At 42.2% G+C, this 72,089-nt stretch overlaps 4 protein-coding genes across 4 annotated transcripts; all 4 read right to left on the reverse strand.

The window, feature by feature from the left end:
* Positions 1-22,655: 22,655 nt before the first annotated feature.
* LOC308676265 (olfactory receptor 10P1-like) lies at positions 22,656-23,591 on the reverse strand (the record flags this gene model as incomplete). The annotated part of the gene is made up of 1 exon (XM_081342079.1): positions 22,656-23,591. One exon carries the CDS (start codon positions 23,589-23,591, stop codon positions 22,656-22,658), a length of 936 nt encoding a protein of 311 aa, XP_081198205.1.
* An 11,164-nt stretch (positions 23,592-34,755) lies between these two features.
* LOC308676266 (olfactory receptor 10AG1-like) lies at positions 34,756-35,697 on the reverse strand (the record flags this gene model as incomplete). The annotated part of the gene is made up of 1 exon (XM_081342080.1): positions 34,756-35,697. The coding sequence occupies one exon, from the start codon at positions 35,695-35,697 to the stop codon at positions 34,756-34,758; it is 942 nt and encodes a 313-aa protein (XP_081198206.1).
* Positions 35,698-41,145: 5,448 nt separating this feature from the next.
* LOC308676267 (olfactory receptor 10AG1-like) lies at positions 41,146-42,156 on the reverse strand (the record flags this gene model as incomplete). Its single annotated transcript, XM_081342081.1, has 1 exon — positions 41,146-42,156. The coding sequence occupies one exon, from the start codon at positions 42,154-42,156 to the stop codon at positions 41,146-41,148; it is 1,011 nt and encodes a 336-aa protein (XP_081198207.1).
* A 13,664-nt stretch (positions 42,157-55,820) lies between these two features.
* Positions 55,821-56,762, reverse strand: LOC308676268 (olfactory receptor 10AG1-like; the record flags this gene model as incomplete). The annotated part of the gene is made up of 1 exon (XM_081342082.1): positions 55,821-56,762. One exon carries the CDS (start codon positions 56,760-56,762, stop codon positions 55,821-55,823), a length of 942 nt encoding a protein of 313 aa, XP_081198208.1.
* Positions 56,763-72,089: the final 15,327 nt, after the last annotated feature.

Raw genomic sequence — 72,089 nt, forward strand, 5'->3', positions numbered from 1 at the left:
TCGGGCAGGGAAAAGACCAAGAGTAAAATTTAAGATAATGCAAGATGTATGTGAAAGAGGTGGTCTTAAAATGCCCAATTTTAAACTATATTATGAGGCTGCGGCTTTATCATCAATTAGTGATTGGTTTAATTTAACACAAGGGAGATTACTGAATATTGAGGGATCTGATTTATTATTTGGATGGCACACATATTTATTGTATGACAAGAAGGTGGATAATATCTTTAAGACACATATATTAAGGTATGCCCTGTTGCGAGTATGGAAAAAATATCTACATAAGCTAAATTATAAAATACCAATTTGGGCAATACCTAAACATGCAATAGAAAATATAAGTGTGGGATTCAAACATGATGTGACTACATATAAAGAAATTCTTAGAATGGAAAGGAATGTATGGCAATTAAAGCCATTTAATATTTTAAAAGAAGAAAGAATTGTGCGGACTTGGTTTCAGTATGGTCAGTTACAAGCTAGATGGAAGGAGAATCAGAAAGTTGGTATTTCAACAACCGATGAAAATTTGGTTAAACAAATAAGAGATCAAAGTCCAGCGCATATAAGGAGGATATATAATGCACTGATAGAAATAGACTCAGAAATGGAACTTGTTAAAGACTGCATGATAAAATGGGCCCAGAATTTTCAAAACCCCGTAACGATGGATATCTGGGAAAAGATATGGGTCAGAAATGTGAAATTTACACAGGCACAAAATTTAAGAGAGAATTTTTATAAAATGTTTTATAGATGGCATTTAGATCCAAAAAAATTAGCATGTATGTATCCAAATTATCAGCCTAAATGTTGGAGGTGTGGTTGTGATGATGCAACCTATTATCATATATGGTGGACTTGTAAAAAAGTTAAAGCTTTTTGGATTAAAATTTGGTGGAATATGCAGAAGATATTTAAGAAAAAGACAAGGTTTTCTCCACAGTTATTTCTGTTGGGTATTATTACTGATTGTACTGTGATAGATACTAAATTGATGTTAAATTTAATTACGGCAGCAAGACTCTTGGTAGCGCAAAATTGGAAGAAGGAGGAACTGCCTACTATAGAAGAGTGGACTTTAAAAGTTTCTAACCTGGCGGAAATGGCAAAGATTTCAGCATATTTGAAAGAACACTCTCAACAGAGATATATTTTGGAATGGAGAAGGTGGATCGATTATATTCAGAATAAATATGGGACTAGAAAGTTTCATTTAGTATATGAATAAGTATTAGTATTATATGATGTATTACTAATTAGTTATTATTATTTAGTTATTTAGTTATGTTAAGAGGAGTTAAAGTGCGATAGAATTTAAAGTGTCTTTTTTTAGTTGGTTAGCATATTTTAGCTCAAGCTGGTTAAAGTTTATACCCTGTATTCAGCTCTGGGAGGGGGGGAGGGGAAGGGAGGGGAAGTGGGGGGGAGGGGGAGGGAGGGAGTATATGTTTTTAAAAATGTATTTTAAAACTTTTCAATAAAAAAAGAAAAGGCCCAGTGTAGTCTATATGAACCCTGGACCAGGGAGTATGTGTTTCCTCCCACCTATGAACTGGGGCCTGAGGCATTTCAGGCCTAGACCTCTGGCAGGTATAGCAACCATGGACTTGATCCTCCGCAGCCTTATCCAGGCCAGGCCACCAAAGGTAGCTTCTAGCTAAGGCTTTCATCCATACAATGCCTGGATGGCCTTCATGTAAGGATTGTAAGACTGTCCCTCAATGATGTGAGTGTTAAGGATTGATGTGCAGAGGTCTCCTTGTGCTACCAAAGAGTTGCACAGACAAGGAAGGGTACTGAGAGCAGTAAGAGTCACACAGTAACCACAAGAGTACACTGAGTTGTAAAAGCAAAAAGCACTTTACTTTTGAGGTGGTGTAAAAACAAAAATGCACAGTCAAAAATAAACAGTCCAGGTCATACACAATAGCAACAGTCCAAGTAGCAATCCAAATACAAATTCTTCTTACCAGTACAGAGGTCAATACACAGTTCTACAGATTTATCACAGTAGTAAACCAACAGTACAGCAAAACAGAGCAAAAACAGTAATAGTAGAGAGCAGTGAATTCAGAGAGAGAGAAGCTACGTTCCTAGCTCCCCTTTATGGCCATGAGAACACTTACACACCCATTGGATAATTAACATGTTAAAGTCACAACATCATGGTTAATATATTTTCAACCCAACATTGTAGGCTATCACCATATGCCTAACAGTGAGGATAATGACTCTGTTGCCCCATAATATGCAGCCCTTATGTGCAGACAACTCATGTCTCCTGACAAAATAACTTTGGAAATCAGGGCCTGGACTTTTTTCCAACCAGCCAGTGTATACCCGTGACAGTACTCTGCTCAGAATTTTATCTGTGGCAGTCTCAGCAGCAATATCCCCAGCATGGAGGGGAAACTCAGGCAAGTCCTGAATGGACAATATTTTAGCAGCAGGAGCTGGATCAGGATCCATTAGTGGCAGTGGTAGTCTGCTGAGGCCATCTGCATGGCCCATTTCCTTCCCAGGTTTGTGAATTAACTTAAATTTGTATGCAGACAAAAATATAAACCATCTCAGAATTCTTGGAGATAGTATGTGGGGAGTTTACTTATCTGTGGTGAATAGGCCCAAAAGGGGTTTGTGGTCAGTGAAGACAGTGAAATCCCTGCCATATAAATAATCATGAAATTTTTTGACTCCAGCCACTATGGCTAAGGCTTCTTTATCAATTTGTGCATAATTACGCTCAGCAGCAGATAAGGTTCTAGAATAGAATGCAATAGGAACTTGTTTCCCATTCTTCTCTATGTGGCTTAAGACTGCCCCCACCCCATAGGGAGATGCATCACATGCAAAACATACAGGTTTAGACTCAATGTAATGAGTTACAGTGGACTTTTCTGAAAGAAGGGCCTTAAGATCCTGGAAACTTTTTTCATGTAAGTCAGTCCATTTCCAAGGGGCTTTTTTATCAAGTATCCTGTGGAGGGGCTCAGCTATTGCAGCCTTATGAGGTAGAAATGTGTGATAAAAATTCAGGAGGCCCAAAAATGCTTGCAAGCTCTGCTTTTGATTTTGGCCTAGGAACCATTTTGATGGCCTTTACTTTTGAATCAGCAGGGTGAATCCCACTAGCATCGATACGGAACCCTAAGAATTCCGTTGATGAGACCCCAATACTACATTTCTTTTTCTTTAACTTGAGGCCCGCATCGCGGAGCCTTTGTAACACAGCCCTGACCCTGTTGGCCAATATTTCTGGGGATTCCCCGGCAATGAGAACATCATCAAAATAAGGACAGACACCCTGTACACCTTTAAGTGTGTGTTCCATAATCCCTTGGAAAATACCCGGTGCAACACTGACTCCAAACTGCAAGCATTTGACTTTGAATGCCCCTCTATGAGTTACTATTGTTTGAGCCGCGGCTGTGGCCTCGTCTACCGGCAGTTGTTGATACGCCTGCACTAAATCAAGTTTAGCAAAAATGGTTCCCCCTTGCAAAGAGGCTAGAATATGGCTGACTATTGGAACCGGGTGTTGTTAGCTGCGAAGTCGTGTCCGACCCATCGCGACCCTATGGACAACATTCCTCCAGGCCTTCCTGTCTTCTACCATCTTCTGGAGTCCATTTAAGCTCACGCCTACTGCTTCAGTGACTCCATCCAGCCACCTCATTCTCTGTCGTCCCCTTCTTCTATTGCCCTCGATCTTTCCCAGCATTAGGCTCTTCTCCAGTGAGTCCTTCCTTCTCATTAGGTGGCCAAAGTATTTGAGTTTTAGCTTCAGGATCTGGCCTTCTAAAGAGCAGTCAGGATTGATCTCCTCTAGGACTGACCGGTTTGATCGCCTTGCGGTCCAAGGGACTCGCAGGAGTCTTCTCCAGCACCATAGTTCAAAGGCCTCAATTCTTTGGCGCTCAGCCTTTCTTATGGTCCAACTTTCACTGCCATACATTGCAACTGGGAAGACCATAGCCTTGACTATACGCACTTTTGTTGACAGGGTGATGTCTCTGCTTTTTAGTGTGCTGTCTAGATTTGCCATGGCTTTCCTCCCCAGGAGCAAGCGTCTTTTAATTTCTTGGCTACAGTCCCCATCTGCAGTGATCTTGGAGCCCAGGAAAACAAAATCTGTCACTACCTCCATTTCTTCCCCATCTATTTGCCAGGAATTGAGAGGGCCAGATGCCATGATCTTGGTTTTCTTAATGTTAAGTTTCAACCCAAGTTTTGCACTCTCCTTCTTCACCCGCAACAAGAGGCTCTTTAGTTCTTCTTCACTTTCTGCCATTAGAGTGGTATCATCTGCGTATCTTAGGTTGTTGATATTTCTTCCGGCAATCTTAATTCCAACTTTTGATTCATCTAGCCCTGCCTTTCTCATGATGTGCTCTGCATATAAGTTAAATAGGCAGGGCGACAGTATACAGCCTTGCCGGACTCCTTTCCCAATTTTGAACCAATCAGTGGTTCCGTGTCCAGTTCTCACTGTTGCTTCTTGACCCGCATATAGTTTTCTCAAGAGACAAATAAGATGGTCTGGTACTCCCATCTCTTTAAGAACTTGCCACAGTTTGTTATGATCCACACAATCAAAGGCTTTAGCATAGTCAATGAAGCAGAAGTAGATGTTTTTCTGGAACTCCCTAGCTTTCTCCATGATCCAGCGTATGTTGGCAATTTGATCTCTAGTTCCTCTGCCTCTTCGAAATCCTGCCTGTACTTCTGGTAGTTCTCGATCCACATACTGCTGAAGTCTAGCTTGTAGGATTTTAAGCATGACTTTACTAGCATGAGAAATGAGTGCAATGGTGCGATAGTTTGAACATTCTTTGGCACTGCCTTTCTTTGGAATTGGAATGTAAACTGATCTTTTCCAATCCTGTGGCCACTGTTGAGTTTTCCAAATTTGCTGGCAAATTGAGTGTAGCACTTTTACTGCACTGTCTTTTAAGATTTTGAATAGCTCAGCTGGAATACTGTCACCTCCACTAGCTTTGTTGTTGCTCAGCTTTTCTAAGGCCCACTTCACCTCACATTCTAGGATGTCTGGCTCGAGGTCAGTGACCACCTCATTGTGATTATCTGGGACGTTAAGCTCATTCTTGTATAGTTCTTCTGTATAATTTTGCCACTTCTTCTTAATCTCTTCTGCCTCTGTTAGGTCCCTGCCATTTTGGTCCTTTATCATGCCCATTTTTGCATGAAACGTTCCCTTCATCTCTCCAATTTTCTTGAAAAGATCTATGGTCCTCCCTATTCTATTGTTTTCTTCTATTTCTTTGCACTGTTCATTTAAGAAGGCATTCTTATCTCTTCTAGCTATTCTCTGGAATTCTGCATTCAATTGGGCATATCTATGTTTTTCTCCCTTGCCTTTCGCTTCCCTCCTTTCCTCAGCTATTTGCAAAGCTTCCTCAGACAGCCATTTTGCTTTCTTGCATTTCTTTTTCTTTGGGATGGTTTTGGTTGCTACCTGTTGTACAATGTCGCGAACCTCTGTCCATAGTTCTTCAGGCACTCTGTCTATCAGATCTAATTCCTTAAATCTATTTGTCACCTCTACTGTATATTCAACAGGGATATGATTTAATTCATACCTGAGTGGCCTAGTGCTTTTCCCTACTTTCTTCAGTTTAAGCCTAAACTTTGCAAGGAGAAGCTCATGGTCTGAGCCACAGTCAGCTCCTGGTCTTGTTTTTACCGACTGTATAGAGCTTCTCCATCTTTGGCTGCAGAGCATATAGTCAATCTGATTTCTGTGTTGACCGTCTGGTGATGTCCATGTGTAGAGCCGTCTCTTGGGTTGTTGGAAAAGAGTGTTTGCTATGACCATCGTATTCTCTTGACAAAATTCTATCAGCCTGTGCCCTGCTTCATTTTGTACTCCAAGGCCAAACTTGCCTGTTATTCCAGTTATCTTTTGGCTTCCTACTTTAGCATTCCAATCCCCCATGATGATAAGGACATCATTTTTTGGTGTTACTTCTATAAGGTGCTGTAGGGCTTCATAGAACCGGTCAATTTCATCCTCTTCAGCACTGGTGGTTGGGGCATAGACTTGGACTACTGTGATATTGAATGGTTTGCCTTGGATTCGAACTGAGATCATTCTGTCATTTTGAGGATTGTATCCCAGTATTGATTTTCCTACTCTTTTATTGACTATGAAGGCTACTCCATTTCTTCTGAGGAACCGGGTACACATGTTGATTTAAGGCTTTATTTAATGTGCATTTGTAGTCTGCGCAAATGCGAACCTCCCCATTGGGCTTTAGTCGGGTGACAATAGGAGTTTCCCACTCCCCCCCATCAACAGGTTGTAATACACCCTGCTCTACTAACTTATCGGTTTCAGAATCGATTTTGTGTTTTAAGGCGAAAGGAACTCTGCGAGGCTTGACCCTAATTGGTACAATGTTATGATCTAATTTAAAAGAAATTGGTGACCCAGTATAAGTTCCCAGTTTTGACGCGAAAACATCCACGAATTCCTCACAAACAGCCATGAGGTCTGCTGTCTGTGTCTGGTTAATGCCTGTTATTTGAATGCCTAAAGCCTCAAAACCAATCAAGTCCTATAAGACTTGTTCTTTGGCCCTCTACTACTATGACATCCAGGTGCCCCAAAAACCCTTTAAATTTCACCAATAAGGTGGCTTCACCCTTAACTTTAATGTGAGCATTCTGAAAATCTGTTAAAATAATATCTGAGGGTCTTAGTTTAGCCCACTGGTTGCTGCGTCTGCATACAAAGTTGAATGTGTCATGTGAGATGCTTGAGACCACCGAGCCGGAGTCCAATTCCATTTTGCATGGAATTCCTTGTAGCTCTACCAAAAGCTTGAGTTTAGGCTTAAGGGGACGATGAGCCCCGGTGTGACAAACGCTTCTCCGGCTCCTGAAGAATCCCACACTAACTGGACCCATGCCATCTCCAACATTTTGGGTTGAAAATGCCCAGTCAGCTTCTTCTTTAGGTCAGCAAACGATACCGCTTCAATGGGCGTTGGTGCGAAGAGGTTTTCCGCTAGATCAAAAGTTGCTGCCCCACACACGCACAGCAACATTGCAGCTTTTAGGCCTTCCTCTGCAGTCTGGTTTGCTTGTAAATAGTTCTCCACTTGTGAGAGGTATGACGGCCAATCTTCTGGATGTTTAATGTCGAACTCTCTGAGTTTGCCAACCTTCAGCATCTTTTTCACAATTCCTGCATTCCTGGATCCTGCTTCTTGGGCTCAGGGAATGTGTCCACTGAGCACGCGGCCGCTAGTGTAGCTTTACTAGCCGGCTTAGAGAGGGAGGGAGATGCCTCTTCCCTCCAGCGAGTAATGCTGACCCCTCGTGACTTCAGCCCTTAGGTGGTGAAGCAGGATCCCATCCTTGTCACCACTGTTATGTTGTGGGCTCTGATGAGCAGGAATGAAGACACACAGATGAGTACAGAAAAACTCATTCTTTTATTAAAGCTGGAACTGTACTGAGAACTTGGGTGCACCCCGCCACAATATATAGCCAGACCCTCTGGTAGCAACCAATTGGATTAAACCCATGCTTGCCACCCAAAGTTGACCAATTGCAGGACCGGAGATGTCCTATCTGGGTTGCTGGAGAACTGTTAGTTCTTCAGCAACGCACATGGTGAGATACCACAAGCCTAGTACATAACACACAGAAGGGAACAGTGAAGATTAAAACAGAGAGCCCCAAACCCACAAAAACACCCCAGGCCCATGACGCAGCGGCAAGCATAGCACATTTCCTGTAGCTCATGATATATGGGTATTGCAAAGGTTTGCAAATGGCATCATAGCGGTCATAGGCAATGACACAAAGAAGACAACATTCAATGACACCAAAGATAAGGAAGAAGTACATCTGACATCCACAGTCCAAAAATGATATAGTCTGGTTTTCTGATAATAAGTCCACTAGCATCTTCAGGCTGATGGAAGAGGTGTAGCCAATTTCCTAAAAGGACAAGTTCCAGAGGAAGAAGTACATTGGGATGTGAAGTGTGGGACTGACAATGGTGAGGAGTAAAACCAAACCGTTGCCCATCAAGGCTATGAGGTAGAATATGAGAATGAGGGAAAACAGAAGTTCCTGCCAAGTCTTGAAATCTGAGAAGCCCAACAGGATAATTTCACTGAGAGAGGAGTGGTTGTCTATTTTCACAGTATTATCCATACTGAAACCTGGGAACAAAAGAGAAATGTTAAATAAAGAATTAAAGAATTATTTATGATTATTAAACAGGCTTCCCACACTAGAGACTAACTGTATGTTCTGCATGTTTACTGAATAGTAGTAAATTGGATGAGATATTTGGAAAAGGGGCAGGAAGACTTCAATTTTAAGTTAGTGTCCTATGCATTTTGCACTTGACTATGTCATATTAGTCAGCTATTCAAGGAAACTATCTCACCACTCTAAACTTTCAATGTTTATTATTTATTTATTATTTATTATTATTGTTTAGTATTTACATATGGCCCTCTTATGTTTAGAGCATGTATTTTATTTCTTATTTGTTTGTTTACTATTTCAGAGAGTCTATTCCTTGTAAGAATTCAGTGATAATTATCTCTCTTGTTAGTGGTGTCCTTTAAATTAAACAATTTTCATAATTTACCCTGAGACTCTGACTGCTAGTTTGAAAATCATCAGATGGCTGGTAGATTGCAGGGCTAAGAAAGAAGATTTAAGATGAAAGTAGTTCAATTTCCCATTAAATTCAATTTGTTTTTATTGCTTATCATCAGTTATCACCTATTCCTATTACCAACACAATGTCCCTTTCCATCTAAAGAGGACATCAAAATGCTCAGAAATTTCATATATCATCTCTCCTAAGATCAAAAGAATTAAATGCTAATGCATGTGAAAAAATTGAAAAGAAAACTCTGATAGCATTCCACACAACATCATTTTAAAATTAAATCACCTGTCTTCAATATGCACAAGTGTCAGGACCCACCTCAATCCACATCTTAGGAAATAAGAACTCTTGGATGCAAGTTTAGTCCAAAAGGAAAATGTTTACTAGGATGGAATCGATTGTGGGAATACAAGACGGAATCTGAGAAAAGTTACATTTCAATCCTATATAAACCATTCCCATTCCAGCCCCTCCCCTCATCCATTTGGTCAGGCTGTCGTCAGTTGCTAGGTGTCAGGTCCTTCCATGGGAAAGGGAACTCTCCTTGGTTTTATGGTTATTGCTTTCCTTTTCAGTTGTAAATGAAGATACAATCCAGACCTGTCTGTCCCCCCTCCCTTCCCCAGTAAAACATCCCCTGTTGTTTGAAAATCGCTTTAGTAACCATCCTCTTCCCCCCCCCCCTCGGAGAGATGGCAGAATCCCCAGAAATAGCACGTTGTTCTACCTATACAATTATGAAATGTGATATAAATGGATTCTGACATTCGGCTCTCCTTTCAGAAAAAAGATGAGTCCATCTGTGGGGAAAGAAAACATATAAATGTTAGCCTGGTTTGTTTGGATATTCTGTATGAAACCTCTTAAGCAGCTTAGGTGCTTTAACATGGAGTTTGTTAACCCACTCATTTTCTGAGGAGGGGAGGTGTTTCCATGCCACTAAATATTGTATCGTTCCATGGTGTTTTCTGGAATCTAAGATTTCTTTCACTTCAAAATGTTGTTCTCCTTCCACCATGATGGGGGGTGGTGGTGGTGGGATTTTTTCTCGTAGTGGTGATTGTTGTTCTCTCTTTAATAGACTGCAGTGGAAGGTTGGGTGTATTCGTCTAAGATTTTTGGGTAGTTCTAATTCAACTGTTACTGGGTTTATGATTCTTTTAATTGGAAAAGGTCCAATATATTTTGGTCCTAGTTTTTTACAGGGTTGGAGTGATTTCAGGTATTTTGTGGATAAATATACCATCTCTCCTACCCTAAATGGTGTGGGATCGGTTCTTTTTTTGTCTGCCTGTGTCTTGTATGCTTTTCTGGCATCTTCCAACGCTTTCCTAACGATTGGCCATGTATTTTGTAATTGAGCAATCCATTCCTTCAGATCAGGGATAACTGGTTCTTTTGGGGTTAGTTCTGGTATTGGGTTGAAACTCTGGCCTGTAGCTACTTGAAAAGGAGTGTAACCTGTGCTTGAGTGGACTGCATTATTATATGCTACTTCTGCAAAAGGCAGTAGGTCCGTCCAGTCGGACTGCTGAAAATTAATATAGCATCTCAGATATTGTTCAAGTATATTATTAAGTCTTTCAGAAGCTCCGTCTGTCTGAGGATGGTGACTCCATTACTTTCTGGCAGTTCTACGATAAAATCCATGGCTATTTCTTTCCATGGGGCTGAGGGGTTTGCCACCGGTTGTAACAGACCTGGCGGTTTCCCTTGCAGTCTTTTGGCCATCGCGCAAATTTGACAGCTACCCACATAGCTTTCTATGTCCTTTTTCATAGATGGCCACCAAAATTGCCTTTTAGTTAAGTGTAAGGTTTTTACAAAGCCAAAGTGTCCTGCTGATTTTGTATCATGGCACAGTTGCATGAAATTGATTCTCTGTGTGGCAGGTATATATAGCTTCTCCCCCACCCACGGCAGTCCATCTTTAATTGTGCACACATGTTTATTTTTCTGGAACCATTCATCACTTTCCAAAGATTTCCTGAATTCTATTCCAGTTTGGCTATCTACCTTCGGCTTCATTTTTTCTTGTGCCCTGGTGGTGACTGGTGCTGCCAGTTGTTGTTCCGGTACAAGTGGTTTAAAGTCAGTAACTCTTGTGCTGTTATATTGGGGCATGCGGGATAATGCATCTGCCAGGAAGTTCTTTCCCCCCGGTAAGTGTTTGAGAGTGAAATTGAATCGGTGAAAATGTTGGGACCAGCGGGCTTGCTTAGGAGTGAGCTTCCTGGGCGTTTTTAGTGCTTCCAAATTTTTGTGGTCTGTCCAGACCTGGAAAGGTATTTTATTTCCTTCTAAAAATTGGCGCCATGTTAGTAATGCCCACCTCAACGAGAATGCCTCTTTTTCCCATATTGGCCAGCGTTGTTCTGTTTCTGTGAGTTTTCTGGATGTGTATGCGCATGGTTGCAATGTCCCCCCATCATTTTCTTGTAATAGTACGGCTCCTACCGCTACATCACTCGCATCTGCCTGTATTACAAAAGGTTTGTCGGGATCTGGGTGTTTTAGGACAGGTTCATCAGAAAAAAGTCTCTTTAGCCTCTCAAATGCTGCTTGACATTCCATTGACCATTTCAGAGGCTGGCTGGGTTTCACGGGTGACCCCCCCTTCGTTTTCAACAAATTTGTGAGGGGCATGGCTATTTGGCCAAATGCGGGGATGAATTGGCGGTAGAAGTTTGCAAACCCCAGGAAACTTTGCAATTGCTTCCGTGTGCGGGGGGGGTGCCCACTCTAGTACTGCCCTGACCTTCTCAGGGTCCATTTCGATGCCCTCTGGAGATATGCGATATCCCAGGTAGTCGATTTTTTCCTGATGGAATTCACACTTCGATAATTTAGCATATAAGTGGGCAGCTCGCAACTTCTTCAGGACTGCTCTGACTAGTTTGATATGTTCCTCTTTGGTTTCTGTGAAGATAAGGATGTCATCGAGGTAAACCAGGACCCCCTTATATAGGTGCTCTCTCAGCACGTCATTAATTAATTGCATAAAGACTGTGGGGGCCCCTTGCAGTCCGAATGGCAATACTTTGAATTGATAGCACCCCATTGGGCAGTTGAATGCAGTCTTCCATTCGTCTCCTTCCTTAATCCTAATACGGTAGTATGCTTCCCTCAGGTCTAGTTTGGTAAAAATCTTTCCTTTCGATAGGTGGGATAACATATCCTTCATTAGGGGAAGGGGGTACAGATTACATTCACTAATTGTGTTCAAATTTCTATAGTCCACAACCAAACGAAAGGACCCATCCTTCTTCTCCCTGAACAGAACCGGGGCGGCCACTTTGGGTTTGGCAGGCTCAATAAATCCTCTTTCTAAGTTTTTCTTTATGAATCTCTCCATTTCTGCCATTTCCCTTGGGCTCATGGCATACATCCTGGGTTTTGGGAGTTTTGCCCCAGGTTTGAATTCTATGGTGCAGTCTGTGGGGCGGTGGGGGGGAAGCTCATCTGCTCTTTCCTCACTGAAAACCTCAGTCAGGTCCCTGTATTCCTCCGGTATCTCTGGTAATCCCTTCTCTTTCCCCACTGCTGCTGTCTCCTCCCTCTGGGTTGGGGGGGTGCTTTTGGAGTCTAAGTTCTTCTGCCCCCCCTTTGGGAAATTGAGTTCTGCTGTCCTCCAGTTTATCCCGGGGTTCCATTTCTTCAGCCATTCCAGTCCTAGGATCATTGGGCATTCCATGCCTGGGGCCACTATAAACGTTATGTCCTCCTCATGGGGCCCCAGTGATAGGTGGATTGGTAAAGTGGCTAGGGTGGCTGGTCCTCCCCCTGCTATTGTCCCATCTAATTGACTAAAAGAGATTGGTTGTTTTAGCCTCCTCACTGGGATGCTCAATCTCTCCACCAGCGTTGGGCTGATAAGGCAGTGGATGCACCCAGAGTCTATCAGAGCTTTTATTTTGGCTGCTTCAGGCATAGGGGAAGCTAATATAGTCACTGTCTTAAGTATGGGTGGAAGGGGTCCACTTACCAATGGTTCTCCCTCTGAGCTGTCTTCCAAGTTGTCCACCGTCCCTGCGGTGCAGGCCGGAGTCCAGTCCCAGTTCCTGGCAGGAATTGTGGACTCTACAGCCTCTGTCCCCTTCATGGAAGATTCTTTTGTGTTGCCTTGGGGCTTCCCCGGCTTCTTGGAGGATGATGCCTCTGGTTTTCGTGGGGGGGCTTTTGAACGACATTCTGCAGCACGGTGACCCTCTCTCCCGCAGTTGAAGCAACTTGTTGATTTTTTGGCTGTGGCTGGTGGTTTTTCCCCCTCGCGTGTTTGCTCGGGTGGCAGGCGGCCCCATGGTTTTCCTCTGCGGTGTCTCTTCAGTAGGTCTATTTCCACTTCCTCCGCCAGGATGTACCAGTCGTCGAGGTGGGGTGGGTCTCCTCGAGGCAGGCAAGCATCATACAGGTCGTAGTTCAGACCGTCTTTGAAGTGGCTAAGGAGGATGTCTTCTGGCCAGTTCAGCTTGCTGGCAATGGCTCGGAATTCTTGGGTATAATCAGCCACTGCTCGCCTGCCCTGCCTCACCGTTTTGATTCTCTCCCGGGCCTTACGGTCAGCCAAAGGATCCTCGAACCGTCGCCTCAAAGATGACATGAATCGGTTGAAGTCGTTGAGTTCTGGGGCGTTGGAGTCATGCAGGTTCACCACCCAGTCTGCAGCCGTCCCGTCCAGGGCAGATTGCACAATTCGGATGCGTGTTTTGTCACTGGGGATGTCCCGTCCGTACTCTTCCATGTAGCTGAGGACTTGGGTTAGGAAAAATCCCAGTCGTGATGGCTCCCCCTTGAATTTGACTTCCAGGGGCGGGAGTCTTTGGCTGGAGCGTTGTCTGCGCCGTGGCCGGTATCGCTCCTCATCCTGGTCCCCATCTGTGGTTCTGGGGGGGGTACTGCTGAGGCAGCAATTCCTGTTCCATTGGATGGCCCCGGGGTTTCAGGTGTTGGATCCCCTCCGTTACCTTTCCAGTTGCGTCCCCAGGCACTGCCTCGGTTGCGATTTTCAGCTCTCTCCTAACTCAGTGAACTCAGGGTTGCTTTCATCAGATCAATGGCCTTTTCCAGGATCCGCTCCTCCTCGCTGGCGTGCAGGGAACTCTCCATCTCTTGCCTCCATTCCGGTTGGTGGTTACTACGCCTCAGGGTCGTTTCTCCCGAAGCCTTTTCCCACTCACTTTTCCTTTCAACGCCCATCGACCACCGGGGTTTTCGGTCGTACTGCTCCACCGCTTCTTCCCCGGGGGAATATGCTGCTTCAGCTTCCCATTGTCTCTGGGATTCCATTTGGGGGGAAGACTCCCCCTCCATGGGGCTTCCCTCCTCTCTTGCTTCGTCGCCAGACATTTTATTTGTTGCAAAGTCCCCCGGTAAGGTTTTCCCTTCCAGGTTGACTCTTAAAGCAGATTCCGTCTACTGTCAGGACCCACCTCAATCCACATCTTAGGAAATAAGAACTCTTGGATGCAAGTTTAGTCCAAAAGGAAAATGTTTACTAGGATGGAATCGATTGTGGGAATACAAGACGGAATCTGAGAAAAGTTACATTTCAATCCTATATAAACCATTCCCATTCCAGCCCCTCCCCTCATCCATTTGGTCAGGCTGTCGTCAGTTGCTAGGTGTCAGGTCCTTCCATGGGAAAGGGAACTCTCCTTGGTTTTATGGTTATTGCTTTCCTTTTCAGTTGTAAATGAAGATACAATCCAGACCTGTCTGTCCCCCCTCCCTTCCCCAGTAAAACATCCCCTGTTGTTTGAAAATCGCTTTAGTAACCATCCTCTCCCCCCCCCCTCGGAGAGATGGCAGAATCCCCAGAAATAGCACGTTGTTCTACCTATACAATTATGAAATGTGATATAAATGGATTCTGACAACAAGGTTAGGAATCCAACCACCAAGCATGACCTCTGGTAAATTATGAGATATTGATCTTACTTTTGGGAATGGCTTTTTGATGATGTCAAATTGATGAGATATTTCTTCTTATAGAAAACTAAAAGTGCTATAGTATTCATTGGCAATTTGAGGGGTTTTTTTTAAGATTCTTCTGACATACTTTATGCAATCTCTCCTCTGGAAAAAAATATATAAATTTCATAGTATTAAGGCTGATTACATCAGCCAACATTCTCATCTCTGAAGGAGCCTCTGGATTCCTTGAGGAATTGAAAATCCAGCAAGACTAGGGAACTATTTCTTTAACAAGATCACAAGACAGAAGCCCAATGATTCATTTTGGGGATTTGGTAAAGGAATGCTAGAGGGCAATCTAAATCTGGAGAAAAGCATTCCTTACTATTGTGTAGTGGGTTCTGGACCGCATGGCAGACAGCAGGCAGAAGAGTACAGCATCAGCTCTTTATTGTGGGTAGCTCAGAACTGAACAAAGGGGGTTACCTGTACCCCTTATATACCTTGCCAGGTACACTCTCGGCCAATCCATTCATCCGAATCTCCCACCGAAAGCTAACCAGCCAATACGGTAACGGTACAGCGCCTCCTGGTGGTAATTGTCGAGCTGTTGCTAAAACCCCCATACATAACACTTACCACAGAGTTAACAGCCCCACTGGTCTCAGAAGCTGGATATTTTCACATCCAGTTTCCACAATTCTGTCACTTATTTGCCATGTTTGCTTGTGTTATAGCAACTGGACAGCCAGTTTGGTGTAGTCTGTTTTCATTTTATTTTTGCTGGCTACAGAGACTGTACTCGGTCAGACAAGCTTTTGGGGTGCGGTTGACAATTCCTTTTCTGAGAGAGGGTCCTTCACATTTATCACGCCTCTTCCTTGAGGCTTCGTTATGCAAACATTTTTGACATTCTTCAGATGGCAGGAAGCCTGACCCTGAAACTGAAAAAAAAAATCCTGACTTCTAAATGTGCTGGGAAGGACTCCATTATTAGCCCATCTCTCCCTTTCAGAAGCACCATGAATCTCCATACTTTGTCGGCATACAAACTACACCAAACTGGTGTGCAGCATTCTGCCAAATGGCTCACTGCAACAGCGTGGAACGTCTGGAAGGAAGCAGCTTCATCATTCCAGCCCTCTGTATGCACACAAAGTGCAATGAGTTTGCCCCCTCCCAACCTTTCCAGTTTCCACTTCAGGAGACCGAGCCGAAAAGGGACCGCATCCAATGGGAAGGCAGAGCAGGGATGTGTGGTCCCATGCTGTGGATTGTCTGGGAACAAGTATCCTTTGGCAAATTGCCCAGGAGAAGAGTGCATTAAAGGAGTGCCAGCAAACCATTGGTGGGGGAGAAGTGCTGGCAGAGGGCCAGCTGATGATAAATGCCCACGATGGGTCAGCTGTGGTGGGAGGCCCATGATGGAGTGGGTGGAGACATGTGCCTGTGGTTAATTGTCCTAGGCCAGGGGTAGGCAACCTCGGCTCTTTTATGACTCATGGACTTCAACTCCCAGAATTACTGAGTCAGCTCAGTAATTCTGGGAGTTGAAGTCCATGAGTCATAAAAGACCTGAGGTTGCCTACCCCTGGCCTAGGCCCACCTGTCTTCTCTCCCACTTGTTTCTATCTGTCCAATCTGGTCCAGCAGGATTGGCATGATCACTCCCCTCAGCCAAAGTATGTCAGCTGGCAGGGACTAGGAGACATGCCTTTTCTGTCATAGTGCCTACCCTCTGAAACATTTCCCTTATGGAGATTAGGATGACCTAACCTCGTTGGCTTTTCATAAGACCTTAAAGACCTGGGTTATATACTCGCTGTTAAGGGTCCCTTTTCCTAGCTATTGCATATTAACTATGGGTTATATATTTTTTCTCAGCTCCTGAGGAAACAAAATCTTTTATATTCTGTTAGTAATTGGTTTTACTTGATTTTATGATTGTTTGCCACTGTTTGTTTGGGAAGGGTGGCCATATATAAAGTGAATAATAAATAAATAAAGACACACACCCCTCTGTTCCCCAGCAGGAGTGGTTGACATTTGTCCATTGTTATTGTAGGGAATCTGTATGGTTTCAGCCTCCTTTCATCTGACCTTATTCTTTTTTATTTATATAAACATCAATGTAGCTACCCATCATCAAACAACTCTAGGCACCTTGCAACCAATAAAATAATATAAGACAATATAAAAACACAAGTGCAGTAAAAATAAAAACAGAAATCCCTGATGCCACCATTTCATGCCAGCGTGACCTCAAACATATCTCAAAATTTGGGGAAAGAGGCAGATTTTAAATCCTCTCTAAAAAGCCAGGGATAGGGTCTTGTGCCTAAGGTGGGACTAGAACTCACAGTCTCCCCATTTTAGCCTAGTGCCTTAACCACTACACCAAACTGGCTCCCCAGTTACTATGAGATAAGCAAACATGACAAATGGTCAGAGAATTGTGGAAACTGGATGTGAAAAATATCCAACTTCTGAAGCCAATGGGGTTGCTAACTCTGTGGTAAGAAATATTTTCCCTAGGTCTAGATTGCCCTCTCGTATTCATTTATGAATTTATCATGTTATTACATGTCAGGTGCTCAGAAAGGATCCTGAATTAGCAGTACTAATTGATACTACACACTCATTTAAATTTGACAAGAGGCCTCATCTAGCCAAGATTCCAGGTGACTCACATCACAAAACAAGACTGTCAAAAATATCCATGAATGTATTTCCCATTGTTCATCATTAACCAATCCTGTTCACAAACACCAAAACCTTCCAGTCAGCTGAAAATGAGACAACAATGGACAGTAGTCTTCAGACACCTGTTATCTTTTGTCCTGAAAGCACTATAGAAAAGAAACATTTAATGATCTTAAAGTATGTGATGACAGGACCATCCTGACTGAATGGGATAAGGTATATCCAGAGGGAAGAGGCATTACTATTTTGGACTCCCTAAGAATAAAGAGAACCATGGCATATGCTCTTGGCTCATATGTCCCATGAATCATCTTGACAATGGTTTCTTCTAACACATCAGGAGGACAATCAATCCCATTTGCAAACATCAAAAACTTCCCCACAGCTGAAAATGGGACACCAATGGACAGAGTCTTCATATCCCTGGCATCCCCTGTCCTGAAAGAATTATTAGACTTAGTGGGACAAGATCTTCCAGATAGAATCTGGAAGGTGACAATGGTTTCTTCTAATACATCAGGAGTTCAACAACTTCGAAGAAGCTCACTCAGAGAAAAAAACTGCTGTCGTCCCATTCATCAGAGATGTGGTCCATTGCTTCTTTCTGAAATTCAGGGGATAAATATTCTTATCCATCGACTCATAACAGAAGAATTGCAGAATTACACATTCCACCTTTCCAAGAACTGTTGACTCAGTGTAACAGCAGCAAAAACCTACAAAGTTTTCCTAGAGAAAAAAATGATTTTAACAGTAACTTTTTAGACAAGCATTAATAATAATAATAATAATAATAATAATAATAATAATAATAATAATAATAATAATAATAATAATAATAATAATAATAATAATAATAATAATAATAATAATAATAATAATAATAATAATTTAATTTAATTTCTATACCACCCTTCTCCTGAAGGACTCAGGGCGGTGTACAGGGCAATACAATAAAATACAACATACAAAAATTAAAAAAATATTAAATATTACAGCCCAATTCAATACAATTAATACAATAACATTAAAATACCCCTAAACCCATCAGACCAGGCCGGCTTGTTCAAATAAATATGTTTTTAGGTCACGTCGGAAGGAGCGAAGGTCGGGAGCCTTCCGGAGCTCCACCGGTAAACGGTTCCACAGGTCTGGTGTGCCCACAGAGAACGCCCTCCCACTGGGGGCCGCCAGTCGACACTCTTTGACCGACGGCACCCTAAGGAGGCCCTCTCTGTGGGAGCGCACTGGACGAAGGGAAGTTGATGCCGGCCACAGGTGCTCCCGTAAGTAACCCGGACCCATGCCATTTAGGGCTTTATGAAGATTAAATAGAACTAAACATCAACTGCTTACATGTGTGTCATACAGGGGCTACTTTTTGAATAAGGTTTCAGACAATGTTGAAATAAATGATAAATACTGACTGAGTTACAAGCAATAGAAATTTTGCAGGATTCCTGAGAAAATCAATGGGTGAAACCTCTTGTACCATAAAAGATGTTTAATTAATTTGTATCTCCAAGAAATGTATTGATTGATGTCCTTTACTGTCTGTTGATACTGTGCTCTTTGCTTTTAAAATCCACGGCCATGAGCCTCTTTGCATAAATGTATCTTGTACAACATTTGCAGTCATTGTTGGTTTGGAAGGCAGTGCTCATGATCACCTGCTTTAGTCATTTCTCAATTGGACAACTGCAATGAATTCTAATAATGGCTGATCAGAGAACATACATGGTCTCTTGCATCTCGCCTTGTTTCTTCTGACCTTCATACCACCTCCTTCTTCTTCCCCTCTCTACATTGCTCTGAACTGTCTGGCAGCCTTCCTTGTAAGAAAATGGCCAGTGAATTCTTTACTTACATATCACCAGAATAATCAACTTCAGTTCTGCTTGTTTTAAGCAAATCTATTCCCAGCTCTGTGTTATTCCAGAGTTGAGAGGAACACCTGCTCTGGTATTTTCTAAGGTTTATTCTATGAATATCTGTTGGACAACTGTAACCTTCCTTGTAATCCTTTACTTATATACTGCCAGAATAATCCATTACAGTTCACTTTCATTTAAGGAAATCTATTCCAAGCTCTGTGTTAGTCCAGACTTAAGAGGAACACCTGCAGTGGTAGCTTCTAAGGTTTTCTCTACAAATATATGTGGGAGAACTGTAACCTGATAAAACCAATTGATACAATTCAATTATTACCTTAGGAAGACTATTTCTTTCTTATTGATTTCATGAAGGCACCTTTTATCTCTTTATTCCTCAAGCTGTAGATGATGCGGTTCAAGCTTGGGGTCACTACTGTGTACAGCAGGGCAAATATCCTGTTACTGTCCGGAGAATCTGCCGAGTTGGGACGAAGGTAAGTAAAAAATGATAGTTCCATAGAAAATGCAGACAACTGTGAGATGTGAGGAACAAGTGGGAAATGCTTTGTGCCTATTCTTGGCTACTGGCATCAAGAGAATAGTGGAGATGATGAGGATGTAGGAATAGAGGATTAGCAAAAAGAGTATCAGGTTACTTAGTGCTGTTAATGTAGAAATGACCACCTCATTTTTGTGCGTATACGTAGAGGCCAGCCTCAGAACAGGCATAAGATCACAGAAAAAATGGCTAATTTGATTTGACCCACAGAAGGGAAAGGTAAAGATTAAAACTGAGTACCGTATTTTCTGGCGTATAAGACGACTGGGCATATAAGACGACTGGGCATATAAGACGACCCCTCAACTTTTGAGATGATTTTCAAGATTTTTTGTCTTATACGCCGGAAAATCAGTGAGCCCGGGAAGGCACGCCCTCCCCTCACACTGTGGAGGAAGCAGGGCAGGCTGGCATCTGGCGGGAGCTGGCAGGGCAGTCCTGCGCACGCACGTGCTCCCCGGCTTCTAAGGAGTCCTTGGGGAGCCATGGCAGGCGCCTCACGCTCTTCCCTCTTGAGGCAGCATCGGCAGAGTCATCCGGCGTCGGGCGGGAGCCGGCAGGGCAGTCCTGCACACGCACGCATTCCCCGGCTGCTAAGGAGAGCTCCTTAGCAGCCGGGGAGTGCGCGCGTGTGCAGGACTGCCCTGCCGGCTCCCGCCCGACGCTCTTCCCACTTGAGGCAGCATCGCTCCCCGGCTCCTAAGGAGTCCTCGGGGATGCTGCCTCAAGAGGGAAGAGTGTGAGGCGCCTGCCATGAGCCCAAAATTTCTGTTGCTAAGAGAGACAGTTGTTAAGTGAATTTTGCCCCATTTTACAACCTTTCTTGCCACAGTGAATAACTGCACTTGTTAAGTTAGTAACATGGCTGTTTAGTGAATCTGGCTTCCCCATTGATTTTGCTTGTCAGAAGGTCACAAAAGGTTATCAGGTAACCACAGGACACTGCAACCATCATAAATATGAGTCAGGTACCAAGCATCTGGCTTTTGATCATGTGACCATGGGGATGCTGCAATGGTTGTAAGTGTGAAAAACAGTCATATGTCACTTTTTTCACTGCTGTTGTAACTTTGAATGGTCATTAAATGAAATGTTATAAGTCGAGCATTACCTGTATTAATCAGTCTTGGCTTTGTAATTTTGAAAGTGGATGAACTGCTGTCACAGTGAGAACTGATTTATCATGTTATTACATGGCAGGTGGCTGAGAAAGGATCCTGGCATAAGAAGCACTAATTGATATTGTACACTCCTCTAAATTTAACAAGAGCCCTCATCTAGCCAAGGTTCCAGGTAGCTTACATCACAAAACAAGATTATCAGAAATATCCATGAATGTATTTCCCATTGTTCATCATTAATCAATCCTGTTCACAAACACCAAAACCTTCCAGTCAGCTGAAAATGAGACAATGGACAGTAGTCTTCAGACACCTGTTATCTTTTGTCCTGAAAGCACTATAGAAAAGAAACATTTAATGATCTTGAATTATGAGATGACAGGACCATCCTGACTGAATGGGATAAGGTATATCCAGAGGGAAGAGGCGTTATTATTTTGGACTCCCTAAGAATAAAGAGAACCATGGCATATGCTCTTGGCTCATATGTCCCATGCAAGCTGAATCATCTTGACAATGGTTTCTTCTAACACAGGGGTGTCAAACTCAATTTCATTGAGGGCCGCATCAGCATTGCGGTTGCCCTCAGAGGGCCGGGTGGGTGTGGCCTGGGTGGGCGTGGCCTACTGGGTGGGCGTGGCTAGAGTGCGTATGGCCTACTGGGTGGGCGTGGTCAGCTCTACATCGTTCGCATCAAGGGTGCCTATGGGGGCCTGGGCAGGAGTGGGACAGATCTGGGGGTCTCTAGCAGGAGGAGGGTCTCTGAGCCAGGGCCAAGGCAGTGGGGACCGTTCCCTCACTGTTTCCAGGATGGCTTCACGGGCCACATGAAATCACTTCGCGGGCCGGATCCGGCCCCCAGGCCTTGTGTTTGACATGTCTGTTCTAACACATCAGGAGGACAAGAATTTCAAAGACGTTGATTGGGGGAAGAACCTGCTGTCATCTCATTCATCATAATTGAAGCACATTGCTTCTTTTTAATAATCAGGGGACAAATATTCTTATCCATCTACCAAACACAGTAGAATTTCAGGAATTATGTGTTCTGCCTTTTAGAGAACTTGGTGACTCAGTAGCTTCTAAAGCAACACTAAAAATCTGCAAAAGATTTTCTAGAGAAAAGGGTAAAATTGAACTAACATCACCCATTTACATAGAATATGGCATATTTTTTCAATAAGGTTTCAGATAGTTGAAATAAATTAAAAATGCTGAATGAGTTACAAACAATGGAAATTTTGCAACATTCCTGGGAAAGATAATGAGTGAAGATTCTTGTACCATAGAAGATGCTTAATTTGTTTTTATCTCCAAGGAAGAAAGTTATTGGTTGAGTTCCTTGACTATCTGTCAGCACCATGATGCGTGCTTTTAAAATTCTACAGCCAGTATAATGTACTCTGTGCACCATTATTGCTGATTTGGGAAGCAAGCTTATGATAACTTAGGCTTTAGACCCTTCCCAGTTGAACCACAACAATGGGTTCTGCATGCAGCTGATCAATGAACCTGTATGCTACCTTCTAGCATCTCATCTTGATCCTTCTGCCCTATGTCCTTCTTCTCAACCCCCACCTGAGCCCTTTTTCTCTACATTTCTCTGAACAGCCTGGCAGCCTTCCTTGTAATCCTTTACTTATATACTGCCAGAATAATCCATTACAGTTCACTTTCATTTAAGGAAATCTATTCCAAGCTCTGTGTTAGTCCAGACTTAAGAGGAACACCTGCAGTGGTAGCTTCTAAGGTTTTCTCTACAAATATATGTGGGACAACTGTAACCTGATAAAACTAATTGATACAATTCAATTGTTACCTTAGAAGGTCTGTTTCTTTTGTAATGATTTCATGAAAGCAGCTTTTATCTCTTTATTCCTCAAGCTGTAAATGATGGGGTTCAAGCTTGGGGTCACTACCGTGTAAAGCAGCGCAAAAATCCTGTTATTTTCTACAGAATAGGCTGAGTTGGGACGAAGGTAAGTAAAAATAATAGTTCCGTAGAAAATGAAGACAACCGTGAGATGTGAGGAACAAGTGGAGAATGCTTTACGCCTGTCCTTGGCCAGTGGCATCATGAGAATAGTGGAGATGATGAGGATGTAGGAATAGAGGATTAGCAAAAAGAGTATCACGTCAGCTACCACTGTCAATGTAGAAATGGTCACCTCATTTTTGTAGGTATAGGTGGAGGCCAGCCTCAGAACAGGCATAAGGTCACAGAAGAAATGGCTAATTTGATTTGACCTACAGAAGGGAAAGGTAAAGATTAAAACTGAGTACCCCAAGCTTACAAAAACACCAGTGGCCCATGACACAGCAGCAAGCATAGCACATTCCCTGAGGTTCATGATATATGGGTACTGCAAGGGTTTGCAAATGGCAACATAGCGGTCATATGCCATGACACAAAGAAGACAACACTCAGTGACACCAAAGAGAAGGAAGAAATACATTTGACATCCACAGCCCCAAAAGGATATAGTCTGCTTCTCTGATAATAAGTTCACTAACATCTTTGGGCTGATGGAGGAGGTGTAGCCAATTTCCAAAAAGGACAAGTTCCAGAGGAAGAAGTACATTGGGGTGTGAAGGGTGGGACTGACAATGGTGAGGAGTAAAACCAAACCATTGCCCATCAAGGCTATGAGGTAGAATATGAGAATGAGGGAAAACAGAAGTTCCTGCCAAGTCTGGAAATCTGAGAAGCCCAACAGGACAATTTCGGTGAGACAGGACTGGTTGTGTTTTTTCATGGTATCATTCATGTTAAAACCTGGGAACAAAAGAAGACTGTTAATAAAGAATTAAAGAATTATTCTTAACAATTCAATAGGATTCTCACACTAAAAACCTGTCTCTTGTTTCCTTCATTTTTATTCGTAAGGAGCAAATTGGATCAAATCTTTAGAATTGAGGAAGACTGCAATTAAATTCTGTTTTTAAATTTATTTCATATCCACTTTGCATTTGATTATATCATGCTAGTCAACCATTCAAGGAACCTTTTCTGATAACTCATTTATGGATATTTTCAGAACTGAACCTGCTTTGAGATTATGACTAGCAATTGTAAAATCCTCAGGTACCTGGAAGATTGCAATTCCAAGGAAACCAATTTATGATAAAGCCAGCTCAATTTCCCATTAAACACAATTAGTTTTAATCATTTATCACCCATTGTAATCCATTCATGTTATATAAAGAATGTCCTTTTCCATCTAGACAGGAACATAAAAATCTGCAGAAATTTCAGGCATCATCTCTCTCTGGTTCAAAAGAATTAAATGCTAATGCATGGGCAAAAAATTTTAAGCTAAAACTCTCATAGCATTCTACTTAGCATCATTTAAAAATTAAATTCTCTGTCTTCAATATGCATAGTATCAGGAATCAAACTACCAAACCTGACCTTTGGTAAATTATGAGATTTGATCTTACTTTGTGAATGTTTTTCTGATGATTTCAAATAGATGAGATATTTCTTCTTAAAGAGAATTCAGAATGCTGTAGTATTTAGTGGCAATTTGAGGCTTTGAAGATTTGTCTGTCATACCTAAGTCTTTATGCAATCTGTCCTCTGGAAAAAAAATATTTGATACTTTAGGCTACATACATCGACTGACATCAATGACTCTGAAAGAGCCACTAGATTCCCAGAGGATCCCAAACTCCAGGGAGACTGGGGAACGTTTTCTCTAACAATGTCCCATGAGAGAAGCCCAAGGATTCATCCTGGGGATTTGGTAAAAGAATACCAGAGGGCAATCTAAACCTGGGTAAAATCATTCCTTTCAGCAGAGTTAATAAATCCTTTGGCCTCAGACACTGGATAGTTTTATGTCCAATTTCAATGGTTCTGTTTGCCATGTTTGCTTATATCAGGGGTCTTCCAACTTGGCTCTTTTATGACTTGTGGACTTCAACTCCCAGAATTCCTCAGCCAGTGTGCCTGGCTGAGGAATTTTGGGAGTTGAAGTCCACAAGTCATAAAAGGGCCAAGTTGGAAGACCCTGGCTTATATGAACTGGAATGTCAGTTTGGTGTAGTAGTTAAGGCATCAGTCTACTGTATATATGGAGAGACTGTGAATTTTTGTCCCATCTTAGGTATGATGTAAGATGGGTAACCTTGGACCAGCTGCTCTCTCTCAGGTGTAAGAAATAGACAATGGCAGCTTGTTTCAGAAAACTTACCAAGAAAAGTGCAGGGACATGTCCTGATAATCACCAAGAGCCAACACAAGTCCAAAGGATAATGCCTTGAGTGGCATAATTAATATTGTTGCTATATTTCCTGCCATAGACATGAATAACCACATAGAAGCTATTTGCACAAAACACTACTGTCTCACCTTCTTCCCAGAACTACAGTTAGAATATGTTGTTGAAAAAATGGTTTGTTTAACAGAGTATTATTAATACACAGTGGAAGTTGTACTGGGACTTTTAGGCAAACAGTAATGCACTAACACGAGTTTTATAACTTATTTTTACTCAGACAACAAAAAGAAACACAGTAAGAAATAGTCCAAGTATCAATCCAGTATCATGCACATAAAAGTCAGTCCATAAAAAACATAGTATCAAAATACAAAAGCTGCTTACCAATATCAAAAACAATATACACTGTAGCAAGCAGTTGATTCTTGAGAGAATAAATATCAAGTTAGCAAACAAGAGAACAAGAGGTATCCAAACACTAACATCAAACACATATACAAGAGCAACTACGTGTAACATCTAACTCTCTTTTATGTGGAATAATTACAGCCACACCCTTAGGCCGTTTAACTCCTTAAAGGTGCTTTTACTCCATTATATAATATTGTCACCCAAATCAAGTTTAATCTCTAACAATCTCCCCTTTTGGGTGGCATATTATACATATATTTTTACAATCTCAAATTACACATATCACAAACAGATTTATGCTTTATAGCACCCTGAGCTTTAGTAAACTGGTCAGCAATATTATCTTCAGTTGCACAATATTCCAGTTTAATCAAATTATCTTTAACACATTGTCTGACATTTAGATACCGTAGATCCGTATGTTTTGATCTAGTTTTCACTGCAGCATTAGTTGCTAATTTTATAGCTGCTTGATTGTCTTCATACACTTTTATTGGTTCATTACAATTTAAACCCATATCAAACAATAATTGTTTCCATACCAATAGCTCAGTACATAATAAAGATAAACAAGAAAATTCGGATTCAGTTGTTGATAAGCTTATATGCTTCTGTCTGTTAGACCTCCATCCTACTAAAGCGTTTCCCAATAATACAACCAATCCTGAAGTGGATTTCCTGGTTACAGTATCAGATGCAAAACTAGCATCTGCAAATGCTTTTAGTTCCAATTCCTTTGTTGGCTCTAGATATAGAGAATAATGTATGGTGTGCTTCAAATATCTTAAAACTCTTTTCGCACCTTGCCAACATCTGGTTGTAGGATTCTCACAATATCTAGCTAAATGATTAACTGTAAATGCTATATCAGGTCTTGACCAGTTACATAAATACATCAAGCTGCCTATTAATGATTGATATATCTTTTTATCAAAGACATTGCTGTTATCTGCTGAACTCTCAAAACCTTGAACCATAGGTGTTTTTACTGGTTTACAGTTTTCCATATTATAACGTTTCAGCAAACCATTAATTTTCTTAGCTTGAGACAATTTAAATCCTTTACTAGTCCTGACAATATCCAGCCCTAGATAATGACTAATAGCTCCTAGATCTTTTACTCTAAATTTTCTTTTTAACCCTGAAATTATTCTTTCAGTTTCTGTTTCATCTTTTGCTATAATAGCAATATCATCAGTGAATAATAATAACAATGATAATTCACTATTTTGCTGTTTTATAAATAAACAAGGATCTGCAATACTAGCTTTAAATCCCAAACTATTTAACTCTTTTACTAAACATCTATTCCACTCATAACCTGACTGTTTTAAACCATACAAACTCTTATTCAGTTTCCAACAGTACCCTTCCTTACTTTCTATTCCTGATGGAACTTTCATATATATATTATGGTTTAATGTTGCATGCAAATAAGCAGTTTCAATATCTACATGTTTTATACTATAATTCTTATTTGCTGCCCAAACTAAAGCAGCCCTAAGAGTGGAAGCTCTTAACGTTGGGGAAAATACTTCATCATAATCACTATTATTCTGTGCAAATCCTTGAGCAACTAATCTTGCTTTATGTATTACCTCTCCTGTAACACTTTCTTTCAGTTTAAAAACCCATTTACATCCAATTAACTTTTCTGTTTTAGGTATTTTAACCTCTTGATAAACATTAAGATCTTGCAAAGACTTTATTTCTTTATCCATAGCTACTTTCCAATTCTTTCTTTCATTCTCAGGATACATTTTTATTTCTTCAACATTAGAAGGTTCAATGTCTATTTGACAAATTAAACCTGCCTCGAAACGATCAGGCTGTCGTCTTTCCCTGTTAGACCTTCTGAGAATTATTGGACTTATAGGTACATTTACATTATTATCTTCTTCCTCTCCTGTCTCCACTATCAGTGGTTCTTGTTTGATCTCTCTAGCAGGTTCCTCCTCTTCTTTATCACTTTCATTTGAGGAGTTAGTTAAATCTTGTTGAGGAATATATACAATATCTTCTACCCTTTCCCAGCCTGACTGTTCTTGAAAAACAGCGCTAGAACTACAATAAATGTTTTTAGTACCTTTCTCCCAGAACCGATAAGACTTATGGTTTAACTCATAGCCAACAAAAAATAATTGTTTAGCTCTATGTTCTCCTTTATTTCTTATTGAACTTGGAATATGTACCCAAGCAGGTGTCCCAAATGTGTGAATATAACTAAGATTTGGTTTTCTCTTATACCATAAGGTATAAGGAATTTTACCTGTAGCTGAACTAACCACATTGTTTAAAATATGATTAGCACATTTTGCTGCTTCTCCCCATAAGCTATCAGGTAAACCAGAATCTTCAATCATAGATCTAATCATAGCTTGCAATGTTTGGCCCCTCCGTTCAACAAATGCATTATGCTGAGGTCTATAAGGAGCTGTACGTCTATGCTCTATTCCCTCTGAAACTAACAGCTCATTGAACTGTTTATTAACAAACTCAGTTCCATTGTCTGTTATTATGGTTTTTACATTTAACTGAGTTTTCCTTTGTACAAACTTGAGCCAATTAGATATTGTTTGTATAGTTTCAGTTTTTGACGTAAGGAGATAACAGAACCCATATCTGCTATAATGGTCTAGAATATTTAATATGTAGCAAGCACCCCCTAAACTGGGTTTCATAGGACCTATCAAATCCATAAATACCAGTTCTAATGGAGTTGTGGTTTTTAAATCCATCTAACCTATTAGCTGGTGCTGCCCTGCTCTTTTCTCTACCACATACGTTACACTGCAGATATTTCTTACAAGCCTTTAACTTAAACCCATTAGACAAAGCTACAGTTCTTTTTAGTGTATTAAAATTCACATGACCCAATCTTCTATGTAATAAATGAATACATTCATCATGTGGTTTTTGATTTGTACAAGTAGTAGCCATTATAATAGGATCATTGCTAATTACAAACAAACCGTCTTTCATATTAGCTATTAAGTTCACTTCATTCTTTTGAATAAGACATTCCTCCCCTTGGAAAGTAACTTTAAAACCTGCTTCCAATAATGCCTTAACTGATAATAGATTATAATCACATCTGGGAACATATAGCATTTCCAAATTTTGTTTTAAAAATGAACAGTAAACCTTACCCTCTCCAGAGACCTTGACTCTCCAGCCATTAGCCATAGAAATATATTTTTTACTAGACCTTATATTCTCAAAATCCCTTTTTATTTGTGAAATACCGTGTGTAGCTCCAATATCTACCACCCACCAATTGTGGTTATTTGTAGTTCTATTAGCTACAGCTACATTAATCAGCTTTTTATTCTTTCTATGGCTTTCCTTTCTCTGACAATTACTATTCTGACAAAACTTAGCAATATGTCCCTTTAACCCACAATTAAAGCATTTCCTTAAAATATAAGCAGATTCAGTCTTCTTTATTTCTTGTTGCAATGGCTCTCTCAACTGTTTTCTCTCCATACGACATCTTGATTCTTCCAACAACCTTCCAGTTATTGAAGAAACAGTTAGGTCTTCTTTGGACAAAACCTCCAAGGACGATACAAAGGCATCGTAGCTCTCATCCAATGATGATAAAATGATGTAAACCTGGTGAAGCTCTGAGAAAATAAGTTCTTTTTCTTGCAGTTCCAACAAAGTTGCTTTTATAAAGTTAAGGTGAGCTAACATATCGCCATTCTTTTCCAGTCTAGCTCTAAATAGCTTTCTGGTAAGATTTATATGAGCACCAACACTGTCCCGAACAAAAATCTTTTTCAACTTAGCCCAACATTTAGCAGCAGACTCTTCTCCACGCACATGGACTAGCTGTTGGTCTCCTAATGTTAGCCCAATAATAGATAAAGCCTTATCATTGTCTTTATTGAAGTCTACAATCTTCTTGTTATCTTCTTCATTAGTCGGATCCCAGGCAGTTACATCAGGAGGATTATGGACTATTTTCCAAAGACCTTGATTTTGTAATAGCAAACTACATTGTGTAGACCAGGATACGTAGTTTGACCCATTAAGCCGGGTAATGCAGAATGGATTGAATAGTCCTTGTGCCATTGTCTGAATTTGAAAACTCAGTTAGGAAATATAAATACAATACTGTGCCTGTCCTCAGCACCACACTGGATCTGGGCCCATAACCATTGTTAGAATATGTTGTTGAAAAAATGGTTTGTTTAACAGAGTATTATTAATACACAGTGGAAGTTGTACTGGGACTTTTAGGCAAACAGTAATGCACTAACACGAGTTTTATAACTTATTTTTACTCAGACAACAAAAAGAAACACAGTAAGAAATAGTCCAAGTATCAATCCAGTATCATGCACATAAAAGTCAGTCCATAAAAAACATAGTATCAAAATACAAAAGCTGCTTACCAATATCAAAAACAATATACACTGTAGCAAGCAGTTGATTCTTGAGAGAATAAATATCAAGTTAGCAAACAAGAGAACAAGAGGTATCCAAACACTAACATCAAACACATATACAAGAGCAACTACGTGTAACATCTAACTCTCTTTTATGTGGAATAATTACAGCCACACCCTTAGGCCGTTTAACTCCTTAAAGGTGCTTTTACTCCATTATATAATATTGTCACCCAAATCAAGTTTAATCTCTAACAATGCCTATTAATTTAGTTCCATTCATATTTCTCCCATACTCATTGATACACTATTTGAATCTCAAATGCCGTGTTTCATCCTTCATAAATTAAACTGTTCATCTTGCTGGTTTTAACAATAGTGTGTTACCAAAATTGTAAATGAGGAGCTGGCATTCATTTTAACCATCAGTCTTGACTTTTGCACTTGGGAATGCATGAACTGCTGTTCTCATAATAGCAGACTTATCATGTTAATACATATCAAGTGTTTCAGAGAGAATCTCAGCATAGGAAGTGTTTATTAATGTTATGCATGCATCTAAATTTGAAAAGTGGCCTCACCCAGCCAAGACTTTATATGGCTCATGTCGTAAAAGAAGACTGATTGAATGAACCTTTATTGTCAAAGTACAACCATGTATACATTGAGATTGGCTGAGCCTCCCTTCGTGCCCCCACCCCCAACTTACAGTGACATAAACCCTCCATCTTACTACACCATGTGAGCTAATTGCACAACACACCGGCCTTGCAAGTCAATCATACATAAGATTTATAAAATTATATGTCGTTCAAAAGCCTAACAGCCCATGGATAAAAGCTGTTCTATACTCCTATATCTCCTACCCGATGGTAGGAGAGTAAAGAGATACCGTCCAGGGTGTGAGTCATCCCTGAGAATTTTCCTCACTCTTCCAAGGCAGCGAGCCCTGGCGATGTCATCCAGTGGTGTCAGGGAACAGCCCACAATGTCTTGTGCTGTACTCATCACCCTCTGTAATGCTTTCCTATCCGTGGCTGTCAGACCAGCATACCAAACCACAATACAATACGAGAGGACGCTCTCTATAGTAGACCGGTAAAAGAGGGTCATTAGCTGTTTTTCTACCCTGTTCTTCCACAAGTCCCTGAGAAAGTGAAGTCTCTGTTGGGCCTTTCTGGCCACCTGGGTTGTATTAACTTTCCAGGTAAGATCTTCGCAGAGATAGACTCCCAAAAATTTAAAGTAGGAAACTCTCTCCACACAGTCCTCCTCGATGTAAAGTGGGGCGGGTTCCTCCTTTTTCCTCCGGAAGTCTAGCACCATCTCTTTCATCTTGCCAATGTTCAGGTGCAAGTTGTTGTTACAACACCATATGGATAGTTTTTGTACCTTCTCCCTGTATGATATCTTCTGCCCTGAAAGTATTAATTAAAAGAAGCATCATAATGATCTTTATAAACATTGACAAGGACGTTCCTGACTGGATGAGACCAGGTCTCCAGAGGGAGAGCGAGCAGCCTGTTTCAGAGTCCCTACTATGAAGGAGAACTATAGCATATCTTCCTGGCTCATATGCTCCTGGCCAAAGTCTCTTGCAGATGATATCTTCTAACACGTCAGGAGGAATAAAACTTCAAGGGAGCTGATTCAGGGTAAAAAAAAAATCTGTTATCATCCCATTTATTGCAGATGGAACCTATTCTGCCTTTTCAATAGTCAGAAGATAAATACTTTTATCCATCTGTCCATCACTCAGGTTGACTCAGCCTTCCATCCTTCCGATGTCGGTAAAATGAGGACCCAGATTGTTGGGGGCAATAGGCTGACTTTGTAAACTGCTTAGAGAGGGCTGTAAAGCACTGTGAAGTCTAAGTGCCATTGCTAAATGCTGTCACAGCATAATTTCATGGATTATGTGTTCCACCCTTCAGAGAAGTGGGTGATTCAGTAGATTCTAAAATGACAATAAAAAAAAATCTCCAATTTTGGAAAATCATTTTTAAAAATGGCTTTTTAGACAAACTTCTATGAGGGCAAAATGGAACTCATTGCTCAACACTCAATGCAACTAAACCCCCACCTGTTTACATAACTTATGGCACTCAATGATTAGATTTTGGGTCATGATTCAGATAAAGATAAATTATAAATACTGATTGAGTTACAAAGAATGGAACATTTCCAGTATTCCTGGGAAACTCAGTTGGTAAATATTACTGTATCACAGAATATGTTTAATTCAATCTTATCTCAAAGGAAATTATTGATCAAGATCCTGTGCTGTCTGTTGACACCTTAATATTTACTTTGAAAATCCATGACATAAAACTGTAGTGGTAGTCCTCGACGTACGATTACAATTGAGCCCAAAATTTCAGCTGTTAAGTGAGACATTTGTTAAGTAAGTTTTACCCCATTTTACAACCTTTCTTGCCAGAGTTGTTAAGTGAATCACAGCAATTGATAAGTTAGTAACATTGCTGTTAAGTGAATCTGGCTTCCCCATTGACTTTGCTTGTCAGAAGGTCGCAAAAGGGGATCACATGACCTTGGGACACAGCAAAGGTCATAAATGTGAACCAGTTGCAAAGCATCTGGAATTTGATCACATGATCATGGGGGTTCTGCAAAGCTCATATCTGTGAAAAACGGTCATAAGTCACAATTTTCGGTTCCATTCTAACTTTGAACTGTCACTAAATGAACTGTTGTAAGTCGAGGACTACCTGTATTGTACACTATTTGCAGTCATTGCTGGTTTAGGAGGCACTGTCCATGATCACCCAAGCTTTACTCTCTTCCCAGCTGGAGTACCACAATGGAGTCTATATGCGGCTGCCCTTGAAAAGTGTCAATCTTGAAGTTCGCTTTGCTGGTGCAACAATTATTGTCTCTTAGCTTGCCAATGAACTTGGGGGGAGGATGAGGAAATGGAATACAGGCTACAGAGATAAAGAAGGCAGACCGTGAGAATCAAGGATGATTCACCAAGTGCCTGACCCGACTCAGAGACATTTTCTCATAACAATATAATTGCACCTAATTGGGCAATGTGACCTGTTCATCGATGGGAGGGGGAATTCTATTCGTTTAATTCTAAGGGTTTGGGCTGGAATTTGCTAGAGCTGGTTTTGCTTTCATACATGCCGAAATGATATACACAATAAAGTTTTACATTAAGAGATCGGAATGTCTCAAAGGTGTTTGCTTGGTTGGGTTCATCAGTCGGAACCATGACAGAAAAGTTCTGTCTGGCCCACAAAGTGGCACTCAGTATAAATTTTCAGTACACAATGGGATGCCCAGATAAAATCCTTCTATGTGAGGTGCACTTGCTCCCTGCATGACACAGGTCAGTAGCAAAATGGGTGGTGGGACAGAAAGCTTATTACTTTTTATTCCCTTTAATTTTTGTCATTCAACTCATAAATTTCTGCTTTAAAAAGTGTAATCAAACTGAGATTTGATTCTCTAAGGCATCAAATTCTTTTCTTTTTCTTCTCTGATTGCTTATACGTATGTGGCGATTCTATTGTATTCCATTAATAAATTCCTAATTGCAAATGTAGCAAATTTATAATTTATAATTCTTTCTTTTTTTATTCCACTCATCTGGCATATTCATTCCCCTCATAACTGTTTTAAGAATATCTCAGTTTGTTCATACAAGTGGTCCTTGATATTCAGCAACAGCTGAGTCCAAAATTTCCATTAAGTTAGTAACATGATTATGGAGTGAATCTGATTTCACCATTGACTGCTTGTCAGAAGATTACATAATCCCAGGACACTGCAATCGTCATAAATACATGCCAGTTGTTGAGAATTTTGATCACATGACCATGGGGATGCTGCAACAGTTATACATGTGAAAAACAGTCATGTCACTTTTTTCAATACTGTTGTAACTTCGAATGGTCACTAAACAAATGGCTGTAAGTCAAGGACTACCTGTAGAGACATTTGTATTATATCATTTTCCTGAAAAAGGTATTGAAAGATTGGTATATGTTCTTAGCTGATGCCATACATTACAAAGCGGTAATGGTTTAAAACCACCTATGGTAGAGGAATGTGGTTTAGTCCTCCATTTTAAAGTTACAAGCATAGGCACAATTTCTCCTCTCTGTAAATATTTTAGAGAAGTTTTATATACTCAGATATAATCTATTGTTAAATGACTGCCAGTGTAAAAAGCAAGCTCATCTGCTAAAAAGCACTCATGATTTCCACAACAGCTACAAAATTGCATTTACACATTGAATTCTGAAATTTCTTAATTCCCATTCATTTTTTTTATTTTGGGTAGGAAATAGACTGATACCTATAGATACTTTCACTATATTAATCTTAACATTATCTTCTCAGAGTGGACTTTAATATAACTGGTCCAAGTCCTTCGGGAGATAGGGCGGCATATAAGTCCCAATAATAAATAAAATAAATAAATAATAAATATTTTTTTAAAAAAAAATACACTTGTAATGGACAAAGAGTTATCAGTTCCTCAATAGGAAAGGATGTTGACATTGTTCTTGCAATGAGCCTGTATGATCTCAAGCTTCTTGTTGCCTACCTTGGTCCTTCTGCCCTAAACACTACCTCCTTCTTCCTCTCACCCTTTTTTCCTCTACATTTTTCAAGCTGTCTAGCAGCATTCCTTGTAAGGAAATAGCCAGTGAATCCTTTACTTACACACCACCAGAATAATCAAGTTGCATTTCCAGTCAGGGTTCTCTTCTTGTTTTGAGTAACTCTGTTCCCAGCTCCATGTTATTACATAGTTATTACACAGCTCTGGTATCTCCTAAGCTTTATTCTACCCATACATACATGTGACAAAAATGTAATCTCATGAAGTGACAAAACTAACCGATACAATTTGATTATTACCTCATGAAGACTGTTTTCTTGATTACTAATTTCATGAAAGCAACTTTTATCTCTTTGTTCCTCAAGCTATAAATGATGGGGTTCAAGCTTGGGGTCACTACTGTGTAGAGCAGGGCAAGAAATCTGTTAGTGTCCACAGAATATTCTGAATTTGGACGAATGTAAGTAAAAATTACAGTTCCGTAGAAAATGAAGACAACAGTGAGATGTGAGGAACATGTGGAAAATGCTTTGCGCCTATTCTTAGCCACTGGCATTCTGAGAATAGTAAAGATAATGAGGATGTAAGAAACAAGAATGAGCAAAAAAGGTGTCAGGTCAACTACCACAGTTAAAATGGCAATGGCCACCTCATTTTTGTAGGTATTGGTGGAAGCCAGTCTCAGAACAGGCATAAGATCACAAAAGAAATGGCTGATTCTATTTGATCCACAGAAGGGAAGGGTGAAGATTGAAATTGAATGCCCCAAACCCAAAGATATACCAATGGCCCATGAGGTAGCAGCAAGCTTAGCACATTCCCTGTAGTTCATGATATATGGGTACTGCAAGGGTTTGCAAATGGCTACATAGCGGTCATACGCCATGGCACAAAGAAGACAACACTCAGTGACACCAAAGAGAAGGAAAAAACACATTTGACAGCCACAGCCCCAAAAGGATATAGTTTGCTTCTTTGATAATAAGTTCACTAGCATCTTTGGGCTGATGGAGGAAGTGTAGCCAATTTCCAAAAAGGACAAGTTCCAGAGGAAGAAGTACATGGGCGTGTGAAGGGTAGGACTGAGAAAGATGAGGAGCAAGATGAAACTGTTGCCTACCAATGCCATAAAATAGAACATTAGGACCAGGCAGAAAAGAAGTTCTCGCATAGACTGGAAATCTGAGAAGCCTAGAAGGATAATCTCGGTGAGACAAGACTGGTTGCCTTTTTTCATGGTGTCATCCAGATCAAAGGCTAAAAACAAGAAGAATATTAAATAATGAATTCAACAATTATTCTTTACAGTCGCTAACAATCAAATGTGTTTCTCACATTAGAGACCTATACATTGCTTCCTTTAGTCTCCTTCCTTACTTTACTTTGTTTCCTCAGAAATAATAACTTGGATGATGTCCTACATAAAAGGGAAACTACAGTTTTAATTTAGCACCATGTCTATTTTGGCTACGATGAATTCATCCTAATGAGTCATCTAAACAATTCTAGGATCTTGGACCAACCTAGATTGGATCATTCTAGGCTCCTTTCTCAGAAGTAATTTGTCAAAATTGTCAATCTTAAGACTTTTCAACTGATCTTCTTTTAGTTATTTAATTGAAGGTGCCACCCTTTTACATTTTCCTGTGTTTGTTGGTTGGTTTCAGTCCAAATTTTAGACTGTTTATGGAGATTCTGGCTGGAAATGCTGAATCCTGGAGTAGATGGAGTATTGGAGAAAACTGATTTAGATCAAAATCAGCTTCATTTTCCATTAAATGCAATTTGTACCCACATGATCACTGGGTACATGTTATCATCAGTGATCAGCCATTCCTGTTTGATAAAGACTGCTTTTTTTCTATCTAGACTGAGCATCAAAATGTGCAGAAGTATCAGTTATCCTCTTCCCCAGGTTCAAAAGTATTAAATGACAATGCATGAGCAAACAGTTGAGAATAAAACTCTTGCAATATTTCACTCATTTAAAAGCAAATGTTTCTTATCTTGAGCATGCTCCATATAAGGAATCAAACCACCAAACACAATCTTTGATAAAATATGAGGTATTAATCTTATGGCAAACTGCTTCTGAAAAACCTTGCCAAGAAAACAGCAGAAACTTGTCCAGGCAGAGTCAAAGAATCAGACAGGATTGAACAGAAGAGAGATATTTATGTGGATTTCTAGAAGATCTGAAATCCCAGAGAAACTGGAGGACTTTTTCTGTAACAAGGTTTCAGAACAGAAGTACAAGGAGACTTCCTGGGGATTTGGTAAATGAATTACCAGAGGACAACGTGGATCTTGGGGAACATCTTACAGCAGAATAACGAAACCCTGTGGCCTCAAATGCTGGATGTTTTGTCCTAAAGTTGTTTTTCACGAGGCAACTGGACTTTCTTGTTTTTCTTTGTTTTGCTTCTCATCCAATAAGCTTCTTCAGTTCTGACTGGATGGTGAGGAATGGAAGCTCCATTCCTCACCATCCAGTCAGAGCTGAAGAAGCTTCTTGAATGAGAAATGAAACATCTTCAAAGAAAAACAAGAAAGTCCAGTTGCCTCATAAAAAAGCATCTTTAGGATAACTATGACCTGGATGACTGAGAATCTCCATAGATATTCAGCTGGATATTTTGGTTTACAGTTACCTGATCATTTGCCATGTGGCTGGTCATACAGAAATTGTATTCCAAAAAAATAAAACTTACCAGTGGCATAATTTATATTGTCCCACCACGGGGATCAAAAACCACATAGAAAATCTTCGGGCAGAGCATCATTTTTAATTTGTCTCATCCTGTTTCCTACAGAAACACCATATATTTTCAACTCCATTCATATTTCTTCACAATGGGAATCTTAAAATGTGTGGTTTGTTCTTCCTACTTCAATTATTCATAGTGTTGATTTTAACCCTGGTGAGTCACCCAGAATTGCCCTGTCACAGATCTTGAACCTCTGTCAATCAGTCATGGCTTTTGTAACCTTGAAAGTGCATGAACAGCTCTTTTTAAGATAGCAGAAGTTGATAGAGGATCTTGGCAAAAAAAAAAGCATTTATTGATAATATGAAGTCATCTAAATTTAAAAAGCTATTCTTTTTTTAAAAAATGTATTGGTTTTTATAGGGTTGGGAAAGGGAATGAAAGGGTGGGGATTAGGGTTAGGGTACAGGGAAGGTTGGGGTGAGGGTTGGGGTTTCCCCCAATAACATTCAATATTTGGCAAACAGCATATTGTCTGGGTAAAGATATATATGAATAAGAATAATAAAACTAATGATTGATAACAATAATAATTATAGTAAGTTATCATAAACAATGTTAAGTTTTCAATCCATAGTATTTTTCTTACTAAAATAAAGTCAAAATTACATATCACATTCCTTTCCCTCTAATGCGTTTATCTAGCCATTGATAAAATTTATTCCAAGTTCTATAATAAACTGAATGCTCTTTCTCTTTAATCTCTAAATTTAATCTATCCATTTCTGCACAATCTAATATTTTCTTAATTACTACTTCTTCAGTCGGTAAATTTTCATTTTTCCAATATTGGGCATACATAATTCTCGCTGCTGTTAGTACAAGTAATATTATATATCCGCTCTCCTTATCATAGTTGGGACCTATCATTCCTAAGAAAAACAATTTTGGTTTAAATTCTATTTGTTTTTTAATCATCTTCTCCAACCATAATTGTATCTTAAGCCAGAACCAATTAGCTTTAGGACCAGGTATGATAATAAGTACCTGGTCTTTGATTGCATTTCCAACAAATATTTGAAGTATTTTTAAACATTTTTGCTAATCTCACTAGTGTCATGTGCCATCTATAAAACATTTTATACAAATTTTCTTTATATGATACAGCTTTAGTTAATCTAATATTTCTGTCCCATAATTTTTCCCATTCTTCAAGCTCTATAGTATGTCCAACATTTTTTGCCCATGTTATCAATGTTTCTTTGACTTGTTCTTCCTCCATCTTTAAATTAAGCAGAAATCTATAGAGTTTTTTAATCAGCTTTTCATCTGTTTTTAACAATAACAAGTGGGGCCCACTGCTTCTTTGCAATAATCAAGGGACGAATATTCTTTATCATCTACCCACTACAGCAGAATTTAGAAATTATCCATTCCACCCTTCCTTCAAAGAACAACATGGAAGTAAACAGTAATAAAGCTCTGCAAATAAAACTCCCATTTCCTAACCAAAGAAACATTTTAAAAATGACTTTTAGACAAAAGACTATAGGGGAAAGATCTGACCAACCAAGCATGTAGAAATAAAGTGTAGCACACGGTGGTTACTTATTTTTATTGTTTACAGTAATGTTCAAATAAATGATGACTGTTGACCAAATTAAAAACAATGGAGATTTTTCAGCATTCTTTGGATATAGAATGCTGCATATGAAAGCATTGTAGAAGAGACTTAATTCAATCTTATCTCAAAGAATGTTATTGATCAATATTTTTTGCTGTATGTTGACACCTTGCTGTTTGCTTTTAAAATCAGTTAGTCCTACAAGATGAGTATTTTCAGAGAGATGACATGACTGTGACTTATAGGATTCAGGGATTCTGCCTAAAGAAGAGATGGCAAGTAGCAGCCATGGCCAGGACAACTTGTGTATAAATCCATCTTGTGTACCACTTCTGGCCATTGTTGAATTAGGAGCCATTGCTCATTAGTACTCATGCCTTAGTCGCTTCTTGAAGGGACTACTTCAGGGGTCTTCAAACCTGGCCCTTTTATGACTTGTGGACTTCAACTCCCAGAATTCCTCAGCCAGCATGCCTGGCTGAGGAATTCTGGGATTTGAAGTCCACAAGTCATAAAACGGCCAGGTTTGAAGACCCCTGGACTACTATAATGGATTCTACATGTGGCTGCCTTTCAGAAAACCTTCAGAAGCTGCAATCAGTTCAGAATATGCACTTTGTGCAATTTTCTGGTCCATTAAGGAACATCCACATAAAACCATTACTGTGTGAACCAGTCTGGCTCAGAAGGCTTCAGGTGCAGTTCAAATGCTGATTATCACCTTTTAATCCCTGCATGGCACAGAGATAAGTTACTTATAAGACCAAATGTCTCCAGTAGTTTGTGCTGGTCCCACCAGATCCAGCAGGACAGGCATACTATGAGTCCCTTCTGTGTAGCCATGATACTTTATGGGATTGAGAAGGCATATCTTCTGCGCAGTGAGTGTGTCCTATGGAACAGCCTCACTTTGATGGTCAATGACACCATTGGCCTTCGTAAATTCCTGGGATTTCCCTCACTCCTTAGAAAAGTATGTTGGTAGAGTCCCATGGGAGGGGTGTGTTTTATCTTGTAAGAATAGGTATACTTAGTGTGGCAGTTTTTCTAATTACCTTGATTTCCTAGATCGTTTAGGAATGCATGATGCCTTATATCAGCTATCATCCAGTAAATAACAAGCAGATGAGCATGTTGTGTGGAATTATTATTCCCATGTTTAACCATCTGATCTACATCAGACATGTCAAACTCGCAATGTCACATGACGTTGCACAACGTATTGGAGCTTTTTCGCCATTGCCGTTAATAGGGTAGGCGTGGCTTACCGATGACACAACCGGCCCACGGGCTGGCAGTTTGACACCCCTGATCTACATCCTTTGGAACAAGAAAGTGAAAAGGGCCTAACTGTTCACCAGCTTCAATAGAAGAGAATGTAGATAGCTTGGAGTCCTTGGTGCTCTCTGGCCTTGGGTATTGCTTGCAGATGTTTTATTACCCAACTAGGTAACATCACAAAATCTGGTGAATGGGAGGTTTATTCCCTATTTATACACAGTAGCTTCACCTGCCAGTGTTGGAGGAGATATGTTTTTTTCCATAATAGTTCCTTGATCAGGGCATTGTTTTCTACTTGATTGTTTGTCAAGTGTTAATTCCTGCTTATCTGGGTTGTTGGCGAGGATGTGCCCTAGTCTTAACACCAGGGATGTTAACTTTGTGAAGTAAATAAGCAAGTGGCAAAGAAAACATGAGTTCAACAACATGCATGCTCACAGCAGAGTCACCAAAAGTCAAGTAAGTTTAACTTAGGTGGGTTCTAATCCAAAACAGGAGGCACAAGACTGGTCAAACAAAGTCCAAGGATCCAAATGCAGAAGGTTCAAAAGCCATTCCTGGTCTAGAGTCAAAGTCCTGAGGTTTCAAGTTGGGAGACAAGGCATACAGTACAGAATCTGGGTAAACAAACAGTTGTTGCCAACAGAGACGCTGGACCTTGCTGTTCTTAAATGGAAGCAACCCCAATGTTTCTCCTTTGGAAGGGGAAGGTTCCTTTCTTGCATGGAGCCTTAAAAATGCTTTCACTCTCCTCTATGAGTCCTTGCTTTGGGAAGTGATGAATCCTCATTTTCAGAGACTAGCAGCAGCTGTGCCTGCTGGCTACTGAATGGCCCCATCTCTGTCTGCAGCTGCTCAGGCAGCAACTCTGGAACTGGATGCTAATTGTCAGTCTCCTCATCTGAACCTGACCTTGCTATGACAGTGACAGCCTTCCTTGTAAGGAACTTGCCAATCAAAATAATAAATTGAGGTTTCCTATCATGGGTCTCCCCTTTTTTGAATAAATCTAGCCCCATCTCTGTGTTCTTCTAAAGTTGACATTCCCTACTGTTATTTTCTAGAGTTGCTTCTACCCATAAACACGTGCACAAGAACAGCCACCATATGAAGAGATGAAACCAACTGATATAAGTGGATTTTTACCTAAGGAAGCCCATAACTTTGCTACTGATTTCTTGAAAGCAGCTTTTAATTCTTTGTTCCTCAAGCTATAAATGATGGGATTCAAGCTGGGGGTCACTACTGTGTAGAGCAGGGCAAGAAACCTGTTATTGTCCTGATAATTTGCTGAGTTGGGATGAATGTAGGCAGCAGTGATTGTTCCATAGTACAGGAGAACAACAGTGAGATGTGAGGAACAAGTGGAAAATGCTTTCTGCCTATTCTTGGCCACTGGAATCATGAGAATAGTAGAGATGATGAGAATGTAGGAAAAAAGGATAAACAGAAGGGGTACCAGGGCAAACACCATGGTTAGTATGGCATTAGCCACTTCATTTTTGTAAGTATTGGTGGAAGTCAGTCTTAAAACAGGCATAATATCACAGAAGAAATGGCTGATTCTATTCAACCCACAGAAAGGAAGGGTGAATATTGAAACAGATTGTGCCAAACCCATCAAAATCCCAAAGACCCATGATGCAGCAACAAATTTAACACATTCTCTGTAGTTCATGATAAATGGGTATTGCAAAGGTTTGCAAATGGCAACGTAGCGATCATAGGCCATGACACAAAGAAGACAACATTCAGTGACACTAAAAAGAACAAAGAAGTACATTTGACAGCCACAGCCCCAAAAGGATATAGTCTGGTTCTCTGATAATAAGTCCACTAGCATCTTTGGGCTGATGGAAGAGGTGTAGCCAATTTCCAAAAAGGACAAGTTCCAGAGGAAGAAATACATTGGGGTATGGAGTGTGGGGCTGACAATGGTGAGGATCAAAACAAGACTGTTGCCCATCAAGGCTATGAAGTAGAATATTAGAACCAGGCAAAATAAAAGCTCTTGTATTGTCTGGAAATCTGAGAAACCTATCAAGATCATCTCAGTCAAACAGGACTGGTTGTCTTTCTTCATAGTATCGTCCAGGTTGAAATCTAAGAAAACAAGAAGAATGTAACATTAAAAACTACATTCATCTGTTAGCAATTTCAGCTTTGAAAAATAAGAATGGAAAGAGTATTAAAGTCTCTGAACATTGGTTTTTGGAGAATATGCCTGAGGCTATCATGGACTGCCAAGAAAATAAACAAGTGGACCTAATAAACAAGTCAAGCCAGAGTTATCACTTAAGACACAAATCATCAGACTCAAATTATTTTACTTTGAAGGATTTTGTTGAATTTTTTAGGGTTAGGGATAAATAGGATCGGGTTAGGGATTAGGGTTTAGGGTGGGGTTGGGATCAGGATTGGGGTTGGGATTGGGATTAGGACAGGGTTGGGATCAACATTGTGGTTGTTCCCCAATAAAACTTTCATTCTTTAGCAAACAGGCTATTGTCTGGGTACATATGTTCAATTAACAATAGTTAGTATAGTAATAAATAACTGTAGAGAATGTAATAAACAATAATCAAAAACAGTATCAGTTAATCAATAGTCCTTCTTACTAATATATATTCCAAATAACATATCACATTCATTTCTCACTAGTTCGTTTTCCTAACCATTGGTAAAAATTATCCCATGTTCTATAATAAACTGAATCTTCTTTCTCTTTAATCTCTAATGTCAGTCTATCCATTTCTGCACATTCTAAGATTTACTTAATTAAAACCTCTTCAGTTGGTAAGTTTTCATTTTTCCAGTATTGGGCAAATGCTATTCTCACTGCTGTCAATACATGCAATATTAAATATTCATTCTCCTTCTTATAATTAGATCCTAATATTCCTAACAAAAACAATTCTGGCTTAAATTCTATCTGTCTTTTAGTCATCTTTTCCAACCATATATAAATATCTTAACCCAAAACTTTTTTGCTTTAGGGCATGTCCACCAGATATGATAGTAAGTACCTGGTCTTTGTTTACATTTCCAACAATTATTCGAAGTGTTTTTAAACATTTTCACTAATCTTACTGGTGTCATATGCCATGTATAAAACATTTTATACAAGTTTTCCTTATATGAGACTGCTTTAGTCAATCTGATATTTCTATCCCATAGTTTCTGCCAGTCTTCCAAGTCTATAGAATGTCCGAAGTTTTTTGCCAATGTTATCAGTGTTTCTTTACTTTGGACATATTATGAAAAAAGCTAGGTTTCTGGAAAAACTTTATTGCTGACAAAGGTGGAAGGAAAGAGAAGAGGAAAACAACCAGCAAGTTATACGGACTAAGTTGCAGTGGCAATAGATGCATCCTTAGAAAACCTGAAGGACCAGATTAGAGACAGATCATCATGCAGACAATTTACAGTCAACACTGACTTGATGGCACCTATTTGATGAATCGATTTTAGCAGTTATTAACAATTAATAGCCTTTTCATACTACATACTTATATCCTACATCCATCACATTTACTCAAAAGTGGTAAATTGGATCAAGTTCTTGAAAATTGGAAAATTTTAATTTAGTGTCCTACATATTTTTGGTAATTATACCACTTTCATGAAATACGCAATCATTCTCACATTTTTTAAAACTGATTTGTCAGAATTTTCAGTGCTCAGAATTTAAATATGGGCCTCTTGAGTTTAGGGCACAGACTTGATTTCAAGATGACACATCTTTGTTTATTTAATTCAGAGATTCTGGCCATTATAAGAATGAACTCAATTTTTATTGTATTTCCTTGAATTTAAAACTTGTTATAACTATATTGCTGACAATAAAATTCTCTGAGTATTCCTCAGACTATCATTCAAAAATAAAACTCCCTTTCATGAAGTTGCATATCTGCAGGAACCATCCTACTAAATCTGACCTTGGTAAATTATGAGATATCAATCTTACTTTGTGAATGTTTTTCGGGTGGTTTTTTATAGAGCTGGAATATTTCTTCTTGTCAATCAGAAGGTCGGCAGTTTGGCGGGTCGAATCCTGAATGCCGTGTAACAGAGTGAGCGCCTGTTACTCATCCCAGCTTCTGCCAACCTAGCAGTTTGAGAGCACGTAAAAATGCAAGTAGAAAAATAGGGACCACTACGGTGGGAAGGTAACAGCGCTCTGTGCGCCTTTGGCGTCTAGTCATGCCGGCCGCATGACCACAGAGATATCCTCGGACAAGCGTTGGCTCTTCGGCTTTGAAATGGAGATGAGCACCAGCCCCTAGAGTCGGAAATGACTAGCACGCATGTGCGGGGGAACCTTTACCTTTATAGGGAATTTAGTTCAAAAGATGACTACAATGGCATTATAAATATTGTGCCTAAACTTCTTGCCATGGAATCAACAACTGCATGGAAAATCTTTGGGTTGATTTTAATACCTTTCCTCTTCCTTGAGCTCCAGAAAGTTCAATTTTATTTCAATTCTTTTCCCATTTCTGCCATACCACCTGATATGGATCTCAAAAAGTATAATTTGTTCATAATTAAATATTTACATTGTTGGGTCAACTCTGGTGATTCACCTAGTATCTCATATGATTGGGCAGATGTAAAAATTGAAATGATAAACAAAACAGTCCTGGCTTTTATAGTTTCAAAAGTGCATATTACTATTCCTATAATAGTAGTTTTATCAACTTAGTAGAAATTGGATAGTTCACACAGAATCTAGATGAGAGTATCATTTATTAATGATTTTACTGATACTGAAATTTACCAATTGCTCCATCTAGCCCAGATTCCCAGCCCACATATTGATAAGGGACTGTTTTTATGTTGTTTTTACCTTTTTTATATACTTTGTCAACCCTCTTGTTGAAACTGAAATAATATTTGGAGAATATCCAGAGGAAATTCTGGATTTCTGCATCCAGTGGCAGAAGGGGAGATCTAAGTAGCTACTTCCTTGCATAGTTGTTATGTCATTCAAGTTATAACTACTCCGTCTGCGGATGTTAAATCAGGGATTCAATAGGTTTTTCAGTGAAGAATGAGAATAAAAAATATTTCAATACTGGATAACAAAACATTGATCTCATATAAATGATAAATGGATACAAGGACTTTTAATAAGAAAGAATAGAGTTAATTTATTGTTGTTGCCATTCTAATAAGAGAGATATATGCAGGAATATTTTTTAAAAAATCAAAATTAGTCTAAAGTTCCTATGTGGTACCATCTCTGAATTCAGTGCTCAGTTGTATATATACTTGAATAAATAATACTGTCTGATATTCCTTTATTTCCCTTTAATTTAATTTAATTATTATATTTGTATACCGCCCTTCTCCCGAAGGACTCAGGGCGGTGAACAGGGCGCATATAAAAATACAGATTACAAAAATTAAAAAAGAATTAAATAAAAGCCAGAGCTAAAACAATAGAATAATATAAAATCCACAATAAAAACCCCAACACATCCCCCATCAGGCCAGGCCGGCTTGTTCAAATAGATAGGTCTTCAGACCGCGTCGGAAGGAGCGAAGGTCAGGTGCCATCCGGAGCTCAACCAGCAGCTGATTCCATAAAGCTGGGGCGCCCACAGAGAAGGCCCTCCCCCTGGGGGCCACTAGCCGACATTCTCTGACCGGTGTCACCCTGAGGAGGCCCTCTCTGTGGGAACGCACAGGGCGGAGGGAAGTTGACGCCGGCAGCAGGTGATCCCCGAGGTACTCCGGACCCATGCCATGTAGGGCTTTGAAAGCCATTACCAAAACCTTGAATCTCACCCGGAAGACAACTGGTAGCCAATGCAGCTCGCGGAGCAAAGGTGTAACATGGGAGTACCGGGAAACTCCCAAGACAACTCTCGCGGCTGCATTCTGTACCAGCTGGAGCCTCCGAGTGGTCTTCAAGGGAAGCCCCATGTAGAGAGCGTTGCAGTAGTCCAGACGAGAGGTCACGAGCGCATGAGTGACCGTACACAGGGCATCCCGGTCTAGATATGAAAGTAGTAAATCTCACATGCCTGTTTCTACACCTCAAGTTAGAAGCTACTAAGCCAAATACATCTTCCCAGAAAAAAAAAGCACTGGCACAATTTTATGGTTTCAAATAACACAACTATCCTTTCTAACTTTCTATCAGCTCAGGCACTGGGTGCTCCACCACTGCAGGTTTTTAAGAAGAGATTGGACAACCACTTTTTTGAAATGGTATGAGGTCTTCTGCCTGAGCTGGGAATTGGACTAGAAGACCTTCAAAGTCCCTTCAAAGTCCCTTCAAACTCTGTTATTCTGGTATAAAACTTTGCAAAGACCAAGGAATGTTGGTAAACTTGGAGGAGAAGAAGATAGCACGAGGTGTGCAGAGGTCTGGGAAAGCAAAAGATTGTAACTCCCTACACAGAAATTGTGTTCATAGAATATTACCTTCTTGATTTTCAAATTCCCAACTGACTCCCCATTGTTTCATTCTCACACCCTGACTGTACTGACTTCTTGAAAGCATCTTTTATCTCCTTCCTTTTCCCACCCTTTTCTTTAGACGTTCTGAGCAGGCTAGCAGCTTTCCTTTTCAATAAATGGACAGCTAACCTTTATCTGAATTCTATCAGAATAAAGAACTAAGGTTAACTTCCAGGGCTCTCTCCTTGTTTTAAATAAATCTGTCTGGATCATTCTGCTGTAAAGGGTAAAACATGCCACTAATATATCCATTATTCCTCATAGGTATGTTGATAGCATAGGCAGGTTGAAGAGAACAAATCTGTGGATATAATACATTTATTCAGTAAAGAACATCTGTTTCCTTGCTATAGATTTCATGAGAGCAGTTTTTATCTCTTTATTCCTCAAGCTGTAAATGATGGGATTTAAACTTGGGGTCACCACCATCTATTTCCATCAAAGCAAAATTTCAGGAATTATCTGCTGTTCTCTCCAGAGAACTAAATGGTTAAAAAAAACTTTGTTTTTAATAACTTTGTTTGAGACTTTGGAAAAAAATCAGAGAAGAGGAACTAAGATGATTTAAAGGCCTGGAGACTAAAACATACAAAGAATGGCTGCAGGACTTGGGTTTGGCTAGTCTAAAGAAAAGAAGAAATAGGAGTGAGATGATAGCAGTTTTCCAGTATTTGAGCGGCTGCCACAAAAATTAAGGGGTCAAATTATTCTCCAAAGCACCAGAAGGCAAGACAAGAAACAGTGGATGAAAACTAATCGAGGAGAGAAGCAACCTGGAATTAAGGAGAAACTTCCTAACAGTGAGGACGATTAACCAGTGGAACAGTTTGGCTTCAAAAATCGTGGGCGCTCCATCACTGGAGATTTTTAAGAAGAGACTAGACAATCACTTGTCTGAAATGGTATAGGTTCTCCTGATTGAGCAGGGAGCTGGACTAGAAGACCTCTAGGGTCCCTTCCAGCTTTATTCTATTCTATTCTGTTCTGTTCTATTCTATACAAAAATCTAGCAATTCTCCTTCCCATTATCATTAGTAAATCTTTAATGAAAACAGAAACAGCATTTATTCAGAGCACCATAAGGATTACTTCTCTGAAATGAACATACCTCAATATATAAGGGACTATTTTTATGTTAAAAGTTTACAGTTCTCATATAATTTGTCAGTCAATACCACTATGGCTGAGGTCGGTTCTGGAATGACATTTGGGGATGATCTTGATTTGTGCATCCAGTGGCAGAAGAGGAAACATAACTGGCAACCTCCTTGCATAGTTATTAGGCCACCCGAGTTATAACCACACCATCTGTAGATATTAAATCAGAGATTCAATAGGTTTGTCTGTGAAGAATGAGAATAAGAAATATTTCAATAAGGATAACAAAACACTGATATCATATCAATGCCCAAATGGATTACAGAACTTTTTAATAAGAACAGAATTAGTTTAGTTAGTTAGTTGCAATTATAATAAGACTAATATATCAGGGAATATTTAACAAAAACAAAAACAAAAATAGACTACAGTTCCTAGGTGGCACCGTCTCTGAAATCAGTGCTCAGTTGTATATGTACTGTCTGATACTCTTTTACTTCCCTTTGTGTGAAAGCTGTAAATCTTTCTACAGTTCAAGTTAGAAGCTCCTAAAGCCAAATACATCTTCTCAAAGAAAATAAAGCACTGGCACAGCTATATGGTTTCAAATTACACAACAATCCTTTCTACAAAAGAGATACTTTTACTCTTTTCCAGAGTAACTAATTATCAACTCAGGCATTAGATGCTCCATCACTTCAGGTTTTTATGAAGAGATTTGACAGCCATTCGTCTGAAATGGTATGGGGTCTCCGGCTCGAGTTGGGGGTTAGACTAGAAGACCTCCAATGTCCCTTTCAACTCTGTTATTCTGTTATAAAACTTTAAGAAGACCAACGAATTGGAGAAGGAGAAGATAACACAAGGTAAGCAGAGGTCTGGAAAAGCAAAAGATTGTAACTCCCTATACAGGACAGGAGGACAGGAAGGCCTGGAGGAACGTTGTCCATAGGGTTGCAATGAGTCGGACATGACTTCGCAGCTAACAACAACAACAACAATACAGAAATTGTGTTCGTGGAATATTGCCTTCTTTTTTTTCCAAAAACCTCCAACTATTTTAGGAGTCTTCCCCACTGCTTCATAGTCACACTATGATTGCTACTGATTTCTTGAAAGCATCTTTTATCTCCTTCCTTTGTACCAGAATAATGGACTTAGGTTACCTTTCAGGGTTCTCTCCTTGTTTTAAATAAATCGGTCACACTTCTGGGTCATTCTTCTATAAAGGGTGAAATATGCCACTAGTATCCCCTGGCGTCCATTCTCCCACATAAATTTGTGCATGACAACTACATTGTGTTGAAGACATCAAGCCTATGGATCTACTTCAATTATCCTATTGAGAACATCTGTTTCCTTGCTATAGATTTCATGAAAGCAGCTTTTATCTCTTTATTCCTCAAGCTGTAAATTATGGGGTTCAGGCTTGGGGTCACCACTGTGTAGAATAGGGCAAGGAATCTGCTACTGTCCGTGGAATATTCTGAGTTGGGACGAATGTAGGTAACAATGCAAGTTCCGTAGAAAATGCAGACCACGGTGAGATGCGAGGAACAAGTGGAAAATGCTTTGCGTCTATTTTTGGCCAGTGGCATTGTGAGAACAGTGGAAATTATGAGGATGTAGGAAAGAAGGATGAGCAAAAGAGGTACCAGAATAATTAGAACTGTTATTGTGACAATGGCCACCTCATTTCTGTAAGTATTGGTGGAAGCCAGTCTCAGAACAGGCATAATGTCACAGAAGAAATGGCTGATTCTATTTGACCCACAAAAGGGAAGGGTGAAGATTGAAATTGAATGCCCCAGACAGACAGAAACACCAATGGCCCATGATGCAGCAGCAAGCTTAGCACATTTCCTGAGGTTTATGATATATGAGTATTGCAAGGGTTTACAAATGGCAACATAGCGGTCATATGCCATAACACAAAGAAGACAACACTCAGTAATACCAAAGAGAATGAAGAAACTCATTTGACATTCACAGCCCCAAAAGGATATATTCTGGTTCTCTGATAACAAATTTAGTAGCATCTTTGGGCTGATGGTGGAGGTGTAGCCAATTTCCAAAAAGGACAAGTTCCAAAGGAAGAAGTACATTGGGGTATGAAGGGGACGATTGAAAATGGTGAGGATCAAAATGAAGCTGTTTCCCATCAAAGCCATGAGGTAGAATATTAGAACCAGGCAAAACAGGAGTTCTCGCATAGTCTGGAAATCTGAAAAGCCAAGTAGGACAACCTCAGTTAAGCAAGTCCTATTCTCTTTCTTCATGACTGAAACCTGAGAACAAAAAAGATCATTAAATGAAAAACTAAGTCATTAATTAAGTGATTTTTAAGAATGAATTAGCCTAACTCCGCTTGAAATCTAAATGACTAATACACTATCTTACACTATTAGTAATAAATTGGATCAATAAAACATTTCATAGAGATGTACAACAGGAAGAACCAATCCCCAAACATGATGCTAAGGTAGATATTGACCTTACTTTGGAATTGTTTTCTGATATTGTGAGAAAGATGGAATATTGCTTCTCATGAAAAACATGAAATGCACTAATAATTGAAGATCTTGGAAACTGGCTTGCCATACAGTAAGTGAATCTTCATGCATCCCTTTATCTAGAAAAAAAATATATTTCTTATATGCAGACATTCTGGATCAGCCAACAACAAAGACTGTGAAGGAGCCTATAAAATCACTTGATTCCTAGAGGACCAGAAATACTGGAGAGACAAGAGGACTTTTTTCTCTAACAAGATCTCCTGAGAGAAGCCTGAGGATTCATCCTGGGGATTTGGTTAATGAATACCAGAGAATAAACTGGATCATGGGGAAACATTGTTTAGAAGTGGTAGGAAACCCAGTGTCTTAAGATGCTGGCTATTTTGGTTTCTATTTCCAGGACTCTCTGGCCATTTCAGTCTTATAGTTAAAAGGTAAAAGGTAAAGGTTCCCCTGCACATACGTGCTAGTCGTTTCCAACTCTAGGGGCCGGTGCTCATCTCCTTTTCAAAGCCGAAGAGCCAGCGCTTGTCCGAGGACATTTCCGTGGTCATGTGGCCGGCATGACTAGACGCCAAAGGTGCACGGAGTGCTGTTACCTTCCCACCGTAGTGGTCCCTATTTTTCTACTTGCATTTTTACGTACTTTCGAACTGCTAGGTTGGCAGAAGCTGGGACGAGTAACAGGTGCTCACTCTGTTACGCGGAACTCGGGATTCGACCTTCCAAACTGCCGACCTTCTGATCGACAAGCTCAGTGTCCTAACCCACTGAGCCACTGCGTCCCTTTCGGTAGTCCAAAAGGCAATGGCAATTAGTGGGATAATTTATATTGTCCCTGAACACACTATCTATCATGATGATCACATGGAAAATCTGTGAGCTATGAGTGCTTTTAATATGTCTCCTACTCCCTGGCTATAATAATGGCAATTTATTCCATTCATATCGCCTCCATATTGTCTGATGTTAACATGATTTCAGTCTCAAACAGCAGGGGATGCTCCACATAATTAAATTATTCATTCTGCCAATTAATATCCTTATACGTCTCCAGTCATCATCCATGAAGGAGATCTACAGCATATATTCTTGACTTGTATACCCCAGAAGCTCTTAAAGGGCTGAAAAGATAACTGCAGACTCCTCACATCCTGGACATGAACTGTTTCAATTCCTCTCCTCAGGATGGTGTGATAGGGCATTGTGTGCCAAAGCAACTAGACACAGGGACAGTTTTTTTTCCCCTTGTGCCATCACTCTTCTAAACACCTAATTCTCACAATATTAATATCTATGTATATTTACCCATGTAGTATGGCTATAATGTCATTATTTATTCTTATTATCAGGGCTTTTTTTCTCATAGAACGCTCAGAACAGAGTTCCGGCACCTTCTTTGGATGGAACCTTGTAGGGTAGGCAAGGCGGGTTGTATGACATGTGTGAGTTCCGGCACCTTTTTCTTTTACAAAAAAGCACTGCTTATTATTATCTTCTTTGCTCCCATATTATTATTATTATTATTATTATTATTATTATTATTATTATTATTATTATTATTATTATTATTATTATTATTATTATTATTATTATTATTATTATCAGTGCTTTTTTGTAAAAGAAAAAGGTGCCGGAACTCACACATGTCATACAACCTGCCTTGCCTACCCTACAAGGTTCCATCCAAAAAAGGTGCCGGAACTCCGTTCTGAGCATTCTATGAGAAAAAAAGCCCTGATTATTATTATTATTATTATTATTATTATTATTATTATTATTATTATTATTATTATTATTATTATTATTATTATTATTATTTTGCTTTGCATGTTCACTGAGAGTTTCTGTACTGGAGGCAAATTCCTTGTGTGTCTAAACACACTTGGTCAAATAAAGTATTCAATTCAATTTAATTTGCTCTGCAATGTCTAGGTAGTCCTGCTGGCTATGGATACTGGCAACATCTGGACAGAGAGCAAGACAGATTGAAGATCAGAAACCTTTTGTCAAAAATAAATGAAACAGTATGATTCATGAACATTCAGCTCTTGTAGTGCACATACAGCCTTCTCTTATCGTTGCCTAAAGCTTCTCCCATTTTCAATACAATTTTTTTGTAATTTGAAATGCTGGAGAATTTCACGACAGAGTACAATTCTATTTCTTTTTCTGGTTGTTATAACTCTACTTCCTAGTATTTTTGGCAGAAAATGAACTCTTCCTCTTAACCATCATTATCTAGGACAGAGGTCTTCAAACTCGGCCCTTTTATGACTCATGGATTTCAACTCCCAGAATTTCTCAGCCAGGCATGCTGGCTGAGGAATTCTGGGAGTTGAAGTCCATGAGTCATAAAAGGGCCGAGTTTGAAGACCCCTGATCTAGGATATCTATGTGGCTTTATGCAATTCTTTGCCATACACACTCATTGTGAAAGACTGAGGGAAGGGACAGTTGCACTGATACATATTTTTCATGGGTATTTATTTATTTATTTATTTATTTATTTATTTATTTATTTATTTGATTTATATACCGCCCTTCTCCCGAAGGACTCAGGGCGGTGTACAGGGCAATAAAAATAAGAATACAGGATACAAGATTTAAAGTTAAATGTTTGTGCCCAATGTAGTAAGTTAGTTAAAAACAATGTTAAAACCCCAAACCCATTAGACCAGGCCAGCTTCTTCGAATAGATAAGTTTTTAGATCACGCCGGAAGGAGCGAAGGTCTGGGGCCATCCGTAGTTCAGCCAGTAAGCGGTTCCAAAGGACTGGTGCGCCCACCGAGAACGCTCTCCCCCTGGGGGTCACCAGTCGAGGCCGCATGATATTATTTGTAATTCACTGAAATTCTTTCTATAGTGTGTGACATCTTGAGGATTTTAAGATTTTCATCTTAAGGAAGATTATACACATAACATACATTCTATATAGTGTATGCAGAAAATACTGCTTCATGGAGAGTGTTTATGGAAACAGTACTGCTTTCTGGGGGAGTAGATTTCTAGGAGATACTTCACACATGACAATGATGACCCCATAATTCATGCTCATTCCAATGAATGATAAGTCAAGACTGAGAAGGTCTTTTATATTTCTGCTCAGGATATGCTGAACATAGTCAGTAAAATGCAGGGATGCTACCAGCTACCATAATAAACACCAAGGGTGTCAAGATCACATCTGAGCAAGGAAGAGGGACACACATTTCAGGTAGGATGGCTGTTCTGCAAGGAGAAGCTACTAATAAATAAAATGTTTGATTCCCTTGATCTGCAAAAATGTAAAATGAACAATGTCTGAATTACTGGAGATACTATAACGGGATCAGATTATCAGGAAGCAGCTATTACCTGGGAGAAGACCTTGAAATTTATAATGAGCTTATAAATTAGTAATTCTGTGATCATAATGAGTTAAGATTCCCCATAAGTAAACTTTGTACAATGAATATATAACGGTAAAGTTTCCCCCGCACATGCGTGCTAGTCGTTTCCAACTCATCTCCATTTGAGTTGAAAGCTGAAGAGCCAGTGCTTGTCCGAAGACATCTCCGTGGTCATGTGGCCGGCATGACTAGACGCCAAAGGAGCACGGAACGCTGCTACCTTCCCACTGTAGTGGTCCCTATTTTTCTACTTGCATTTTTATGTGCTTTCGAACTGCTAGGTTGGCAGAAGTTGGGACGAGTAACAGGCGCTCACTCTGCTACGCGGCACTTGGGATTCGACCCGCCAAACTGCCAATCTTCTGATCGACAAGCTCAGCGTCCTAACCCACTGAGCCACCGTGTCCCTTAATGAATATATACAGTATATTATAATATATATATAATGTCTGGGTTCATGTGTTTAACAAAAAATAATAGATAATAGTTAATTATATTAAGAAATACGTTAATTAATCACTTGATAGTCTTCTTCTTGCTAAAATTAATATTTCTTGATGCACAGAAAGTGTTTGACAATCTAAACTGGCAATTCATGTTCCAACAATTAGCAGAAATGGATTTTAGACAAAACTTTATAAATGTAATTAAAACAATTTATTGTAAACAAACAGCCAAAATAATTGTAAATGGAGATTTTGCATAAAACGTTAACATTAAAAAAGACACAAGACAGGGATGCCCATTATCTCCATTATTATTTATACTAACACTGGAAGTATTGAATAGAAACATCAGACAAGATATAGAAATTAAAGGACTGGAGATAAAGGATGAAAAATACAAACTACAAGCATTTGCAGATGACTTGGTTTTTATATTGGAAGATCCACTGGAAACAAGCACTAAACCTATGGAGAAAATAGAAAAATTTGGAGAAGTGGCAGGGTTGAAAATAAACAGAGAAAATACTTAAGTGCTAACAAAGAATTTAACATAAAAACAAAAAAATCAACTAGCAAAAAAAACAAATGTTCAAATAGTTAAAAAAAGTTAAATATTTGGGAATTTATCTAACAGAAAGATGTGTAACAATAAAAGAGGATAACTATGTAAGACTGCTAAAACAAATAAAACTGGATCTTGAAAAGTGGAAAAACTTACAAATTTCAACGCTGGGGAGAATAGCAGCAGTGAAAATGAATATCTTACCAAAAATACTCTTTTTATTTCAAATGATTCCTGTAAGGCTTTTTTTTTTGATGAACTAAATACAACAATACTGAAATTTATCTGTCAAGGGAAAAAAGCTAGAATTAGACTGAAAATGCTATAAGAAGCAAAAGAAAGTGGAGGATTTGGACTGCCGGACTGGATGTTATATTACCAAGCAACTATTTTAACATGGCTTAAAGAATGGATAATGCTTAGAGACAAAAAGCTATTATTTATTTATTTTATTTATTTATTTGATTTGTATACCGCCCTTCTCCCTAAGGACTCAGGGCGGTGAACAGTGACATAAATATCAGAATGCACAAATACAGATATTGAAAACAAATTAAACCCTAATTTTGCCCAAATGCAGAAGATAGTTACCTTAAAACAATAATTACAACAGAACCCGTCAGACCAGACCGGATTGCTCAAACAGATATGTTTTTAGGTCGCGTCGGAAGGAGCTATAGGGGCATGACCTACAAATTGGCATGCCGTTTTGTGGTATGGGAAGAATAAAATACATAATAAAATACATAGATACTTTCAAAACCACTTTATAAGAAATACACTTCTTTCAGAATGGGGAAAAAATAAAAGTAAAAATTTACATCAAAATACCTGGATGGCTTTCAACAATGTAAGTTTTTGCTTACCCAAATTTAATTAATTACGACAAAGTTGTGACCTATAAAAATATCCTGGACAATGAAGGAAAATTGAAAGACCGACAAGATTTACAAGAACAAAGTATTGATCTATCATGGTTGCCATATTTGCAAATTAAAACAAGATATGAAAAAGATGCTATAATAATGGGATTCTATAAACATATATACATTGTATTGTTCTTGTAGATATCATATTCTCCATCTGAGTTCAATGCATAATTTGCTTTATAAGAAAAAAACAGGGTAACAGTGACTTAAAGTAAGACATTATGACTTAAAGTAATTAATTATGATTAATGGTGATTTGTCAAAGAGATGAAATTGATTGATATAATGGGATCATATCAATTATTATTGGATTATTACAGTACATCAAATTATTACCTAAAGGAGACCCATTTCCTTGCTACTAATGTATTGAAAGCAGCTTTTATTTCTTCATTCCTCAAGCTGTAAATGATGGGGTTCAAGCTTGGGGTCACTACCGTGTAGAGCAGGGCAAGGATCCTGTTATCATCCTCAGAAGATGCTGAATTGGGATGAATGTAGGTAACAATGATGGTTCCAAAGAAAATGAAAACAACAATGAGATGTGAGGAACAAGTGGAAAATGCTTTGCGCCTGTTCGTGGCCACTGGCATTGTGAGAATAGTGGAGATGATAAGGATGTAGGAAAATAGGATAAGCAAAAGGGGAACCAGACCAAATATCACAGTTAGGGTGGCATTGGCCACTTCATTTTTGTAAGTATTAATGGAAGTCAGTTTCAGAACAGGCATAAGATCACAGAAGAAGTGACTGATTCTGTTTGACCCACAAAAGGGAAGGGTGAATATTGAAATAGATTCCCCTAAGCACACGGAAATTCCAAAAACCCATGAGATGACAGCTAGTTTAGCACATTTCTTGTAGTTCATGATACAAGGGTATTGCAAGGGCTTGCAAATGGCAACATACCGGTCGTACGCCATAGCACAAAGAAGGCAACACTCAGTGACACTGTAGAGAAGAAAGAAACACATTTGACATCCACAGCCCCAAAAGGATATAGTCTGGTTCTCTGATAACAAATTCATTAGCATCTTTGGGCTGATGGAGGAGGTGTAGCCAATTTCCAAAAAGGACAAGTTCCAGAGGAAGAAGTACATTGGGGTGTGAAGGGTGGGACTGGCAATGGTGAGGATCAAAACCAGACTGTTGCCCATCAAGGCCATGAAGTAGAATATTAGAACCAGACAAAACAGAAGATTTTCCACAGACTTGAAATCTGAGAAGCCAAGCAGGAGAAACTCAGTCAAACAGGAGTGGTTGTCTTTTTTCATGGTCTCATACACATAACTTCCTTTTTAATGATCCTGTAATCCCTTAATTCAGAGTAGAGCCAGGAAGATTGGATGGAAATCAGCGTTTATTGACCTGATGCCCTTCCTGAAGCCATACAGAGTTTGCAACAGATTTTTTTTTCTTTGCACTTTAGGAGAAAAACATCAGCCACTACCAAGGATTGAACTCTCAATTTTCCAGGTTGGAGGCGAAAGTCTTCACCACTAAGCCACCAGACCACTCTTTCATGTTATTATGTACATAATAGCCTGAAAACAGAAAGGGAACATTAAATAAAGAATTAAAACATTCTTCTAAATAATTATTAAAATTATATTGTTTTCTCAAACTAGATACCTATATCCAGCTTCCTTTCTATTACTCAGAAGTAGTAATATGGATTAAATCTTTGGAAATAGGAAAGGAAGCCTGCAATGTTAATTTAATGTCTTATGAATTTATTTGTGATTATATCATCTTAGTGAATCAAACAACCATTTTAGGATCTTTTCTCAGATCTGAACAATCTTCAAGCTCTCTGTTTGGTCCCTCAAGTCTGTGTGTGTTATTTTTTAATTGGTTGGTGTGCCATCAAAGAGTTTCTTGTTACTACTTTAGAGATTCTATCAAAAATGAAATTCAGTAAGAATAAGTAATATTTTTACACACTTCCTCTGAAACGTATCCTTTCTATATCTGAAACTTTGCAATAATATTGCTCTTAGGAAATCAAAAATACTAGCGGTTAAGACATTATGGTAGAAACTGGCAGATGAGTAATTCTACTCCCACAAAGGTCATAAAAGGCCACTCAAAAGACATAAGTGTTAAAGCATAAGTGAAAAGCTGACAATGAAACTCTCTTAATATTCCACTGGATATCCTTTGAAAATAAAACATCTTCTCATGAAGTTGCCTAACATGAGGATCCACACTATGAAATATTGATCTTACTTTGTTGATCCTTTTCTGATTATTTTTAGGGAGGTGGGAGTCTTCTTAAGGAAAGCCTGAAATTCTGTAATATTTGCTGGCAATGTAAGATTCTGAAGATTCCTCTACCATAGAAGAATCTTCATATAGTCTTTCCTCTAGAAAACAAATGGTTGATATTAATGGAAGCTGCTTACATAAATCCACCTCAAAGATGGTAAAGAGCCCCTGGATCCTAGAGGATTCAAAACTCCAGAGAGAAGAGAGAACTTTTTCTCTAACGAGTCTCATGACAGAAGCCCAAGGACTCATCCTAGGGATTTGGTAAAAGAATACCAGAGGACAGCTTGAATCAGGGGGTAGAAATTCTTGGTCCTCCTGAAAGCCTTGAAAACCTGTGTTGTGATTCAGGGTCAGCCTGTGGGTTCGGCAGTTGGGTCGGATGACTCAGATGAGGGGGAGGAGGGGGGTGTTGAAGAACTTGCTGATGATGGCTTTGAGGCTCCGCAGAGCCCCCAGCCAGGCCCCTCCTACCTGGTGGAGACCCAGACCCAGCTGTGTGAGCCTGACAGTGTGGATGAAGATGACCCACAGCTGGCCCTGTTCAAGGACGCCCGACGCAGGAGGCAGTCAAGTAGGAGCAAGCAGAGGAAGGCTGTGGGACTTCTCGGAAGGAGGCAAAGAGAGGCCACGCCCTGAACTCTTTATAAAGGGAATGTTTGGGGGAGGGCTGGTTTGCTGAAAGCAACCGCTCCGATAGAGTTTCAAAGCTCCGGTATCTTGTTTCATGTTTTGTTTGTTTTTGTAATAAATTTGGCAGACGTATTCCAGCCTTTTGCCGTCTGTAAAGGGGTTGCCTTTTCTGCAAGGCCGGTAGCAGGCTGGTACAGAACAACCTGGTTCTTCCCTCATCCTCAGGGGCAGGATCTTAGTAGATCCTCACATGAGGTTTTTGTATTATGTTGTAAAAGGTAAAGGTAAAGCACATGCGTGCTAGTCGTTTCTGACTCTAGTGGCCGGTGCTCATCTCCGTTTCAAAGCCGAAGAGCCAGCGCTTGTCCGAGGACATCTCTGTGGTCATGTGGCCGGCATGACTAGACGCCAAAGGCGCGCGGAACGCTGTTACCTTCCCACCGTAGTGGTCCCTATTTTTCTACTTGCATTTTTACATGCTTTTGAATTGCTAGGTTGGCAGAAGCTGGGACGAGTAACAGGTGCTCACTCTGTTACGCGGAACTCGGGATTCGACCCGCCAAACTGCCGACCTTCTGATTGACAAGCTCAGCATCCTAACCCTCTGAGCCACCGTGTCCCTTATTATGTTGTAGGGAGCCCCAATTTTTTTAAAATTAGTGTTGCCTTTAGGTTTTATATTGTGTTAGCTATTCATTTATTGGTTGAGATGGGTAGCTATGTACAATTTCCAAATAAATGAATAAATGAAATGTTATCAAGATTAGCTAAGCATTTTCTTGTTCACATGACAAAAATATGAGGAACCATACAGGCATCTCAAGCAGGGAGTGGCAAGGTCAGATAGTTGGCTTTGTAATGAAAATGTGGCCATCTGTTATTGTTGCCTAAACTTTTCCCATTTTCAGTAAACCTTTTTATTTGAAATGCCAGAAAATCTCCCATCAGAATGCAGTTCTTTTTCTGGCTTTTACAACTCTACTTCCTGGTGTCTATGACAGGAACTGAATTCTTCCTCTTAGCCATCATTATCTATGATCTCTATGAGGCTTTATGTAATTTTTGCAATACATGCTCATTGTGAAGGACTGTAGACAGTGGTATGATTTGGGATGTTTTTCATGGACATCTATGTCATTAAGGCTGCATGACAATACTCTGTAATCCACTGAAATTCCTTCCATAGTGTGTGACATGACCTCATACTTGACAATGATGATCCCATAATTCATGCACATTCCAATGAAGTGGAAATTCAAGTCTGTTTCTGCTGAGGGGAAGCTGAAGTTGGCCAAACATTGCAAGGATGCTCCCACAATAAACACTATGGGTACCAAGGTCACATCTGAGCAAATTACCTGGGAGAAGACCTTAAAGTTTATAATGACCTTATAAATTAGTAATGGGGTGATCATAATGAATTAAGACACACTGTAAGCCAAATATTGTACTATGGAGATATATGGTATATATAGCATGTCTGATACCTTCTAATTCTTGTAATCACATTACTGTTTTGAATTTAACCTATTGTTTGCTTGATAAGAAAAAACACAACAGTGGTCTCCTCGCTCTCAGGCAATTCTACAATGAAGTCCATGGCTATTTCGTCCCAAGGTTGGGAAGGATCTGCCACTTGTTGTAACAGACCAGGAGGTTTGCCGGGATGCTTTTTCATAGTGGCACAGGTAGAAACAGCTTTGTACATAACTTTCAATGTCTTTCTTCTGTCTTTCTTGTCACTGCACCAAATGCAAAGTCTTCAAAAACCCAAAGTGACCAGCTGGCTTTGCATCATGACTATGCTGGATGGCTTGAATTCTGAGGGAGGCTGAAAAGTACAATTTAGAGCCCTTCTAGTCCAGGCCATTTTGCTAGGTCGATAGTGATCTATTGTCATTGAACCAAGAGTCTGTCTTTAGCTCCTTTTTGAGCTTTCGTGTCAATGGACTATCAGGTTTGTCAGATCTACTGCACGTTTGACCTCTCATACTTACCTGAGAGGTTGACTGGGGCAGAGGAATGATGGAATTAATGACCTACTCATGGCGGCTTTTATATTGGAACATCCTAGACAGAAAGTTCTTCCCCCCAGGGATGTATTTGAGAGTGAAATTAAAATGGTTGAAGTACTGTGCCCATCTAACCTGCTTGAGAGATAATTTACAAGGGGTCCTCAGTGCCTCTAGATTTTTATGATCAGTCCGTACTTTGAAAGGCACATTACTCCCTTCCAAGAAATGGCACAAATTTAATAATGCCCACCTTACCGCAAAAGCCTCCTTTTCCCAGACTGCCCACCTTCTCTCTGTCTCTGAAAGCTTATGCAAAGTGTAGATACAGGGCTGCAGACCTCCCACACTGAGGTTTTTTTTTTGCAGGGGAGCCCTTGCAGGGTCGTGCCGAGGAGTTTAGCCAGCATCTGTTGGACAAAATCGCTCGGATCCAGACCGGTCTGGCCTCCGACTGGGCAGAGTCTGACGGTGAGAACGTGGGTGATCTTGTTGATGTCATCTGGGAGGAGTTCGACCCTGTGACTCTGGAAGAGGTGGACAGGATTATGAAGAGGCTGAGCTCCACCACCTGTTTATTGGACCCGTGCCCCTCCTGGCTGGTTTATTCGGCTCAGGAGGGGACACGAGGCTGGCTCCAGGCAGTGATAACTGCTTCTCTGAATGCGGGTAGTTTTCCCGCCGCCTTGAAGGAGGCGGTGCTGAGAACCCTCCTCAAGAAGCCTGCCCTGGACCCAGCTGTTTTAAACAACTTTCGACCAGTCTCCAACCTCCGCTTTCTTGCGAAGGTTGTTGAGAGTGTGGTGGCGCAGCAGCTCCCTCTGTTCCTGGAGAAAGCTGATTATCTAGACCCGTACCAATCGGGCTTCAGGCCTGGGTACAGCACGGAGACGGCATTGGTCGCGCTGGTGAATTATCACTGGCGAGCTCGGGACAGGGGTTGTTCCTCTGTCCTAGTCCTATTAGACCTCTCAGCGGCTTTTGATACCATCGACCATGGTATCTTACTGCGACGTCTTTGGGGGTTGGGAGTGGGAGGCACCGTTTTACAGTGGTTCTCCTCCTACCTCCTGGGACGTTCGCAGTCGGTGTTGGCAGGAGGGCAGAGGTCGGCCTCGAGGCCTCTTGTTTGTGGAGTGCCTCAGGGGTCGGTCCTCTCGCCTCTCCTGTTCAACATCTATATGAAGCCGCTGGGTGAGATCATTCATGGTTTTGGGGTTGGGTATCATCAATATGCTGATGATACCCAGCTTTTCATCTCCACCCCAAACCACCCCAGTGATGCCCTCTCCGTGATGTCCCGTTGCCTGGAGGCGGTCCGGGTCTGGATGGGGAGAAACAGGCTTCGACTCAACCCTGACAAGACTGAGTGGCTGTGTGTGCCGGCGTCTCGGGAAATTCAGAATATTCCATCCTTAATTATGGGGGGTGAGATATTACCCCCCGTAGATAGGGCTCATAACTTGGGTGTCCTCCTAGATTCACAGCTCTCCTTGGATGATCATATAGGAGCTGTGACTAGGGGGGCCTTCGCTCAGGTTTGCCTGGTGCATCAGTTGCGGCCCTATCTAGACCGGGATGCCTTGCGCACAGTCACTCATGCACTCGTGACCTCCCGTTTGGACTACTGCAATGCTCTCTACATGGGGCTGCCCTTGAGGACTACTCGGAGGCTCCAGCTGGTACAGAATGCAGCCGCGCGAGTGGTGGTGGGGGCTTCCCGATACTCCCATGTAACACCTCTACTCCGTGAGCTGCATTGGCTTCCGGTTGTCCTCCGGGTAAGATTCAAGGTGCTGGTTACGACCTATAAAGCCCTAAATGGCATGGGTCCGGGTTACTTATGGGAGCATCTGCTGCCGGCATCAACTTCCCTTCGTCCAAGTGCGCTCCCACAGAGAGGGCCTCCTTAGGGTGCCGTCGGTCAAAGAGTGTCGACTGGCGGCCCCCAGGGGGAGGGCATCCTCTGTGGGCGCGCCAGACCTTTGGAACCGTTTACCGGTGGAGCTCCGGATGGCTCCCGACCTTCGCTCCTTCTGACGTGACCTAAAAACATATTTATTTGAACAAGCCGGCCTGGTCTGATGGGTTTAGGGGTATTTTAACATTTTGTATTAATCTATTTAATTGGGCTATTGTATTTAATGTTTCTTTTAATTTTTATATATTGTATTTTATTGTATTGCCCTGTACACCACCCTGAGTCCTTCGGGAGAAGGGCAGTATAAAAATTAAATTATTATTATTATTATTATTATTATTATTATTATTATTATTATTATTATTATTATTATTATTATTATTATTATTATTATTATTGTCGAGCCCCTCGGGCTCGACATGCTTGCCGGGAGGGAGTTCCGGTCGCCGCCCGCAGCCCGCAGCCACAGCCGACGCCGCGCCCGACAGCTGCTCGGCTCCTAGCAGCTGATCCGCGGCTGGGGAAAGCTCCGGCTCGCCGGGAGGGAGTTCCGGTCGCCGCCCGCAGCCCGCAGCCACAGCCGACCCCGCGCCCGACAGCTGCTCGGCTCCTAGCAGCTGATCCGCGGCTGGGGAAAGCTCCGGTTCGCCGGGAGGGAGTTCCGGTCGCCGCCCGCAGCCCGCAGCCACAGCCGACGCCGCGCCCGACAGCTGCTCGGTTCCTACCAGCTGATCCGCGGCCGCGGAAAGCTCCGGCCGCAACCTTTCGGTCAGCTGCTTGGTGGCTACTGACGATCCTGGGCGTCACCACCGTGGCCGCGCCTGCTCCCACGGCTGACCAGCGGCCGGCAGCGGGCCTTGTCACGCATGGGGAAGCCGCGCCAGCCGTAACAGCTGTGCGGCGGCCTGACACGGGCGTGAGCCGAAACACCGGGTTGGTGGAGGGGAGCACGTTAGGGATTCCAGGGGGTGAGAGGGGGAGATATTGCACTTACACCTTCCTACGCGCAGTATGGACTTCGGCGACAGAGGCGGAAGCGGGGCGTGGGGCGACAGGATAGAGGGGTGGAGTTTTACGCAGATGCTGGTCTGCGTAGAGGAGGGTGGGGCTGACGGGTGGGGCTGACGGGTGGGGCTATTACCCAATTAGTAAAAACATTTAAAAGAAGCGTTGGGACGAGTGGTTCCCAACGCTGACTTTATTCATGTTTAGAGGTCCTGCTATTAAAGGTACTCTTTCCAGTCATCCGTACTTCGTCGTGGTTTTTCCCGTGTGCTTGTTGATCCGGCGAAGACGAGGAGTTGACAGTAAGTCAGCGTTCATTTAGCACGGCACTCCTTCTGTTGGGCTCTGGATTTTGCCTGCTACCATGGCTGAGGGGACCCAGGGTGGTGTGCCTGTGGCAGGAGGGGAGGAGCCAGCTGGGGTTGCTGTGCCCCTTGAGGTGGGGGAATTGGCAGAGGCCCCACCTGTGGTTCGCCGTAAGATCCGGGACCTTGGACCAGCGCCAAAGGGAGCTGAGGCCTCGGAACCAGCTGTCCAGGAGAAGCCTGGGGAATGGTGGCTCAGCCCTGTTTTGAGTCAGCCAGTGGCTGAACAAAACCAACCGTCTAGAGGGAAGGGGTCCCTCTGGGAGTGGAGAGAGCGTCGTGCCACCGATGAAGGCGGAGAGGAGTGGAGCTACACCACGGCTCCTGGCAGTTACACGATGGATGTCCTGAGGGACCATTTTGGAGAACCTCGGCCGTGGACCCCTAGTGATACCGACCTGGAGACCAGTAGATGGACACAAACTAGGACCGACCCGGAGCGCAGAAGCCAAACCCGGTTCCGTTTGGCGAGTCCCCGCTTCCGGGCCCCGCAGGCCCCTGGCACCCCGCAGGTCCCAGGCCTTCCACCGCCGGGACCGGCGGCTGCTCCTGACCTGGGGCCCCCAGGACCTGGTGGAACAAGGTCAGGGGGTGCTGTGCCCGCAGGAGTGCTGGGGTGGCAACAGCCAGGGGTTGCACAGAGACTGGGAGGCCCGGCAGGTCCTTGGGGAGGGCCTGCAGTTTGGGGCCCACCACCGCTGCCCGTAACCTTTGACGGTAACCCTGATCGTTTGGCCCTGTTCCTCGGACAAGCCATCCACCATTTGGACCAGTATGGTCCTTTATATACATCCCAGTGGGGGATGGTGATGGCTGTCACTACGGCATTACAAGGGGAAGCAGCGGCTTGGGTGGCGAACCTCTACGGTGACCGTGCCCGTGAATTGGGGGACGTCGGCCTTCTCCTCGAAGCTCTGCGTACACGATTCGAGGATGTGACGCGCACTCATCGAGCGGAGGCTGAGATCGTTGGCCTGCGGCAGAATGGCCGTCCAGCTACAGTCTATGTGCAGGACTTTCGTGAAGTGGCCGGCAGGCTCAGTTCCTGGCCAGAGAGGATGCTGGTTCACCAGTTCCGGGCCGGTCTGGATGACTACCTCCTACGGGCTTGTATCGTCCGCGGAATCCCTCCCAGGCTCCAGGAGTGGCTGCGGGTCGCGGTCGAGCTGGACGTGGCCCTACGGGGTTGTCAACGCTGTGTGCGGCCCGTAGGAGACCCCCGTCAGGTCCCGCCAAGGTCGCAGGGCCAGGTGCAGAAGCCGTCACCTTCGTCGCTGGGTCCTACCGTCCAGCCCCCGCGGTCCGTTCTGCGTTGTTTCAGGTGGCCGCGTGGCCGCCTGCCCAATACCTGCATCCCGGGTGGTCGAGGCAGCAACCCCGGCAAGGAGCACAACCCCTGGGCGCTTTGCAGAGCGTTCCCGGGCTTCCCGGCAGGCTGTGGAGTCAACACCAGGAGGAGGTGGCCAGACGGGAGGAGACAGTGCCATTGATGTGGACGTGGAGTTGTACGGGCATGGGGATAGACCAGAGGAGGACCCCATGGTAAGTGCCTCGGTTAGCCCATTTGCAGTCCCGGTTACGTTAACAAACCCCGCCACGGGAGAGGTGGTGGAGGTTAAGGCTTTAATTGATTCGGGCAGCACGAGGTGTCTCATTAGCCGGAAGGTGGTGGCTACACTGGGTATTAGGGTGGTACGGCTAAGGAATCCAATACGCTTCCAGCAGGTAGATGGGTCTCTTCTGGGGGGGGTGCCTATCACCCATGTCACAGAACTCGTGCGGCTGGATATGGGGGAGCACTGGGAACGGTTACGATTTATCGTGGTGCCCTCTATGACGGAGGAGGTGATTCTGGGGCTAACGTGGCTGGACAGGTGGGGCCCGACCATTTGGTGGGAGGGGGGTTGTCGACACCTCCGCCTAGGGATTAGGCCACAGCCCCCTGAACATGAGCAGCTAGGGCTGTCTGGCCCGCTAGGGAAGCCGGAGGAGAGTTGCAGGGCTGGGACAGAAATACACGTACCGCCAGAGTACGCCGAATACCTCGAGGTGTTCAGTGAGCAAGAATGCGATCTCCTGCCTCCCCACCGACCGACGGACTGCGCGATCGAGCTGGAGCCGGGGGTCAAACTTCCTAAGCCCCGGATGTATGCCATGACCCCACGGGAGATGACGGAACTCCGGAATTATATCGACAAGAATCTTGCACGGGGGTTCATACAACCAGCTCGCTCGCGGATGGCAGCACCAGTTCTTTTTAGGGAGAAGAAAGACGGGGGCCTGCGTCTTTGTGTGGACTACCGGGGGGTCAACGCAGTGTGTGTTGAACATTTGTATCCACTGCCCTTAATGAAAGACATGCTGTCCCACCTGGCTAAGGGGAGGGTGTTTACCTGTTTGGACTTACGCGAAGCCTATTATCGGGTACGTATCAAGAGAGGAGACGAGTGGAAAACAGCGTTTAACTGCCCATTGGGCAGCTACCAGTTTCGTGTAATGCCATTCGGACTCCAGGGGGCCCCCGCCGTGTTCATGCAACTAATAAATCAAGTTTTGCATGAGCATTTGTACAGGGGGGTGCTCGTGTATCTTGACGACATCCTTATATATACGGAGACAATGGACCAACACGTTGCCCTTGTGCGCCAGGTTCTGCAGAAACTCCTAGAAGCACGATTGTACGTGAAATTGTCAAAATGTGAATTTCACGCGTCTCGACTGGACTATTTAGGCTATCGGGTCTCGGCGGCCGGGATCGCAATGGATCCAAAGAAAGTGGAGGCAATACTGCAGTGGCAAGCCCCGGGGACCAGACGACAGCTACAGAGTTTCCTGGGGTTTGCCAATTTTTACCGCCAATTTATACCATCTTTTGCTGCAGTGGCTCTTCCGTTAACAGACTTGCTAAAAACCAAAAAGCTGGCGGTGAAACCACGGCCAGGGTTGCGTGTAACGTGGACTATAGACTGTCAACGGGCCTTCGAGACCCTAAAAGGTTTGTTCACCCGAGAGCCCATACTGTTGCACCCCGACCCAGCAGCACCATACGTTGTGCAAGTAGATGCTAGCGACGTGGCGGTCGGAGCTGTCCTTCTGCAGCACAACAGCAAAGACGCATTGCAACCTTGTGCTTACGCGTCCAAAAAGCTATCAACCACCGAACGCACCTGGGCTATCTGGGAAAAGGAGGCCTACGCCGTTCGGTGGGCGTTGGAGATGTGGCGGCATCTCCTAAAGGGGGCAGAAAAGCCCTTCGAGGTATGGACAGACCATAGGAATCTGGAAGCCCTGCAATCCCCACGTAAGTTAGCCCCTAAGCACGTACGGTGGGCCCTGTATTTCAGGCGGTTCAGGTTTACCCTGAAATACGTCCCAGCGGGGAAGAATTTCCTGGCGGATGCCCTCTCGCAGCTTCCGCAGTATGACAATCGGCGGGAGGAGGTGGTGCAAGCTCTTATCCCTCCCCTCGGCCCAGAAATGGTACAGGCCGTACAGGACAGGGTTGCGGATGATCTGGTACAGCGACTGAAAAAAGCCCTGGAGGGGGATGGCTGGCTACAGCAGCACCCGCGGCTCCTAACCCGACGGGACAACCTGGCCTGGTATGGGAGTAAGATATATGTGCCGGAAACCCTGCGAGACACTGTGCTTTATAGATGTCATGATGCCAAGCAGGCCGGACACCTCGGGTTCCTGAAGACCCTGCATCTTGCTAGACGTCAGTTCTGGTGGCCCAGGATGAGGCGGCAGGTCAAAGATTATGTCCAGCATTGCCGCACTTGTGCTATGGCCAAACCCCAGCCCGGGAAACCAGCAGGGCTGTTACAGACAGTGGCGGACCCCGGCCGGCCATGGCAGGACATCGGGATGGATTTCATCGTAGACCTACCAGAGAGCCGGGGGTACACTGTTATCTGGACCATAGTTGATCTGTTTTCCAAACAGGCCCATTTTGTTCCGTTGAGGGGCTTACCCTCGGCCCGGCGTCTGGCCTGGCTCTTTATTACCCATGTGTACCGCTTACACGGGGCGCCTAGACGTGTTATCTCGGACCGAGGAGTACAGTTTACCGCCAGGTTCTGGCGTGAATTCCTCCAGTTCATCGGGTCATCCCAGGGATTAAGCTCGGGGTATCATCCCTGCACGAACGGTGCGGCTGAATGGGCCAACGCAGCGGTGGAGCAATACCTACGCAGTTATGTCTCGTACCAGCAGGCAGACTGGGCCGACCTACTGGCATTTGCAGAAATCGCCCACAACAACGCTGTGCACAGTAGTACTGGTCTCCCACCGTACACAGTAGTGTCTGGCTATGACTTCCCTCCTGTTCCCGAGTGCGACCAGGGAACGACCTCCCCTTGTCAACCCCAGGAGTGGATGCTACAAGTCAGAAAAGCATGGGCGGCAACCAAGAAGGCTCTGAACAAGCAAGCCAGTGTCGTAAAGGCCCAAGCAGATAAGAAGCGCCAACCGTTCCACACCCCAGGGGTTGGGGACTGGGTGTACTTGTCCACAAAATACCTGAGGTTACAAATACCTAGCAAGAAACTCGGCCCTAAGTATATAGGCCCCTTTCAAGTCACCCACGTCATCAACCCGGTCACGGTGCGCCTCCGGCTGCTTAGATTTCTGGGCAAGGTGCATCCCGTGTTCCACGGCAGCCTGCTAAAACCAGCCCCTGTTAATGTCGGGGGGGAGCCAGTAGGGCCGGGGCCCGTGGGTGACGGACAATATGAGATACAGGAGGTCCTAGATTCCAGGAGGCGGAGAGGGCGACTGCAATACCTAGTACTTTGGAAGGGGTATCCGATTACTGAGGCATCCTGGGTGGCGGAATCGAACGTTCAAGCCCCTAGACTAGTCAAGGTGTTCCACCAGAGGTACCCTGGTAAACCCTTGGGGGAGGGTCGAGGGGAATCTGCTGCTTGTTTGACTTCTACATCTTGCCTTCCAGGAGGAGCCTTGGTAGGAGGGGCCGACTGTCGAGCCCCTCGGGCTCGACATGCTTGCCGGGAGGGAGTTCCGGTCGCCGCCCGCAGCCCGCAGCCACAGCCGACGCCGCGCCCGACAGCTGCTCGGCTCCTAGCAGCTGATCCGTGGCTGGGGAAAGCTCCGGCTCGCCGGGAGGGAGTTCCGGTCGCCGCCCGCAGCCCGCAGCCACAGCCGATGCCGCGCCCGACAGCTGCTCGGCTCCTAGCAGCTGATCCGCGGCTGGGGAAAGCTCCGGTTCGCCGGGAGGGAGTTCCGGTCGCGGCCCGCAGCCCGCAGCCACAGCCGACGCCGCGCCCGACAGCTGCTCGGTTCCTACCAGCTGATCCGCGGCCGCGGAAAGCTCCGGCCGCAACCTTTCGGTCAGCTGCTTGGTGGCTACTGACGATCCTGGGCGTCACCACCGTGGCCGCGCCTGCTCCCACGGCTGACCAGCGGCCGGCAGCGGGCCTCGTCACGCATGGGGAAGCCGCGCCAGCCGTAACAGCTGTGCGGCGGCCTGACACGGGCGTGAGCCGAAACACCGGGTTGGTGGAGGGGAGCACGTTAGGGATTCCAGGGGGTGAGAGGGGGAGATATTGCACTTACACCTTCCTACGCGCAGTATGGACTTCGGCGACAGAGGCGGAAGCGGGGCGTGGGGCGACAGGATAGAGGGGTGGAGTTTTACGCAGATGCTGGTCTGCGTAGAGGAGGGTGGGGCTGACGGGTGGGGCTGACGGGTGGGGCTATTACCCAATTAGTAAAAACATTTAAAAGAAGCGTTGGGACGAGTGGTTCCCAACGCTGACTTTATTCATGTTTAGAGGTCCTGCTATTAAAGGTACTCTTTCCAGTCATCCGTACTTCGTCGTGGTTTTTCCCGTGTGCTTGTTGATCCGGCGAAGACGAGGAGTTGACAATTATTATCTACAGCAACATCACTAGCATCAGCTTGGATGATGAAAGGTTCCTCAGGATCAGGATGCTTAAGCACTGCTTCTGCTGCAAATAATCTTTTTAACTGCTCAAATGCTGCTTGGCACTGCATAGTGACATAGTCCATTGTAAAGGCTGACATGATTGGGGTTTCCTCCCCTTTTTTTCTGGTTTTTAACACTTCGGTAATAGGCAGGGCGATATTTGCAAAAGAGGGGAAGAACTGCCAATAGAAATTCGCAAACCCCCCAAAAGCTCTGAAGTTGCTTATGGGTTCACAGAGGCTGCCACTCTAGCATGGCTTTGTCTTTTGCAGGGTCTATTTCCACACCCTCATTTGAGATCCGCTAACCTAAATAGTTGAGGTGCATTTGATGGAACTTGCATTTAGAAAGTTTGGCATGGAAGCTAGCTTTTAATCGTTCCTTAAGCACCTCTCAAACCAACTTGATGTGCTCCTCCATGGTCTCAGTATACAGTAGATGAGGATATTGTCAAGGTAAACCAAACCCCCTTTGTATAGGTGATCATGCAGCACTTGATTGATCAGTTGCTCCTTGGAGCCTGAAAGTCATTACTTTAAATTGGAAACTCCTTAAGGGGCAGTTGAAAGCTGTCTTCCACTCATCCCCCTCCCGAATTTGCACTTGGTAACAGGCTCCCCTCAAGTCCAATTTCATGAAAAATTTTCCTTTACCCAGGTGGGCTAACATATCTTTCATCAGGGGAAGGGAGTACATGTTTTCTACGCTGATTTTAACCCTTTAAAATCCACACAGAGCCTCAAAGACCCATCCTTCTTTTCTTTAAACAACACCAGGGCAGCCACACGTGATTTTGCAGGCTGGATGAACCCTCTGGCCAGATTCTTGTCAATAAAGTCCCTTAATTCCTTCAAGTCTCTAGGAGTCATCGAGTACATTTTGGGTTTTGGAAGCTTGGCTCCTGGCAGTATTTCAATTGTGCAGTCGGTAGTCCGATGAGGCTGAAGGATGTCGCATTCCTTCTCCCAAAAAGCCCCCACCAAATCACGATATTCACTGGGGATAAGTTGGATCCCCAGTAGCTGTTCCACAGCAGCGTTTAATGTCTCAATAGGCTCCCTGTGGGCTCCAATGGCAGCAGCCCCCTTGATCTCACTAGATTCAGTTGGTGGGAGAAGTCCTGTGGCTAATCTCAAAATTCACACACCATCCTCCCAAAAAATATTGGGGTGCCATTTGTCCATCCAAGCCAATCCTAGTATCACTGTTTCTTTCATCTTGGGAACCACTACAAACGAATAATCTCCCGGTGTTGTCCCATTTCCAGACACAACGGCTCTGTTAAGTGTGTTGCTGGGGAATCACCAATAAGCGACCCATCCACTTGTTCAAATTTCATGGCTATGGGCAGTAATTTGGTGTGAATTCCCAACTTAAGGACAGTGGGCAAGTTAATTAAGCATCTGGTGTTACCTCAATCTATTAAAATGTCCAAATCCATCTGAGCCCCTGTCTTTCATAATATAATCTTGGTGGGAATAGCGAAAGGTGGGATGGGTGAACTTACCATGGGGTCATCCTCATCATCCTCATCAGTCTCGTAAGACACCGGTGCTTGTTGTCACTCAGGCGGGGCTTTCTCCTCACCTTGGTAGGAGACCTCCATGACTGGATCCTGATGGGCCCAATTGGATTTCTTTCTTTCCCTCCCTCCCTCCCTCCCCATGGAGCTCTACATGGTTTAGCAGTGGCAGCAGGTGTGCTTTGGGCCTGGGGGGATAGGAGCTGGGCATTCCACAGCATGGTGACCCACTTGATCGCATCAGTAGCATTTGATGGGGCCTCTGGTAGATGCTTGGGGAGCACTGGTGACCACTGTGGCTTGGGAATGTTGGCCAAAAAGATGCTTGTCTTGAACATGTCATGGTTTAGATTAACTTTCTAGGGACAATTCGATGTCTAGAGTCACTGCCAGATTGTACCACTCTCGTAGCTGGTTGGGAATGCCCCAATAAATGCAGGATTGGAGTAAATCATGGTTCAGTCCTTGCTTGAAATAGTTGATTAGTGAACGTTCCAGCCACTGCCCGAGTCGACCAGCCACTCTTCTGAACTCTTGAACGTATTATTTAGCAGGGTGGTCTCTTTGCTTTAAACAGTGAATTTCCTTCTCTGCCATTAGGATTAAAGATTCATCTTCAAAACGGGCCCTCAGCTGTTCCATGAATAGGTTAGCATCCTGCAGCTATGGAGCCCCTTCATCATGGAGGCTGGTCACACACTCAGCCGCCTCTCCCTCTAAATTTGCCACCACAGCGTTCACCATTGTGGCATCACCTGGATGGGTATAGGCAGAGCAATCTAGGTGAGGCCATACTTGATTTAGGAACAAAGGTAATTTCTTGGGGTTTCTATCAAAAGTGGGCTTAATGGGGCTAGATACATCAGCTGCTGGGCTGGCTGCTGATTTTGGGGACATGGTTGAATCACTCTCCAGATTTCTCTC

Source organism: Vipera berus, assembly GCF_964194415.1.
Source record: "Vipera berus genome assembly, chromosome: W".
In the NCBI taxonomy this organism is placed as follows: domain Eukaryota; kingdom Metazoa; phylum Chordata; class Lepidosauria; order Squamata; family Viperidae; genus Vipera; species Vipera berus.